This window comes from Saccoglossus kowalevskii, chromosome 9 (assembly GCF_978046115.1).
Source record: "Saccoglossus kowalevskii chromosome 9, keSacKowa6.1, whole genome shotgun sequence".
NCBI classification, from domain to species: Eukaryota; Metazoa; Hemichordata; class Enteropneusta; family Harrimaniidae; genus Saccoglossus; species Saccoglossus kowalevskii.
In genome coordinates this window covers 37,508,034-37,575,533 of record NC_140649.1, presented here as the reverse complement: position 1 = coordinate 37,575,533, position 67,500 = coordinate 37,508,034, and the positions used below count along the sequence as shown (strand labels likewise).

Here is a 67,500-nt window from a genome sequence, read left to right as displayed (position 1 = left end):
ACAAAAAATACTTGCGTTTATTCTTTAATGTGTGTCATTTATTATTTATGAAGAATAGCAATTGTTCTTATCCACTACACTTAATATTGAGCGATAGCATTGACACGTACAATGGTTCCTTTAAGTTGGCTAATTCATTCGAGCTTGTCAGTTCCATAACTACATGCAGAGAACAAATAAATCGGGTCGTTACTGATATCATTGATGAAGAGTTCGCAAACTTGTTTACCCAAGATGCATTTGCCATTACTTCAGTTGACAACATTGATGTTGGCCAACCACATGCAGCTGTAAGAGCTGATTTTAAAAACAGAGGCATTCATGGGACATCTTATCAGGCTGTGGAACCAAAACCAAATTCTTTGAAGTATTCAGGGGATGACTTCATGCCTGGCAGTACAAGAGAAAGAATATTTTTCTGAATTAAAATTGATTAAAGTTATGTATTGCTATTTATTCTTCTCATGCATTACGTTTGTGCAGCAGAAATGATGAACAGCCAGAACTTGAGGAACTGTGTAACTTTGAATTAGAATTAGTGTGTGCTGTCAGAAAGGCCATTGCTAATGTACTACTTTCTCCAGACAGCTATGACTTTTTTGAAGAAACCCTTTCAGATCATGATCAATCTGTTTTACTAACAAGCAGGTTTCCAACTTTTGCTGCAAGAGCTGATCAGTTGTGTAATTCTGATGTTCCTGGCAATGAATGTTTATCATTTTTGTTAAAATGTCCTGTAAAAGTATATTCTGATAAAGGTGAATTAACACGTGTATTTGAATTAAAATATGATACAGTAGAACCATTATTTCTACTCTGTGATCATCTTGAAAACTACAGTATTCTTATATCCAACGAGAAACGAAGTAATATTGATCTGTTTGATTTATCCGTGCCCAATATGATACTAAAACCATGGATGGTGGTCAATGTGCAGTTATTAGAACCTGAAATTGTTAACAAATCAATGATTAGTATCTTTTACCCCAATATGTACAATGCAGCAACACGTATATCTGGGGGCGATAATCCACCTAATGCTAAAAAAAGGAAAACAGTAACCAGTGTAAAGACTGTTAAATCACATGTTGATAGCCTTATACGAGTCTTCAAAGTGCACCTCCTACTCAGAATATATCTCCTGGTGACTTTAACCTCTCTGAAAATGAAAAGAGTGCTCTTAACAATACTAGAACAGAATTATTTAATTACATTCTACAAAAACATTCCATATTTGAACTGAAATCTTCAGTTGTTTTACCAAATGTGAAATCTATGTTGTCTCATCATCACCCCCCTATTACAGAGAAAGCTAAGGCAATCTACCTTGGGGTTTTGAATGAACCCTGCGACAATATTGATACAGTAAAGCATGTAGTTGAAAAACTACACCATATTTTAAAATGGGGAAAAGATTAAAATATTTAGTTGTTGTTGGAGATGGCAAAACATTTGACATTTTGGTAAAATTGAGGCATGAATATTCATCTTAACTTCATTGGTTAATGGCATTTGTTAAAAAATACTCAACCAGTCATATTCAAAATATACATGGAGGCAGGATTAAAGGATATTGCCAAGGAAACTTTCAACGAGGATGGCTTACTGACTTCTCTGTTGCAATGTCACAACTTCAAAAGATGTCACAAATATATAATACATGCATGGGAGGCAATGTACAGACAAATATCAGAGTTTTTCATATACCGCCAAGCAGTCAAGAAAGATCTCTGGAAATGCGACATGAATTGTGACGAGATCTTGTAAATTGTCTCTCAGAACATATGATTTTGATGACAATCAATTAAAAAATATTTTGGAAGAAATAGAAATCAAAATTTCTGGTTTAGAAGGGGAATTTTCAGAGTTTCTGGAAACATGTAATATGAAAGATGATACATGATATCAAATTTCATACATAGATATTGTTTTGGTTATATTTCATTATTTTTGGGATTTAGAAGTTCTAACTGGCTACTTCGAGTTGGAGCCATCAAAATGCTGGCTCCACTATTCCATGCTTATGATCGTCCTACTTACTTGCATTTAATACCTAAACATCTGATGGACATTATTACGATGCCAAAGAACATTCTAGAACATCTCAAGTCAGGTGGATTTTCTGCATCTTTAAGTGGGTGTACTTGGCGAGAATTGGCTTTGGATGAAGCCCATGAGTCTTTAATAAATTTACATGTCAAGACATCTATCAACAAGCCATCCCCAGAATTACTTGATAATATGGCAGTGTATTCACCAGACCGTGCTGCCTGTCAAAATAATCTTGAAGCACAGTTATTACCAGAATCAGAAATGAAACTGAAAAAATACAAAGATGAGCAGAAATCAGTGTGTGAGGCTGAGAATGAAATTTGTAAAAAATATTTCAGCAAAGCATGTCAGTCTTCAGCTTTCACTGTAGCTGAAAGTAACAGAGGTTTACAGAAACTTTTCACTACTGAAATAGCATCAGGTTCAGTACATGAAGACCTGAAAATTTTTTATGAAACGGGAAAAACAGCACTGTCACATTACATCAATAACAGGTTATTACACTTACCCAGTACAGATGCCCCTGTAAGAAAAAAAAGGTTAAGAACATTCGCATCAATAACAACCAAAAAGAAAAGGTTTGAAGTAGTGATCAGGATAAAAAGTTGCTTGATTTGTGCCTAAAAAAGCAAATCTCTTACTCAATTAAAACAGGTACCCCAATAGATTCTTTCAAGCAGTTTATTGCTCTTCCTTGGGCCTTATGCAATTCAGATGGTACAATGCATCATCAATCAACAAAATCAAACAGTACAAAAGTATTTAAGTCGCGCTATGAGAAAGAAAAACTATTCACTGATAATTTACCAAATGGATGGGTTCCACAGTTAGTAATATTAGAAGGAATGTTTGTAATACAAAGTGCACCTATCCGTACATATCATAAAACATTCCATGACTACCTTCTTTATCTCCTCCGCTGCTGGATCATACCACACTTCACATATTACACACAGGCAGTCCACATGTTATTTGATGATCTAGGTTCTTTATCTGCAGAAAAACCTAGTCCTAAAACATTAGAGAGAGATAGGAGGGACCTAAAGAAACCAAACTGTAAAGTTTATGATTATATACGTTTAGATACTCCTCTCTGTAAAGAACACTGGATGGTGTTCTTCGGAGAAAGAACGAACAAAAATTTTTTAATTAAACTTCTTTGTAATAAATTGCCTCATCTCATAACTGCCCATCTTGGTACCAGTAAGACATTTCTTGTAGCTGGTGGGTTTGAAGGAAACAATCGAGGTAAAGCTTTTTACATATGCGATGGCATTATTCATGAAAATTCTGCATTTCATAGTAATCATGAAGAGACTGACACTTTGGTGTGGTTACATGCGATTAAAACACAGTATTCAAAAATATTGATATACTCACCAGATACAGATGTTTACCATATATAGTCTGGAAGCTAAGGCCAAGAATTTGGAGTTTAGCTGCACCCCACGTCAAACATTGCGGAAACAGACTTTTCTTATGCAAATTTTTTTGACTTTTTCAAAAATGCTTGTTTCCAGGATGGAAAATGCCCTGAAAGAGGTGAAAAATGACATGTTGCTATGGCAACCTGAAATATCATGAAATCATTAAAGGATCCATATTTTCAATACATATGAAGATACGGATGTAAAGTTGGTACCAAAATGTAGATGGTGGATTGGCCCAATTATTTATGACATCATATATGCTAATTAGCTAATTTGCATATTCATAAATTACCAACAAAGCTGTTTTTCAAAGAGAATTGTATATATTGAGTGATTGTTTTTTTCAGGAAGATATAGTCTTCACAACACTGTTTTTGCCCAATATTATTCTGAAGGTTATCAATTTATTTTCTATAGTTATAACGTGTTATAAATAAGACAACTATGAAAATGGCAATCAGATTTTGAAAACAATAACATCTTTATTTATAAAAATTATTTGCATACAGAACTAAGCACAATTGTGCGAAATGAACAAGCTTTAAGGCAAACTATTTATCATGTGTCTTGGTTTTACATATGGAGACAAGTAATGACAACTCTACAGAAAGTGTGCATCTGCACTGCTGCAAGTTGTACAAATACTTACTTTACATTTATGCTCTGTTACTTTACAAAACTAGTTTTAGGAAATTATATAAAACCTTCTTAGATTAATACATGTCCAATGTTTTCTAGGTTCAATGGTATTCTTAAAGTGTTTTAAATCATCATTAGTCATAATCACTGTCAGCATCTGATTCAGGCTCAGACTCAATGTATCTGCCAATATCAGTTTGCGCAGTCTGTCGCTGAACATCCACGTGCATCTGTGCAAGGAAATCCTGTACTCTTGCAGGTTTTACAGCTAACCATCTGGAGCAATGCTTTTGGTGCTGGGTCCTGAGTCATCCACAAGATCTTTATTGTGTTTCCTTCTACCACCCAGCCATGTCCATTGGGGCTCGGAGCTTGAAATTAGACATTCAGTGAATTCTTCCAGGTCAGGGCACTTTGATTTGGTGGTATTTTATGAGTTTCTGTACCTCACCTTATTCACACTGGTGCATTTGGCTCATTATAAATGCAACACATTTCACATTTGGTCAGTAGGTTTGCTGTAAGGTCAAGTCTGTCACCCAGATCTGTCATGGCAGACATGAAATCTGCATCTTTGTTCATTAACTTGAAGAATATCTTCTTACTGTGTCACAGAAACTGCTTGTTGAGAATGCGTGCATACCAGGAAGTGCCTTGCAGACGTCTTCTCCACGTTTCCTGCATATAGCTTGAATGTCAATGTATTTCTATCGTTTCTGAGTAGCCTGTATGTTGATAATCAGTGGAATGTCAATTTCTTTTTGAAAAAATAAACAGCAAGGTCAATCACATCAGTGTCAGATGTTTTCAGGACAACTGCTCTTAAATCTCCAGTTTCTGCAATTTGCTTGCAGTGCAACAATAGTTGCAAAAATTGGGCCACTTCAGTGAAGGTTGATGGCTTCCTGTTGTTTGGTGTAGGTTTGAGCTTCTGGATAGTGGCAAAAGTGACAATCACCAGGGCCATGTTGTCTAGTATGGGATACCTTTCTCGAGATTCTCCATGAGTTTAGACTTTTGTGATCTGAGGTGTCTCTATTGCCCATGGAATTTGACCTAAAAAAAGTTTCAAATAGGTTAAACTCTCGTGACCTTGCAAGAAACACCAAATTGCAGAAAAAGAACGGTCTGCTTTGATGATTAAATCTCGTCCCGCAACTTTAAGTTAACGGTCAGCTGTTTGTGTTGAGAATGTTTGAAGCTTCCGTTTCGATAGCGTGTCAAAAACTGATGCTTCTGCAGACTTCATCAGTCGACATTTCACAAACTCTTCACGAAGTTGATCACCAATCTGTTGAGTAGTCAATATAAACTTCTCTGTTTTATCTTCTGCTGCTACCCCTGTTGAAATTGAAGTTAACTTCTTTGATTCAGAAAATGGATTCAACATGCTGGCAAGATCCTTGACTACCTGTCTCACTTCTTTCTCATCGTTTTTTATCCGAGAGGGTCCTGTCTCTTTGTGGGGCCACTTGCATTTATCTGATATGCCAGCATATTTTCCGATGTTTTCAGTTATCTGTGAGTGGTCAGCTGTTATTTCAATCCATCTCCCAACTGCATTTGATTTCTGCTTTTTCCAACAATTCCTTCTGGTATTTTGCTCCTCTTGTTTATTGTTTCCTCAATAGAGTGATCCTCTGGAATCTTTGCAAATGGATTTTTCTTTGATAGTTGAAGGCGAAACTGACCACGTGTTAGCTGGTGCAAAGTTAGTATGCCCATACCTCTCATAATGGTCTACAATCCATTTCAGCTTAGACTATAATCATATGAATGGCACTTGGATCCCTGGTAACAAACATGATTTTATTTTAAAATAGAGGATTTATTTACCAGGGATGCAAATGTCATAATCGTGATCACACTCTAAGCTGAAAGTGACAATAGAATGTTTCTGAACCATTTTTGGTAAGGAACAATTATTTATAAAATGTTTAGTATCACTGAGACCAAGGGTAAATTAAAGGTTATTATGTGGTAAATCATGAAGCCAAGATCCTGTGAAAATCTCATCTTGTATTTTGACATGTAACAGAACCGAATGATCTTGGCGATTATCAATCCTGTTGGACATTAAATAACAAAATCTATGGTTTAAATATTGCACTAAAGTATATACTTTGCAGTGGCGGATCTTGAAAAAAAATCCTGTATCCGCCCCTGCCTTGTTTGGTTAAAGAGACTACTTCTCCCAAAGCAAAAAATTGTATCAATTGCATTGTTGTTAAAACGTCCATACCCAGGTTCTTTCACGTACTCATTGAAATACGTTCCAAATATCGAGACGAGATTTCCGTGGGTTCTTGGCTTCATGACTACACACAAGCCTATGGATCTCGACAACCCCTAGTTATCTATTTCTGATAAGATATATGCTTGTACATGGTTAAGTTAATAGCAATGCTATTAAAGTAATATGCAAATTAGCTAATTAGCATATATGATGTCATAAATAATTGGGTAAATAGTGTTGTGAAGACTATATCTTCCTAGAAAAAACAATCACGCAATATATACAATTTTCTTTGAAAAAACAGCTTTCTTGGTAATTTATGAATATGCAAATTAGCTAATTAGCATATATGATGTCATAAATAATTGGGCCAATTCACCATCTACATTTTGGTACCAACTTCACTTCTATATCTTCATATGTATTGGAAATATAGATCTTTTAATGATTTCATAATATTTTCAGGTTGCCATAGTAACATGTCAATTTTCACCACTTTTAGGGCATTTTCCGCCCTGGAAACAGGCATTTTTGAAAATTTGAGATAATTTTGCGTAAGAAAAGTCTGTTTCCACAATGTTTGACGTGGGGTGCAGCTAAAACCGTTTTTAGAAGGCTTTTGAGAAGTAGCTTCCAGACTAATAGTTTTACCTTACATGTCATCTGGCGAGTTAGATTATTTAGATGGTGATATCTGTGGTACAAAGGAGGTGATAATACAACTAAGTGCCAGGTCTGGTGATTTATCTTATTTATTTTTAAATAAATTAAATGATGCCCTTCAAAGAGATCCAGATTTGGCGGATATACAACCACATGAAAGAGGCAAACTCCTCCAATCTATGTATATTGTTTCAGGTTGTGATTATATTTCTTTTTTTGTTGGATTTGGTAAAGCTGCTTTTCTCAATGTACTTTTTCAACATTCTAGTTTCATATCAGGAAAATCTGTTCAGGCGAAAGGAAGTCTAAGCGATTGTGACTGTGATGAAAGTCTCTTATCATTTTACAGATTGATTGGAACACTTTATTTCAAACGTTATTTAAGTGAATTTACAGGGGATTATTCTAATCCAGACGATATGTACAAATCAATGATACACCACATAATGATGAATTACATCTTCATCACCTTTAGTTGCACAAGATTCGAAATGTTATTCAAAGTAGAATTCGTGGCGAAGAAGAATGGATGCCAAATCCAACAGCGCTTTATTTTCATTGGTCACGTTCTTGCTTTGTTTCAAAAATTTGGAACCAGGCTCATGAAAGTGAAATTGTACTGCCTGAATATGGAGATCATGGTTTTAGCTTACAAAACAACAGTTTACAAATTATTTGGGATACAAAAGAAAATGTGGAAATGGTAGAAGCCACTGTATTTGAGTATACAAAGGGGTGTGGATGCAAGACTGGCTGCACTGGTTGCTGTTTTGAAATTAACAAAGTGTGGACCTAGATGCAGGTGCAAGAATTGTACAAACACAGGACAAAACCAAGAAGTTGACAGCAAAGATACATCTAATCTAATAGTGGAAGAAATGCAGTCAGCAGATACAGAAAATCTTGAAGTGGAAATTATAGAAGAATAGGAACTTGTAGAGGATGATGTGCGTGAACTTGATGAAGATGAGGAGGCAGCCCAAGCAGATTATGAACAGGAATACAAAGATGAACAATAAAAATAAATAATTACATAACTACAAATAATTTTACAGCCCACATATTGGACGTTGAAATACTGTCAGATGTTGATTACATTCTGCAATATTTTTTTTCCAGTTTTATTGATGTTACAATACACTAAGTCATGTTGAGCAGTGCTCCTCTCCAGTTTGCCAAATTGTAGTACCGTTAAATCAGTATTAAAAGTCGCATTTCTAATTTCATTCTTTTTGAACAACTGAGAACCAAAAATTCACCATTTCTCATGTGTAGATGCTCTAATAGAAGCTGCATCCCTTTGTTTCATTGTATCATTTTAATAGAAGTCACATGCAATGCCTTTCCCTATACGAGTTGTGCATACTAATGAGGTCACATAACTCAAATTTTGTTTACCCTTAAAGTAACAAGGTATGTGGATTATCCAAGAGTATATATGTACCAAGTTTCATTTCAATTTTATGAGATACATGTAGCTGCGAAAGACCTAACCCAGTACTCTTATACAAACTTTCATTAAAGCGGGTCCGTCGTCTCGCTGCGCATGTCCAGAGTTTTTATTTACAAACACCTTTTGTTGCCCACAATGCACCTCGCTATTTTTTTTCTAATTCAAAATGATGTTGAGATATCAGTGGAAAATCTGAAATTTCACCAATAATTTCAACTCAAATTTGGTCTTGGCATTGACCAAGAGCTTTAAAGTTATTGGAAAATCAGTAGAAAGGCTGAAAATTTATTAATTATGCAAAATCAAATCTGTGAATTGCCCATGGGAAATCTGTTGAGTAGTTCTGGAGATATCTATGGGGAAAAACTGAAATGTTGCGAAATGTGCAAACTGTGCGTTGTCAATGGTCATGTATAAAGTTTCATTGAAATCTGTTGTATGGTTATAGAGATATCCATGGGAAAGCTGATAATTCACTAATTATTGTAAAGTAAGTAATTAATATAGACTAACATCAACCAAAAACTAATCAAGTATGTGCTTTGAACCCAATGCATCCATGTACCAAGTTTCATGGAAATCTGATAAACCTTTCCTGAAATAATGGAACAGACAGATTCCATTTGTGTGCTCTTCCTCTTTGGTCGGAAAAGGGCAATGCAGGATCTGGAAATTAATTACCCTACAGGATTCTTCCATCGGCTGGTAAAACCCACTTATTAAATATTTTGATTGCTGATTTTCCCCATAGACAAGCTTGAAGAATAAACCTTTTCCCATATTGCAGAACAAGTGGACATCATGCATTCCACACTTGGCTAAGGAACTAATATAAACACTCTGCAGTAATATTAACATTTCACACCAGTATACAGCAACAGAACTGATTTAAAGGGTAATCTTTAATCACAGCAAAATGTGTAATAACTATAGCTAAATTTTTTTTAAATGCAACTATATATATATTAAATAAAATATAGCTGATTCTCGTACACTTTTGTATCATATTACGTATGCAGTGCTTAATAAGATAAAAAATCCAACTGACAGGCTTACAAAAAGGCGTCAAGTCAGTATTATATATAATATATACACAGTTCAAATAAAACTCAATTCAAATTACACAGACAGTAAAACAGTCAAAACAAAACTAAGTAATAGAAATAATAACTTTTTTTTTTTTTTTAATGTTAATCTCAAATCAACTGAAGTCAAAATGTGGAGATTTAGTTGCACAAATAATATAAGCTAAACAGATAAAAAAAAAAAAACATGAACGTTTCCCAAAGCTATAGATTTAAAATGTACATACTTGTGGTGAAATGAACTGACATTACATGTATGCACAATAATTGTACTAGAAATCTGTATTATAATGGCTACATTTGTGTGATATTTGCATTTTTTTTATAGAAAAAAAATGAGGTTAAACTGACTGTGAAATAAGTTTTCGGCGGACAAGACAAAGGCACTGCTTCAGAAGAATTGCATCATACATAAAACCCACTCAGACACAAGAATAAAATGAAAAGACAGACGAAAAACAACAATTCATTATACAATATGAAAGAGGAGAATTGGTTACTGGAAACAGGTTGAATCAGTTTGTATAAAATTTTAACAGCCATGATAGTAACTACATACATGTACACTATACCAGACACATCTTGGCCCATAAAACACCGAGACAACTAACATCAGTGATTTGTATACAGATAATACAAAGAGCAATATAAACAAGTGGAAAAAATGGTTTCACTTATTTACAATACTGTATCATAATCATTGATTCAATGAAGAAAGTAAGAACTACATGCATACTTTGTCATATCTTGGGCTATATAAACAACAGCCTGTTATTGCGAGTCACACCAATAACATGGAAAGATGCAATGCATATAGACAATGTAGACAACATATGCTACAAATTGCTCTAAATTTCACAATCAGTGATATGCATACATTTGGCTTCAATAAATCCCTGTCTACAACAGTCTTTAATAAGAAGAATCCAGCTGCAAGATGGCTTTGGCCAAAAGCTCCAACAGTTTGCAGAATGTATGGAATTGTTCCTGGGCATTCAACTGGGTTTTATTTAAAATTATAATATTTACACATCAATATACACATTTGTTGGAAGAACAAACATTTGTTTGCAATGTTGATGAAGTATGATTATCAGCTAAGATTCCAACTACGGTAAGTATCGGTGACGTTGAAAACGCAACATAACAGTATATATAACTGCTGGCCACAAATGGGATCAATTTTTTTTTTATTGATCAGCATAAAAAACACTGCACCTGCACATGGGCCAAGTGATGTGATAAAACTCATAGACACTAGTACACCAAACATCTTCTTACAAAGCAGAAAGTTATTGGGCTCTACAGGACAACAGGCATGAAGTAATCTTTGGGTTGGTCAGTCTATGTAACTGGTATGCCCTCTGGAGATAAGGAGTGCAGTTAGAAGATCTCAAGTTTGTTCACTGCAAGTTAATGGCGTGGAATTTGTCAGCAATAACAGAGTAAATAAATTTACTGTAAATTTCATTCATTAAATGTCACTTCTGGAGGAGTTATTTTGCAGGAGGTCTGTACATGTTGTTACTGGCCTTTTCCTCTTCTTGTAGTTGCTGTCTGTAATTCCCAAGCTTTGCTCTAAGATCACCAAATAATTCAATTTTCCTGGCAAGGATTTCATCTAATCTGGTAACATAATCTGTAATGCAAGGAGGGACAAAAAACGTCAGAACATGTGCACCTTTCTAACTGGGGATTTTTTGGTTGAAAAATAACAAATTATGTACAATTCTTCAAAACTTATATATTTATAATGAAGACCTCTTTCCCTAGCAATCAACAAACTGAACAATCTTGACTTTTTGAATTCCATTTTGACTGAAGATCCCTACAAAATCAGTCCTGTTAGAGGACACTTTGTAATCAATCATATCCTCCCTTGGTTTTAACCATGACAAGTGTTAACCATAACCCTGGCTGAATACGCCATACTAGATGGTTGCCTGACAAAAAGATGTAGTTTTTCACTTCCCCTAACGATTTATGGTAGGTACCAATCAAATTGCACGACTGTCAGATAGTGACAGCCATCAAAGAGTAACCATTTATGGCAGAGTTTATTTCCACCCAATGTTTATCATCTTGACTGACGGTGTTACCATGACCACCAAAATGAATATTCATTGAACTCATTGCAAAAAGGCATAAACTTTGCAAATTCGCAGTATCGATCTTGCTGAGACATGCACTTATTCTGTCAGGCGTTAGTGAGGTCTGACGTTCGACTGAGACATGCACTTATTCTGTCAGGCGTTAGTGAGGTCTGACGTTCGACTGAGACATGCACTTATTCTGTCAGGCGTTAGTGAGGTCTGACGTTCGACTGAGACATGCACTATTCTGTCAGGCGTTAGTGAGGTCTGACGTTCGACTGAGACATGCACTTATTCTGTCAGGCGTTAGTGAGGTCTGACGTTCGACTGAGACATGCACTTATTCTGTCAGGCGTTAGTGAGGTCTGACGTTCAACTGAGACATGCACTATTCTGTCAGGCGTTAGTGAGGTCTGACGTTCGACTGAGACATGCACTTATTCTGTCAGGCGTTAGTGAGGTCTGACGTTCGACTGAGACATGCACTTATTCTGTCAGGCGTTAGTGAGGTCTGACGTTCGACTGAGACATGCACTATTCTGTCAGGCGTTAGTGAGGTCTGACGTTCGACTGAGACATGCACTTATTCTGTCAGGCGTTAGTGAGGTGTGACGTTCGACTGAGACATGCACTTATTCTGTCAGGCGTTAGTGAGGTCTGACGTTCGACGAGGGCCTACTCACGCCTACATGTAAGGCTACTGACCAGAATTCATTCACTAATGGAGGGCGAGGGGAATCTTCATAAAGAGTCAAAACAAGTGCAAAATGTACTACCTTCTATATCATAATCTACTTCATCTGTCATTTCAAGTAGTTGAAACTCTTCCTCTATCATCTGTCTGTTTTCTTCCACACTGTTTTTATGGTCATCTATGACTTGTTCTTCCAACTCCTGCAGTTGATTCATCACCTCATGGAGTGTCATCATTTCAGCAGAAACTTCTTCTTCCTGTGTGTGCATCAAGACAACCATTGTTTAAGTTAGTGTCAGGTGACCAACCATGTTCCCTCACTCCCTACCTCCCTCATACATGTATGCCTATTAAAGAGGCAGAAGCTGCATGTGTTGTTAATTCTAATATTTTTTAGTCTATGTACAACTCATCTTTGTACGACCATCTTTGATCCAATTGCGAAATAAATCGTCACGGACATGTATCCTAACATGTATAATCTATGTACCAAGTTTGAATGACAACTGACAAAGCATGTCCAAAATACAACAATTTCAAAAAACGAGATGGCTGCCAGTCGGCCATTTTGAATCGAATCGCTAAACCACTGCATGTGCATATGTCCCACATAAAGAACTAGGCACATGCAAAGAATGAACGGAATCGGTCCAAGGGATTCTGAGATATGACTCCGGACGGATGCACGGACGCACAGACGGACGGACGGACGGACGGAGACCGAATTATAAGTCCCCGTTTTCAGACTTCGTCCGAACGGGAACTAATAAAGATAAAATATGGAGTACATTGTACTTACATTAGCCTCACAGAGAAGAGCTATATCACTGCTTATTGGAGAATTAATATTGTTAGAGACAGGACTAAGGATCTTTTCTGGTAATGGTGCCATTGGATCTCCAGGTCCTAATTCTTTCACTCTGACAACAGAAAGTAATGATATTAGGAGGTGGTTTACAGGATAACACATACTGTACTTCCCCGAGTATAAGCCCACCCTCTGTTTTCAGACATTTAACAGGTTGAGAGCATTCCCGAGTATAGGCCCAGGTTGTTTTTACCGGGCGTCAATGACATTTTTTACAAATATGCATGTAAAAAGTGTATTTCATTGCATAATAATCGTGATTGGTACGGTACCCGGTAGTTTGGTTCCTGCTTTTACGAGAAAACTTGCATTAATTTCAGAGTGCATGGTCGGCGAACGTACAGAACATGGTTCACGCCTTTTCTATTCTGTTATTTACTCAGGATGAACCCTGATGTTACAATACTGAAGTAATCCATATTTCTTTTGAGTAGTAGTTTTAGAAACGCCAAAAATGTGATTGTCAAGTCGTGAAACCTGGGCATTGAACATAGTTTTACTTTTCCGAATAATCCATTGAGACTTTCGTGAATGGGATGTGAACGAGCAAACTATTCTTCGACATGACTCGTTGGCAACCGTAGAAATTTAAATATTTCCTCCACCCTCAGGTTTACCTTTCAAAAAATGCAAATCAACAGGTTTAGGGAAAAAAAAAAATCACCGCTTTTTGACAAAATCAGATTGCATTTTAACATCGCGGTAATTCACTTCCGTATTGTGTTGAAATCAAAGAAAGCTTAGAAAGAACTCCCATGTGCTGAGAGTTTTGGAGACACATTAAAAATTAATTCAAAATTACTTATACTTGAGATATTGATGGAATAGCTGAAAACTAATTATGCAAATAAGGTAACTAATATGAACAGATTTAGGTGTAAAACTAATAAGGTCTGCACAATGTACCAAGTTTCATTGGAATGTGATTAGAACCAAAAAACTATTAATTATTATGCTAATTAGAGAATTAATATGAACAGATTTTAACCCAAAATTAATCAGGCTGTCTATTGTCCTAGAGCATTTATGTACCAAGTTTTATTCAAATGTGATGATCCATACTTGAGATATTAGTATTAATTAATTATGTTAATTAGGTGATTAAGAAGCATAAATATTTACCAAAAACTAATATGGTGCATAGTCTCATAGGTTCATTGAAATGTGATAGGTACTATTTAAAAGTTTCATTGAAATCCAATGAGTGGTTTTTAGACATCAGTGCAACAGCCATAGAACAGCAAAAAATTAACTAATTATGCAAATTAGGTAATTAATTTTTTATCTCAAAATTAATCAGGTCTCTGCATAGTCCTAGAATATCTATGTCGCAAGTCTCATTGAAATGTGATGATTTGTACTTTGGCTGAAAATTAACTAATTATGCTAATAAGGTGATTAATATGCACAAATATTTACCAAAAAACTAATTAGGTCTCTGCACAGTCCTCAAGTAACTATGTACCAAGTTTCATTGAAACGTGATCATTACTACTCGAAATATCAAAAGCTGAAAGTTAATTAATTATGCAAATTAGGTAATTAATATGTACTGATATTACCCTAAAAACCATCAGGTCTGTGCAGTGTCATAGGACACCTATGTACCAAGTTTTATTGAAATGTTATGATTAGTACTTGAGATATCAGTGGAAAAGCCGAAAATTGATTAATCATTATGTAAATTAGGTAATTAATAATATTAACAGATTTTTACCAAAAACTAATCAAATCTGTGCATTAGTTCAGAGCATCCATGTGCCAAGTTTCATTGAAATCCAATGAATGGTTCTTCAAAAATCAGTGGAAAAGTCATAGAACAGCTTAAAATCAGTTAATTATCATGCAAATTAGGTAATTAATATTCATAGATTTTTACCCAAAACTAATCAAATCTGCGCACTAGTTCAGAGCATCCATGTGCCAAATTTCATCAAAATCCAATGAGTGGTTCTTCAGATATCAGTGGAACAGTCTTGGAACAGCTAAAAATCAGCTAATTATCATGCAAATTAGGTAATTAATATTCATAAATTTTTACCAAAACCTAATCAACTCTGCGCATTATCCCAGAGCATCTATGTACCAAGTTTCATCAAAATTTGATTAGTGGTTCTTGAGATAACGGTGGAACAAAAAAAGTGACATACATACATACAGACATACAGACTGGGTAACTGCAAAGACTCCCTTTTGTGCTTCGCACACGGGAGTCAAAAATGACTTCGTCAATAATCGGAAAACTTCGTCCGTACGACACAGCATTTTGATTGGTTAACGACAGACGTGACCTGTTAGGTCAAAGGAAGTTGTTCAGGTCAAATCATGATGAAAAACACCATGGCGGCTTTGTATCGAGAACATTCCACAAGGAAGATAATGATAAAGATCTTGCCTTTGAATGTTTTCCCACAGACCCTACGCATTTTTGCACTGTAAATTCAGATGGTATGTAAACCGTATTGTAATAAAATGAACATGTTTGTTTCTTCATTGTAAAAAGTGTCGTGGAAATCAAAAAGACGTAATATTTATTTGATCCGGTGCTGTGAATGAAAAATGTAATTTGGATAATTTTTTGTGGTTGGGAAGATTATCTTTTCTAAGGTGATCCATGAGTATAAGCCCACCCCCTAATTTTCCCGATTTTACATGTTCAGGCCCCTGGGCTTATACTCGGGGAAGTACGGTATTTTAATTACTGTACAATTCTTACCATGCTATAGAACAATTCACAGAGTTAGCCCAAGGACCATCATAATTGTAAGGAGTTTTACTATCGGTACATTAATTTATGTTTTGTTCATACAGTTTTTGATTCAGGTAGTCTTCATTTTGTTGATATCATTTCTGCTTGTATTAAATTACAGTCAAATCAGTTTGGACGAACTGCTTATAAGCCAGGCATGTATGTAGTGCTCAAACTTTTTGACAAACTAGACATAGAAAAGAAACATAAAATACAATTCACAGCCATAGCAGAACTAGAGATGACAACATAGAAAAGAAACATAAAATACAATTCACAGCCATAGCAGAACTAGAGATGACAACATAGAAAAGAAACATAAAATACAATTCACAGCCATAACAGAACTAGAGATGACAACAAAGAAAAGAAACATAAAATACAATTCACAGCCATAGCAGAACTAGAGATGACAACATAGAAAAGAAACATAAAATTCACAGCCATAGCAGAACTAGAGATGACAACATAGAAAAGAAACATAAAATTCACAGCCATAGCAGAACTAGAGATGACAACATAGAAAAGAAACATAAAATTCACAGCCATAGCAGAACTAGAGATGACAACATAGAAAAGAAACATAAAATACAATTCACAGCCATAGCAGAACTAGAGATGACAACATAGAAAAGAAACATAAAATTAATAGCCATAGCAGAACTAGAGATGACAACATAGAAAAGAAACATAAAATTCACAGCCATAGCAGAACTGACTATAATATTGTAACTTGTAGACACTTACCTATCAGCATATCTGAGTGTATTAAGTGTGTGTTCACAAGACTGCATTCCTGGTGAAATGGTGGCAATCTAAAAGGAAAATCAAAACTCAATCACAAGTGCTCCAAATTTGGACAATAGTTTTAATCAAAGTTTATAGAGTACCTGTTTAAAAGGAATGCAAGCTACTACATAACGTACCATACAAGTCTTTGCTTTATCTCCTATAAATGAGTCCCTCAAAACTTGGGTTAGTTTGCTAGCTCTAAAAGGCACATGGGCTCCTTTGTTTCCTAGTGACCGTATACACTCTTTCAAAGCCAGCAGACTTTTATTGATTTCAGCTCCTTCCATTCTTGTCTGTCTGTTAGCACTGTGGGTGTCTTTACCTCGCTCATTACCTATATGTGGAATGACATAAATACTTGTAGAAGAAATCTTCAAGTGAACAGTCTCTTACATCATACAAGACCATTCAGCATAACATATTTGTTAATCAGTTTGGATACAAATATAGGGTGTTGAATTATTTTGTATGGGTGCTAAAGTCAGTTAAATATGGTACTCAACAATGAGTGCTAAAGGGAATACTTGCCTGCTAAATCAATCAGGGAAAATTTGCCATGAAGTTTCTTAGAGATTTTCTTCCTCAAAATAATCTGGAAGACTGCATGGGATCTTGAAGAATGTTGATTCGCTGATGTCTGGCCAGATGTCCTATAAATATTAAATGCATTGATTAAATATACCGGTACTATGATTTACAATAGTGCAGATAAGAGAATGAGCCACTGACAACCCATTTCTTAGACTATTTTTGTAATGTACATGTACAACTATTGCACACATATGCCCAGGACTAGTAATAAACACAAATCAGATGGAATTTTCCTGCAGCAACAGCCAAACTAATTTTATTTTCTGCGAGTTTTTATGCAAAAGTTTGAAATACACCCTGTTCAATCCTTATTTACTGTTAATAAAACAAAAAATACAACAAGAAATCAGATAAATTGATCAGATTCACAACGAGGAATTTTATAAAAGTGATAAATTTATCTAATTTCTGACAGCAATACCAATTACAAGATTAATATATTTATATATTTTATCCACAAGACAAGAAAGTTGTTGCAGTACCTGACCGCGTTACCATGTTGGATTAAACTTAAAACATCATCAACATTGTGAACTTGAGCTTCTTGTAAACCAACAACTTGGACTTGTTGCTTTCCATCCTCTAGTACACGTAATTTGATTTTTTTATTCAACAGATCAAAAACCTAGAAAAAATGAATAATGAAATAGGAAGCTAAAATGATTGTTGACATTTGGATGCACTGAAAACTTTCAATACAAACATGCATTCAGGTAATCAAATATTTCACAACATAGTCAGTAAAATCTTCAGAAATTATCTTTACCTTGCCACTGTAAATTTCAAAGAAGCTACAACACACTATGATGTCCTTGTTGAACTCTGGTCTTGACATAAATTTAAATACATCCCTGGCAGCCAGTGCATAGATACCCTTAGAGCAGTCCTGTTGTCCTCTTGCTGCAAAGTCACCACCCATTGTCTGTATGTAGTACAGAGTAAAATGTGAATTAAAAGGAAAGTCAAGGCTAACATAATACTCCCAGGAGAAAGAGCTTGGCAAATGTAAGGACATACAATTTAAAGTTTTTTTATATCACTTTTCATTCTCTAAATATTAAACCTTTCATCAATTTATGTAGTCCGCCATCTTGATTCTTCAGCAAAGGATTATGGGTAAAGTATGACATAGAATCTGTTGTCAGAAATTGAGAAAATGATCTATAACTTCAAATTTGCTGAAAGTTTAGAACATGGTAGCATACATGTACTGGTGCCAAACATGCTTTATAAAACAGCTGTCATAGAAACAGAACTGAAAATATTTATTTTTATGTTTGTCTACCAAATGCTCAAATTTTCTTATATTGTATACAATTTACCGATGTGGGTGGGTTCTATAGGTGAAATATTCCCTGTTGTCCAGAAAAAAGGGACAAAAAAGTGTCATTCTATATTTTACGACTAAAATAAAGATTTTTATTTTTTATTTATTTAACGTTTTTGGAAATATCTTCACTTTATGTATATTTGTAAAATTCTAATTTCCATAATTATATACATGAGTAATATGCATAACTACAATTTGAACTAATTCACATCAGTATTTCTCATGTTATAGATAAAATCATTTTCTCAATTTCTGACAACAGATTCTATGTCATACTTTACCCATATCCTTTGCTTGAGAATCAAGATGATTGAATAAATAATACTGATGAAAAGTGATATAAAAAAAACTGTAAATTGCATTCTCCTACATTTGTGGAGCTTTTCTTGAGGGGTCATTATGTTGTTTGCCTTGACTTTCCGTTTATATCATGCAAACCGAATAAGGCTGTTTCATTCAAAGCAAAAAACTTGTTTCATGTATTGAAATTTTACAGGTGTTATAAAGACAATCACAGCTTCTGTTTTAAGCTAATTTTTGACTCTCAAAGAAAACAAATCACTAAATACAACAAGAAGGAAAGTTCTAAATCAAATTTCAACCAGTGATAAACAGGCCAATCAGGCTTTTTGGTGATGATAAATTACAGAAAGTAGCATCACTCACATGAGTCTTTCCACTGCCAGTTTGTCCGTATGCAAAACAAGTAGCCATACCACGGTCAAAAATAGTCTCTACTAAAGGCTTGGCAGTATACCTGAAAGAAATAGAACATGTAGCAATTGAATAGCTACAAACACACAGAAAAGAATTTCCTGACCATCTTTAGATTGGTTGCACATGGAACAGGCATGATGTACAGCGCCCTCTGGTTGCAAATCATCACACTTTTTTTTTTATTCAAAATAAAAGATGGTGTAGAAACATTCATAATTGCACATACATGATATTATTGCAATACCCTTTCTGAATAAAAATAAACCTAAAATGAAATATTAAAGCGCGGTAGTCGTCACACTACGCATGTGCGAGACATATGGGTCTCATACAAACAAAGATGGCGACTTTGACTGTTGCGCAGATCAACGAGTACAAACTGAGACGTTTCCAAGCTTCAATTAAGTAATTTTCATGTTATTGGAAGGTATCGAAGGAGTCACTGGCGGTAATCAGTGCAAGTCGCGCCAAGGTCAAACCTCATTCTTGTGATTTCTTGAATTTGAAGAGCACATTGGATTGTGGGACGACTACCGCACTTTGATGATAACACAATCTTATTTGGTTATGTTCATCAATTATAATATTAAAATCTCTCAATATAATATATTTATTGACAAATAAACCAAATATTAAATATGTCAAATATCCAACACAAGTCAAAATGAAATGGATAAGACACTGAAAGCCTACTATAACTGTTAATTTTGTTTTCAATGATGAATTCATGAATGATGAATTTCCTCGGTGAGTAATATCCCCCCCCCCAAGAAATATGTGCGCAGAATTTGTTTTTTTATTTCAACTTTTGCTATCATCCCCACCCACCCCCAAGAGGTTATAATGGTCTATCCCTGATTAGTAGCACCATGTGCTTATGGAAATTTACAAAGGTTTTCAATTCTCAAAATATCAAAGGCATTAAATCAAAGTTTAGGTTTGTACGTGTTACATATTGAAGAAGTGCTTCTAATAGAAGAAATATGGTAATGATGAGTAACCAATAATGTGTTAGTTGTGCAAATGACTGATGAGTCAAGTCAGAAAACTAAAAATAGGTACATGTATGCAGCATTTTCTCTATGACGCCCAATTGTGCATCCTTAAAAAAATACTCTTGGGGTGAAAATCAGCCATTCCTCACTGCCCATTGAATTCTTTTAATGGTGGCCTGTGTGTGTATTGGGACAACTAACTTGCTGATACAAATAACAAATCATCCTCTCATGTATTTTGTTTAAAATGGTGTGGCCATATATTTTAAAACATAACCTTCTTCAGATATGCGTATATGAAAATTGGAATAGCCTGCATTGAATTTCTGGGGTGCGCGTGTTGAAGGCGATGAGCCAAGCAACTATTTGATCTGAAGTGGCGACAATCCCCCTCAAAAACACAAAGCTGGAGAAAACACTGCATGTACTCATGAAATGGGTATAAATTGTAACACTCACCTGTATACCATCTCATTGGTTGAGTTCTCATCAAATGAATAATCAAATCGAAAATTCTGATTATCTAAATATTTGGTTAGATCTACTTTTGTTTTAGGTTCATGGACGAGGACATTGTCTTTGTTAGGCACAGTGACTACATCCAGCTCTTTTCTATTAGACTCTGTAAACAACAATAAAAAACATACATTGTCAGTGTAAGCAGAGAATTTACTGTACAAAGAGGAAAGTCGCTTTTAAAACGTAAATATATAGCATAGCTGAACCCAAATACCTTTTTTGTTCAAAGGCCTTTTTCTAACACACACAGTTATCTGATGGTCTTCGATCTGAAATAAATGAAATTATATCATCAGCTTACAACAGTGTCATGTAATTCAAATCATCCTATGTCATGATGCATGGCTTACAACAAAGAATTTTGTCATGGCTATCACCAAGTTGTAAAGTGGTTTGCTGCTTACTCTGCTTCACCCATTCTTACTCAATATGCTGATCATTTGCTTGAGTTCACAATACATTGTAATTTTCTGGACTGCTTACTTATACTGGTGGATGAACTCTGAAAACCATGAATTAGGTACATCATTGTCATAGAAGATGCTCAATTGTGTGAGTTATGAAAACCATCAAGTTACAAAAATTACCATGCCTATATTTTAGAAACCACGCCCACTTTTAAGAGTCCACATTCAAATTGTAAGTCTATGTTCAATTAACAGTTAACAGAGTTACGGGCAATATACATTTCTGAATGTCCACATTTAAGTAAATCAAACTTTAATTTAACAGTTAAACTTCAAGTTACAAGCAACATAGATTTGCTGTTTTGTATATACAAATTGTAATTTGGGATGTGAAGATACAATTTTTGATGTGCAGACACAATCTATGAATTGCACTAATGTTATTAAAGGTTTATACAAAAACACATAAATTACAGTTTTGAATACTTACTACATCATCATTTGATATAGGTCTGTATTCTAAATCAGCCTGAAATTCTCTAATCATCATCAAAGTATCATAGTTTGGATTATCTGCATCCGGATCCTGTAATCAAACAACCAGACATGAAGTGTGTAAAACAAAATACAAAGACAGCAGAGATAGGATATGAAAACAATTTTAACAAACACATACAGTTTGTTTTTGCTGTAATAACTCCTGTGCTCTCATCCTCCTCTCCTTACGGTTCTTTTCAAGTTTTTCTATTTCTTTAACACAATTAGAACGTCTTCTAGCTGTAATGACAAATATTGGATATATAAGTTAGTACCTTTGTGCTACAGAAGAAATGCAATATAGTAAAAGCATTTAGATTTGGGAGTCTAGGAAAGAGACACTGAGTCAGTACCCCCATCTCACGACAATTTTTATTGGCATACTACTAAAGCAAATATCAACAACATTTGTATATGCGAATGTAAAACATAGTCCCAATGGGAAAAAATAAGTTTCATCAATCTCATCACATCCTTACACAGAGGAAATGGAGTAAACAACCTACATGCTGGATTTTCTTTCTTGATTGCTTGTACTGATGGAATTGAAGGAAGATCTGCTCCATTCTGCACTGGACGGGATACAAGTACACTTGGACGTGACCTTGCTGAAGGAACTGAAAGTACAAAAATATTTATATCAGGACTTAAACTACATTTCGGAATAACTTTATCATGCAGTTTCCTTTATGTATATTACACGACCCATGAAGAATAAATATTTTAAATTTACATTCAATCTTATTGCTAATTTTAATTTTGACACCAAAAATACCTTAAACTCATTGAAATTTTGAAAAAAAATGCATCCAGAAAATACCAGTCAGTGTTCATCTAACCCTCATTTTTTACAAAATTTCCTTAGATTCTCTGAGAAAATGGAGAATCAGAGAAACATTTTTTTTTCAGATGTATTTTTGATGTACATGTACCTAGTAACCCCATCTTCTCAAAATTCAATTTAGAATCATTCATCAATATACCCATGAAAATCACATGAACAGAGGCAATGTGCAGCACTCTGCTGGTGTACATTTCATATATTTAAAATTAAGGGTCAATTTAGCAGGATTCATGATCTAAAAATGGTGACAATCATCTACATGTATACAATTCTGCAATATAAGTATGTATATTCTAGACAATGCACACTATTGTCATTTAGGTACACACCATACTTGTTCGACTTAGTAGCCACCCCTACTTTTGGGACATTATTATTTTCAGGGTTTTTGCTGAATGCCAATCCATTCCAAAATGTTCCAAAATTGACTGTCTAGTCGTATAACCTTGTCTTTAGCATTTTTTAACTTTTCAAATTTATATAATACAGCATGGATATTGACTGTCATGAATATCGTGCCAATGCATAGACCACAGTAGCCATGCATAAACTACACTTCAACAAACACCTGTTAACAACCATAAAAGGCGGTAATTACTTCATTCCATATTCAGTCTACCTTTCAAAAATTTATAATTGCGAATAGTACTTCACTATCAAGTTACCAGATTGCCATTTGGTATTCCCAGAGAATTGCATCAGTACAACACTGCATTCTCATTGGTTAATAACAGACTTAACCTATCAGGTCAAACTGTGCCAGAAAATAACATGGGGGAAATTGCTTTGCCTTGAGAGTTTGTGTACCATCACATTTAACAACTTGGACTTTGTTTTCCCCCACGACCCTAATAATTTTTACATTGTAAATTCTGATGCTACAACTATTGTAGCATAAAATATGCATATTTTTTTGTAACCATTTCACAATTTTATTTATCATAAAGGGAGGTAAATATTCTCCATGGCGAACTAAATTTGTCATTTGCATAAGTTTCAAGGGGGCTGCTCGGCTAAGTGCCGAACCCCTTAAAATACATGATTTCTGGACGTTTAGTCGAACAAGTACGGTACATTACTATTACATGCACATCAATCATATGAACTGTTTGGATAGCAAGGGTATATAGGCAACATGAAAACCTGCAATTTCATTGTTCAGAACAATCAGTGTTTGCCAACTTTGAATACAACAATGGTATCCACAGAATGCTTGATATTTGGATTATTGTTGACCAGCAGGTTTACTCTTTACTATTGTAATGTCATCCCTATACCACTTGACATTTTACTGTGTACATGAGATGACTAGTTAGTTATGAGAGATCATGGACATGCACACAACTACATCAGAGATAGATTCACATAAAAAGAATATGAAAATTATGATAATATACCATCAACTTATACACATACAGATTATGATAACACCACCTACATGCACATATACATGTATTTGAACTGTCTAAATATGTCCTTAGTAACATTGGTAAATACAACAAAAAATTATTGATGACAATGTTACTCAATTTTCTATGAAAAGACAAAGCTTGCTGATTGCAGCCAGCTTGGATGTAAAGTTACACCTTTAATGTACATATTTACTGTAAGCAAACTAATTGTCAATGTACTGTAAACAGGATTAATTTTAACTGATCTTTAATTTCACTTCACATATTAAGTTTTAAATTCACATATTTTTCAATTAAACAACAAGTTTCATTGTAATTGTATAACTTCATGCGTATTAAAATTAGTGGATACATGTAGGTCATGTATTAGTGGATATAATAATGCATCTATAGTACATACGGCTATGTACAATGTAATTACCGTAGTCATCTGGGATAGTTTGAAAAAACAAGAACAGAGAAAATGAAGTTAGTACTAAAAGACAAACATTTAGCATGGAATAATTCAATGGACACAACAATCCATGTAAATTATGAACTATGTTATGCGATGAAAAAACATCTGCATGCGTACAATCCAAAACACACATAGCCCTGTGGTTGTACTGTTAAAGAGTCTGGAAAGTCACATCAATTGAAAAGTTTTAATGTCTTTTACATTACATTTCATTACAATAAGAGTTCATGTCATTGAAGTTATTTGGACTTCATGAAATCTTGTAAGAATTTACCATTTCATCTTCATTTATTACTATGCTTAAGTATTTTTAAAGTTGCCATCTGGTTTATTACAAATTACAATTAACAGGTGATGTCAGTTAATTATTAACTAAAGAAACTATTTATAATTTCTCAATTTCTGCCAAAGGACAAATATATAGCATGTGTAGAAATGCATATACACAACTTTTGCACAATATCGACATGGACTATACATGTAGCAATGTAATTAAAAAAATTGAAATATTTTTTTTTAAATATTTCTCAGCTATAAAGCACTTAAAACCTAGAATTATGATAAAATATTTTAAATTCAAAGCAGTTTTTTACTCCTGTGCATGCTACTGCACATATAAGTCATGCATTATGGAACTGTCATTAATGATAAGATATCACATATTGAAAACTTATTATATTAACATTATCATTCATATTCATATACAACTTTTTATGTCACCAAGCACAATTTTGAAATATGAAGAAATAACTGAAACTGAATACCAATTTTAAATGACATTTCTGTCTTTCGTTTCTCAAAAAATTGTCCAGTATCATTTTCATTTTTGGTACTCCAATAATGGCATTGAGAAATTTCCAAATTAATGTGGACTTGTTTTTTCTTGATGACTACAAACCTTCTAATGTTGTTACAAGCACATTTTAAACTGTACAATATCAGAAACATGAATATTATCTGGGCTTACTTTGGCTCAGTTTCCTATCCTTCGCCTCTAGGGTCTATGTTTTAGCAGAATATCATAAAAACTATTGCAATGATTATTAGTTTCCTTTTAGTATTATAAGATTACCAGGTCATCTAAAGGTCAATGCAATATATTATATATAAGTTATTAACAAGAATAAGACTGACTACATAATTAGCAGCTTCATTTCTATGCAATACAACATTTATACAAATACCAAGACATACAAGAAGTGATATACTTTCAATAGCTCATAGATGTATATGTATATTGGCTGTTCATCTAATTATTATCAAGTACTGTCAGTATATTTTAATAATATTAGTAGTAACTAACATCTGTCATCAGCTTAATATAAGGAACAATTTAAAATTAAAATATTTTCAAATGAGATTACATGGCCATGCAACCAATGAGAATTGCCGTAAACTGAATTAATTACAGGATAAACTAATTTCATCAAGTGGGGAACATTGTATTATCACATAATATCTATCACATAATTTAGTTAAAGATCAAAACTATGAACACAAAAACTAGGAAGGACTTTTCCATGAGGAATTTTCATTAAGTTTTTGTCAGCTTTTCAAGGCTGTCCAGTAGCCTAATTTCTTTTCAATATTTTGACACCATTTATTGAGAACATGTATGTGTACATTTACTATGGAATCTAAAAGTTAGCAATGTTGGGTAGTTTGTGCATGCGCCACAGTACAACCCATACACAATGACCTTATCACAGTGCATGAATCTTAGTACAACCCATACAGTGATCTATTAGTCCATAGCTACAATTAGTCTGGCTCACCAACATTTAAATAAATTATGTGGGCTGCCATGTTATATACTTATTAAAAATTTACATTTTAGTATTCAAAATTCCAAACTTCATCCATTAATAATGTAAACATTACGATTAAACAAAGTTATTTCTGTCACTAAAAAGTGCGCAATAAATAAAAATTACACATGCCCAAGTTTTAGCCAATGTTATTGTCTGTGCTTACCAACAAGTCACTGGCTATTGTCAAGGTATGCATGTACAAAAGAACAAAGTCCATTTTTTGTGTGTGCTGGTGTCTTGGAACTCTGCCCAAGACTATATCCTAGCTACATTGTATACAAACATTGGTACTTTACTGTACTTATGACAGTACATGTAATTGACCTTATCTTAGCTCATTGAAAGAGGTTATTCAAGGGTGTCGCCCAAATAAATCCTTGAAATTGTGAGATACAGGACAGAGTTGTATTTAATAGTGAAGCCATATTCAAAATCAAAGAAAGCTTAGAAAGAACTCCTGTGTGCTGAGAGTATTGGAGACACATTAAAAATTAATTCAAAATTACTTGAACTTGAGATGTTGATGGAAACGCAGAAAACTAATTATGCAAATTAGGTAAATAATATGAACAGATTTAAGTGTAAAACTAATAAAGTCTGCACAAAGTACCAAGTTTCATTGAAATGTGATTAGAACCAAAATAATATTAATTATTATGCTAATTAGAGAATTAATATGAACAGATTTTAACCCAAAATTAATCAGGCTGTCTATTGTCCTAGAGCACTTATGTACCAAGTTTTATTCAAATGTGATGATCAATACTTGAGATATCAGTATTAATTAATTATATTAATTAGGTGATTAAGAAGCATAAATATTTACCAAAAACTAATGTGGTGTATAGTCCTAGGTTCATTGAAATGTGATGGGTACTCATTAAAAGTTTCATTGAAATCCAATGAGTGGCTTTTAGACATCAGTGCAACAGCCATAGAACAGCAAAAAATTAACTACTTATGCAAATTAGGTAATTAATAGGCACAATTATTTATCCCAAAATTAATCAGGTCTCTGCACAGTCCTAGAATATCTATGTCGCAAGTCTCATTGAAATGTGATGATTAGTACTTGAGATATCAGGTGAAAAGCTGAAAAATAACTAATTATGCTAATAAGGTGATTAATATGCACAAATATTTACCCAAAAACTAATTAGATCTCTGCACAGTCCTCAAGTAGCTATGTACCAAGTTTCATTGAAACATGATCATTACTACTTGAAATATCAAAAGCTGAAAATTAATTATGAAAATTAGGTAATTAATATGTACTGATATTACCCTGTCTGTGCAGTGTCATATGACATATATGTACCAAGTTTTATTGACATGTTATGATTAGTACTTGAGATATCAGTGGAAAAGCCGAAAATTGATTAATCATTATGTAAATTAGGTAATTAATAATATTAACAGATTTTTACCCCAAAATAATAAAAATCCGCGCATTAGTTCAGATCATCCATGTGCCAAGTTTCATTGAAATCCAAAGAGTGGTTCTTCAAAAATCAGTGAAACAGTCATAGAACAGCTTAAATTCAGTTAATTATCATGCAAATTAGGTAATTAATATTCATAGATTTTTACCCAAAACTAATCAAATCTGCATATTGGTTCAGAGCATCCATGTGCCAAGTTTCATCAAAATCCAATGAGTTGTTCTTCAAAGATCAGTGGAACAGTCATGGAACAGCTTGAAATCAGTTAATTATCATTCAAATTAGGTAATTAATATTCATAGATTTTTACCCAAAACTTAATCAACTCTGCGCATCATCCCAGAGCATCTATGTACCAAGTTTCACGAAAATTTGATTAGTGGTTCTTGAGATAACGGTGGAACAAAAAAAGTGACATACATACATACATACAGACAGACATACAGACAGGGTAACTGCAAAGACTTCTTTTTGTGCTTTGCACATGGGAGTCAATTAGTACCGCATGATCAAATACAATTTCCCCCATACACAGAATTAAGGAAGGCAAGTTAGAGGAAATGACAAATATCCTACTAGATTGATATTTTCTAATTCATGAAACATACTTTTTGATGGTTCATGTCTTGGTGCCTTGATTGGTTTGTTTTCCTCAGTACGTGCAAGGTCAACATCCCCTCTACCAGTCTTCTTACTAGCCCTCACAGGGGGTGGTGGTGCAACCAACTCAGGGTTCAAGGCAAAGATTTGATCAACCTCAATCTGGAATAACAATGGTGGAACAAACAATGCTTGAATGGGAGAAAAACATTAAATGTTTTGGAAACGCTTTATACTACATGTAGTAGATAAATGCACATGTGAGAATATGATATAAATTTAGAATCTGTGTTCCAAACTTTACTTGAATATAAAAATCGAATGACGCTAACCTTGCATTTCCACTAGTGTCAAACAACAAATAAATGCAGTGAATAAAAGCAATCTTATTAAAGTTGTATTAATGTATCAGATATATTTTGTTGGTGTCATTTCCAGTATTACATTGTAGGTGTGTGCCTTGTACAAAATGCAAGAATTATGGTATTAGCAAGATATCTGGGTCAGAAATTGTTAGCAGCCGATCATTGGGAGCCTTTATGTAGGCATTAACAAGTGCATCAAATCTCACACGAAACTGACATCTCTCTAATGTGGCCTAATTATTCAAAAAGTCAGGTTTTTTTTTTGATGAACACCCACTTGCTCTGTCCTGTCCCATTCTTTCTAAATTTCATAGCATCCATTGTCACTACGTTCAAGCGAACATGTAACATTTTATAGTTCCAAGGCTAGTGTTGAGAGTGTTCCAAAGCAGGATTTGAAAAGAGTGTTGCATGGAGGGATTTTAGGTATTCCAGAAAAAATAAATCAGTCACGTTCTAACAAGCATAACTCAGAGCACCTCAACTGCCAACAATTCAAGCTTATGTTCATTACACATGTTCATGACTTCAAATAAGTTTAACAGATAATACAGTTTTAACACATTGGAAGCCACAATTTGACTCCATACGTCTATTATCTCATGATATTAAAACATTTGACAGCATTGTCATACCTCTTTGCCCTTTGTTTCTCCTTTTTCAAACCACTCCACAGTGACACTTTGTGCAGCTTCATTGGCACCACTGATCACTGCTGAGTGAACACGGCCTACAGAAAAAAACAAAAAACAGAACTGAACCAAGTTACATGACAGCTACAGTTGCACTGAAATCATTCTTTATATGGGTCTTGAGAATATATGTAACACATTTGATGAAGTTCACAAAAGCATTGAAAGCAAACGCCTTAATGTCCAATGTGTTTGCATTTTGATTTCTATATATATATTATTCCATAAATGCTGAGTCATTTTTGTCCTTGAAAATGGATGCCCTCTTAAATTTGAAGTTCAAGCTTTGACATTGTGCAAGATAATCATTTGCTTGCATTTGTCTATGCACTATTCAAAAGCATTAATAAAATGATATTAGCCAAAACAATCACCATCTTCTGGATGCATCCACATATTAATATTTATCACATTTCCCAGCAATGCATGCAATTTCACATAAAGCCATTGAATAATCTCAAAGTGCAAATTTTAATTGAGCTACTGCAGATGAACATTATACATTTGTGTACACGTACATCTAAGAAATTGCAACTATTCTAAAGACATTGAAATCAATATGTACATAGAGTGTAAACAAATCTGAGACAATTACATACATTGTATACAATGAACATATTATTTCACAGTGACCAGAAACGCAATTATTCTTCTGAAAATTTGGGTGCCTACATTGTGGCATTCACACAAAGATGTATTTTGTTTCATTTTACAAAAGATCTCAATGCACTAAATGCAAATCACACGATTTTTTTTTAGCACATCATCACCTGCTGACGCATTATACCATTCACATCTGATATCTATTGCTTTCAGCAGAGAATGAGTTAATGAAAATTATTACAAAAAATTTGTTAGATCACAAATATACATAAATGTACAATTCTTAACAAATGTGATTCTTAACATTGACGAATGCTCCAATATTTCCTACAACATTTTCATAATATTAAATACATTGCATAATAGCCCCAACAGGGTTCTCCCCAGGGCTTTTTTATGTGTTCCCACCTCGGCGCTTGATTTCATATTTGACATGCAATATAAGATGTGAAAAAGCTTTGTTCGCCACGCCGGTCGGCCCCGACCGTCACTCAAAATTAGTGACCACCACGGAAATGCTTCCGACGAGGACTATTGTCCGATTGTTGCTATAATTATGTACCGACCAACACGCATCCTGCCAGTCGTGGATTATAATTTATAAACAATAGACCTAGTCGCACGATACGTAGCGCATAGTCAAATTTGTGGAATTAGCACCTCTTTGTTTGTAAGTAAATAGTTTCTGCGATAGACACAGTCTTTAGATTGAAAGCTAAAATTATTTCAAAATCAATTCCACCTCAATATAACATGGTCAAATCAGTTCACGCTACTCAAGAAAAAAACGTGTTTATTGCGTGATTTGGTAAAATACATTTGAACTGTTATCATTGCGAATCATGTAAAAACTCTTCTTTCATGACCTAATTTATCTTTAAAAAATTGTAAATCACCTCTTTCGAAAGCTGTCATGCAGTTTTCAATTGAAATCGATGCCAACACATCGTGCTACGACATCGCTTTACTTCCGCAGTGTAATTTTTATGATCACTACCATTCGGAAAACTTCGGGTTCTACCGGCATTACCATGCGGCATTTTGATTGGTTAATGGAATTCTTGACCCATCGGGTCAAAGGACACATGCTAATGTTTCACAAACATCATGGCGGGTCTGTTTTTTTTACCGAAGCGATCAAGTGATCAAAAATAATCGCTCCCGATAAAAATAAGTCGGATTTTACTTACATTTCATATCAAAAAAAAAAGAAGTAAAATTTGTTGAGGAATTATTGCTATAACTGGTGTATAACATGGCCAAGTAAGTTATGTCACGTCGTAACTTTGATGATCGTTTTGAAGCTTTATTTGTTCGCTCATTACTGTAATTGTAAACGTTTTAGAAGTTGATGGTACGAATAATAAATTACAACAATACGTCAATTAATTACGTGATCGATTTTTTGAAGGAGAATGTTTTTGGAGTGAATAAAATTATGAGATTCGTGAACATAAGTCTGGCTTAACGTTTTGAATGAGTTTCCTTCAACATTTTACAAAACAATTAAATTGCAACAATAATGTATTTGTGTTTGTTTTTAGTCTGCAGCATTTGTATTTCGAGAATGTTTCAAACTCTTCTAAATTGTGAAACATAATGTGTTGATTCCATTAAAAAAAATATTTGCCCTGTGACTGAGCTCACTAATATTCATAATTGTAAATAAGTTCTGTTAATCAATGAAGGAAAGATATGTAATTGATATGCAAATTATTATGCAAATTAGCCCCGACGCTATGCATTTTTTCTGGGGAGAACCCTGAGCCCCAATTATGCTTTATAAAATAATCTCAGAATGCAACTTTAATCAGTTAATGTTAAAGCTTTTTTATTTAGGCAATTAAATGCATGATGAACCATTTTTATGATACACTATCAAGTCTGCTTGTATAATTATACAGGATCCCAGTCAGTTAACATATTTGTTTTAATTTCAGACACCTGCTGCTTACTATGCAAAACTTGACACCGATGACCCCAGGAGAGTTCACTGTGCAGGCCATGTGGTATACATGAAACAAAGAGGGGGCAGGGGAGTGTGCAACTTGCAAGTGAATACAATACATCTATGTTACACCTGAACACAATTGTTTGTATCCTCACGTATATAATGCATGTAATTCATTGGATTTTCCAGTTGCCTTAATGCAGAAAAATACAGACTTTCCCTATACTATTATTTATATGCAAAGGCCAACTTTGCATTGAAAATGGATGCCCTCTCAACTCCCAAATTCAAGCCCTCATTTCCTAACAAAATGAATGTCCAAGAGAACAATTAATAATTAACATGGCACCTCATGTAACCATCTTTCATCACTAAACATATATGGTAATACATTACAAAGACCAATAAAAAGACCACATACAGATACAGGTACAGGTACATGTATGATGCCAGGGTTCTAAATACTGAACTTTACATGATGTGCACGTAACACATGTAAGACAAGTAAAATATTTAAGTCAATACTACATACAGATTTCATGGAGAAAAACATAGTAAAAACTCAAGTCAGCATGTGTGTCCAAGTCAAATTCAGAAGTCACAGACACAGGACTGTTAAGATAACTTGATGTAATTTTACCATGGTTTGATTCCAGAAAAATAAAGCAACCACAAACTGATGATACTGCATAATCTGATGATTTGACCAACACATAAATCAATTAACTTGGTGCAAGTTACACTACATTGCATTTTACCCCCCCCCCTACATGACAATGGCCTCCAATAAAAAATATAAACAGACATGTAAACAGGCAAGCCCCAAATGTGTTGAAAGCTGTCTAGACAGCTTAGACATTTTCTATGAAATGTTGATAAGCATAAACTGAGCACACTATCATTTTATCTGATTTACGTATGTGGATTAACATAGAATGCAGCATTCTTATGAAACTGGACTAGAGATTTTAGCTGATCTTACCATATGTGTAGGGATAAAGGGGTGTAGTTTAGTTTAAAAATGTGTAGGTGAAATTTGAGTACCAGGTTTTGGAAATCTGATAGTTGTTGAAATGATTTTACAGTTTGTGATTAGGTGATGTAGACAATTATTCTGACTGACTGAAATAGAACTTATATTTCTTTTTTATTTACTGTGTCGAAAATTGAATTAACTTTGAAGAAATTCATGCAAATGTATGTAGCCATTCAAAGAGAATGTACAGTCAGTTGTGATCAGGTGCCTGCTTCAGTGTACATCAATGTAATCATGTGTGGCACTGTTTGTGTACTTGACATGGAGTTGCACATTACAACAAAAACAAGGGGCGTATTTCAAGCTACTAGTACCATGTACAGACCCCCCCCCCCACAAGAAATAAATCTAATTTCCAACATTACGTCACCGTGGCGTGGTGAAAATATGACAATATTAGTAGCAACTGAGTCAGTTACCCAAATGCAACGTTTCCCGTCAAAAAGATCAGCTAAATTTTTATCGTGACTATTAGAAAACAATACAGGTGTTCACACCTTTGACCGGTATTGGTGATTCACAGTGACTAATTGAATTCATTTCGTTGATTGTGCATCGAAACATTATATTGCAGTTAGATATTATAGTAATATTTACGCGTTACCATGGCGGCAAACAGGTAGTTGTTTTCTTTAGTCGACGACATTTTGGCTCCTAAAGCACCGAAAACAACGATCATGTTTCGGACTATGTCACCGTTTATATCCGGCGTGACTCAGTCACGTAAGGTCAACGAGTGTATTTTGATAGTCTAAAAAGAAAAACACAATAAAGCGCCAGATAAGTGTATTCAACATGATGTCCTGCTATTTTGTTTTCTTGGATGGAAACACTAGAGCGAAAAACAACAGTGTATTTTTAAAAGCCGGCGGTGAACATACACAAGAAAACAAGCAAGTTGCCATATTTTTTCGAACTTTACCGTCGGTCCGCTGAATGTCGACGCTCAGTCCGACTTTTAGGCTGGCGAAAGACATTTTCCAGGTCTTCTGACTGTCTTAGTGCATCAACAGGATAAAATATAAACAGTATCGCTCACACTGTGGAAAAAATTATGTCCAGGGTAGAGAGAATCCAATATGAATCGGTTCAATTTCAGTCAAAAGAAAATTTCGTTGGAAAATTTGAATAAAGTTATCACACATGCGCAATAGTGATGAGGTCAGATTTCCCAGAAAGCACGTCGTGTCCGGTTTGCGCGCCCTCTACGAATTAGCTTTATTTTAGGAGTTCGGGCAATTTTTCATTGCGAAATTCGAAAACAAATTCTGATTTGAATTACCAAGATGGTAGTACGAATAAGTTATAATATGTTAACCAACAGGAAATAGAATAGAATAACATTTTATTACAATTGAACTCGAAAATGGATTGGATAACGATGAAGAACTTCAGTTTAATTGAGTAATGAGCTTACTATTGCTTGTCGTGACATTATAGAAATACATTGTTTAATTTTATTAGGCTTCAAGAATGTAAAAAAAAAAAAAAAAATCAGCGGGCAGCGAGGCAGCGGCTCGAAACTTTGCATGGGGCGATATCTGCTCACTATCTTACGTAGGCGTAAGTGGTCGTGGATTTATTTAGTGGGACCCCCCTCCCGGTAACGCCGCCACTGAAACGGGTGACGAGCACCTATACCAGCCGGACATCCAAATAAATAAATTAAATTACAGCTATAAACACTATGCATGACGATAAATACATTGTATGTACAAGACATGTCCAAAATGTAGCCACTGCGGTAAGAAGTGCAACGACAAAACATAGAAATTATTACAAACAGATGTCCAAGTACAAATGTTATTCGCATTATAATTTGAAGAATATTATGTTTGAAATTATTTAAGGTTGAAGACTTATTCCGTAGTAATGACAGGAGATTATTCCATAATAATTCTTTAAAAAAAGTATGAAGATTTAGAAGATTCTATGTCGAATGAAATTGATTAACTGTACATGTGTGTACGGTCGTACAATTGGGTAAATACATAATTATGTTAATGAATTGTTTTTCTAATTGTTAAAAATATATGTGAGATCAAGGAACTCTTCTTTGAATGACAAGAGTAATAACAATTGTTTCTATTTGGTTGTATGTACGTACTAGGTGGGACCACATAGATGAGCAAAACCTTAGAAATACTCCTAAATAAGACACAATAAAGAGATTGTTTGGCGGTTTTATCGTTTAGATATTACACTGACGAATGAGCGTTGTCAGAAACGTCTGTCATAAGACCAATTGTTGTTTTTCATACCCAGATAACAACATTATTTTTATAGCATTTACTCGGACCAATTCATACAATCCATGTGCATAACCCGGATTAGTATGATTAGTAGTATTACGATGATCAAATACCATGTTATGATCCCCAACTCTTATAATTTTCGATTGGTCACGGATTCCATGCCATGGCATGTGACGAGTCTATGTACCCCCACCCCTAACATTTCTTGTTAGGTTGTAATTTCACTGACGTGTTTCACAATTAGATGAATTTCCAAGAAGAACACATAATGTGAATATAAACTATTTTGGATCTGCACTGCGGCATATCTGTACAATATGACAATATTACATGCAGATCTCTTTAAAGGGCGGTGGTCGTAGCGCCACGCATGCGCGAGATGTGAGTTTCTTATGAACAAAGATGGCATTTTTGACTATTGTTGCCAAGCTTTAACTAGATAATTTGGTGATTTGAAGATATTGAAGGAGACATCGACGGTAATTAGTGTTTACTAACACATGTGTCACACAAGCGCGGCGCGACGACCACCGCTCTTTAACCTAAATGACTTTTTGACACGTGTACCACGTTGGTTTTCATTAACTTTTTGTTTTCATATAAATAGTTTATATTTGCAGGTCTCTGCTACTATTAATCCAGTATTATTTATCCATAAACGGCTATCATTATTCTTCATTAGTTTTATTAAGAAACCCATGGTACACCCCGTGACATCATATCTAACGCCGCGTTAATGTAGCTACTTAGCCTCTTGCTCTCTACATGCAGTGGCCCTGAACATATAAGGGGAATGACAGAGACAAACTTGTTTTCGATATCAGACCCCCTTCATTTTTCAAGTTCAAACAATTTATTTAAAAATTATTTTCTGAAACAAACATCCCAATTAAATGTATCACAAAATGGAAAATGTAAAAACCCATCGCACAGATCTGCTCTAACTAAGCTAAGAATCAGTGCGCAGACATTGCAGATTGGGACAGGAAGATATATCAAACAAACAGTAGAAGAAAGAAAATGTCACTGCAGTCAGGGAAAAAATAGAAGATGGAAGCCATTTTCTATTAAAATGTCCTCTCTATGCTGATTTAAAAAACAAGTTCCTCCATGCCAAAAAGGTCATTACAACAATCACAGATAAACAAAAGATAAACAATCATTAATTCATTTTACAAAATATATCTTTCAGTGACACTCAAAAACAAAAAATACCAGCTGCTTTAAATAGAACTTGTTTTTTTCTATTTATTTTATCGTGCTTTCATTTTTTCTCTATTTGTATTATTTCTTGCCATTTTGAATGTATTTGAAACTTTACTGTATTTTAAAAATCTAGATCCTAAACAGGGTATGATTTCAATAAAGTCATTATTATTATTTTGTTACCACTTAATTTTTCCAGTTTTGTTGAATAAATAAATAAATTATCACCGTCAAAGTTTTGTTGAATAAATAAATAAATTATCACCGTCAAATATCACATGTTTTAAACTCACGACAATGAACATCGCCAGCTCCAAACGACGTTCCATTACATGTTTCATTTTTTGGATTTAGTCTTGTTTCTAACTGGATATACAGACTGGTATAACTTTCTCATTTTAGCATCTAACATTAAGTACACTAATTGGAAATACAATTCGAAAACACGCAAACTAAATTTTCTCAGTAAAGATTGTTATCAAGACAAACATACATGACAGATCAAAAACATGCCGTCAAACTTGGCACTAAAACATGTTTGACAAATCGTCGATGCTGGCTGAACCCATTTCCACAAATTTTGGCAGAATCCCTAGAGGGCACTGACGTCAAGATTCACATTTACATAGTCTCACATTCGCACATTCACGCACCGTAGGTACGCCCTCAATTGCGGTCTTTAAAACAACTAACAGGTAACATCGAGTGAGGGCGCAATTCTCAGGACAAGACTTCTCTTCCACAGCAGTTGTCATTACTTGCCCCAGTAGAAGCTTAGCAGTGGATATGCGAGATACCCAAGGAGTCTATAAAATATGTTTCAAATTCTCAATAGTCAAGAGGTCTCTTTTTGACATAGAAACCAAATGATGATAGTTATGTTGGGTATAAGGCAATTATCGTTGTATTTTTGATGTTGAATGTGTAACAAATGGTATCCAAAGATCAACGAGAAACAATGTGCATTTCATCTGGTGTGTGTGTACCAAGGGATGGGTTTCTTGAACATTTGTTTCTGAAGGGGTTGTTTTTTTTACGAATTTGGTCTTCCTCGCGGACCATGATTTTCACCAATTGTTATTCCTCGCATACCCGTATAATAAATAACACAAGTGATCTCCAGGGTCCTGGGGCGTAGAAACAAAAAAAAACCGGGACACACACGTCAGCTGTCAGCGGTTGCTTTTGCGGCGTTGTTACCCGGGGTAACCACCAACTCCTGCATATTGTATCTCATTGCATCATAGCCTCGCTCTCGTCATTAACTACCGAGATTGTTTTAATTTTAACTAAAATACCAAGAGGAATGTAGATTGCATTTGTTTGTCATTTGACTGTCAACAGAAAAAAGGAATGACTCGCACGGACTGCTGGCATTTACCATGATACTCAGTCTGAGGCTGTTGGTCACACCCGCAAAGTATGCTAGGTTGACAACCGCGACGTTTTTGATCTCATAATTGCGACTTCTCAAAGTGAATTTGAAGGAAACAGGAAACTAAAGAAAAGTATTCGTAAAGTTCCGCGCAAACTATTCAGTTCAGTTTTTTTCTTCAAAAGCCCGATTAGTATTGAATATGAGGGGGGCATTAAGGTAAGGGTGTGATGACATTTTTGAATAAAGAATTCTCCGTCTGTTATCTCAGTTCATTTGCTATATGTTATATTCAAGCCTGGCTATAGAGGGACACATTTGAATATTGGTTCCGGGAAAAAACCCTCACGGCCAATCATCCTAAGACAAGCCCTTCCCAGACACAATTATTTGCTTACATACGCATCACGTGACGTGAAATTTACGGGATAAAGTGTTACTATGTCCATATAATTGTGTCCCGACTGGTACGTAAACCTGGTATTCACAATTTTACATAGAAGTGTTTTCCAGTCCAGTAATTAACGACTAATTGACACATTTGTTGGGTCATAGACATTTCTCATTTCTGTCACGTGTTTAAGTACTAGTAGTTTCCATTACTACAGAGGCAAGATAATTGAACCGAGTCATTATTCGGCAAATAAACATTGTATTTTAAAACCCAGACACATTCACATCTTTTATTCAAGTTGTTTTGTGAATCATCGGTGTATATTGGAAACTTACGTTGTAAATATAACATAGTTGACATAGTTGTAACATGAATCTACTATGGTAGGTCCATGGTTGTATTCATTATTCGAAGTTCGGAATACATAGACCTTAAAACTACACAAAGAACAAGTGTAGCGACTACGAGACACTAATGATTAGTTCTATTATTAGATCAAAATACTTATAAATGCTAACATTTATTGACTAGAGTTACTGAAGAACATTTTTCTTTCAAAATGGTGCAAATTTGGTGAAAACATTGAGCAAGGGATAATCTATTCAACAACAGTCAACAACAATCACTGACAGTTTACAAATAAGCTGTATACGTAGTTCAAGTGATAAGACACAATAAAGAATCAAATATATACTTCATCTAAACTTCTTGAAAAACAAACTTTATGTTTAAACACACATTTGAGTGACGCTCCAACAAAATTCATATATTTCAATTGTCTGTTCCTAAGAGCTCGTTGTCAACTTCCTGGTGTAAATTCAGCAAATCTTTTGAATCACCGGAAACGGCAATTCTCTCTCTCGGGCTTTCAACATGGTCACATTCTATCACCAATTAGTATATAGAAGCAGACAATACACAACAAGTTTTAGAATGATTTTATTCAACATTTTACGTTGTATTCACGTGAAATATATTCAGAAGTTAACACCGATAGCTGTGTTTAGTTTAATAGTAGTCGTGTTGGACGCTGTGTGAATGTCACATACAGGCTTCGTCGCAGGAGGGCGCGATTCACAGTGGAATGAGATTCTTGACAGTTTACGAAATCAAGATTTATACATACACTCAGACTGTTTACAATGTGTCAGTTCATCCAGACACTAGTGAGCCATTCAATAAGATGTGTGTGACGAAGCAACATTGAAAGCAAGCATGATTTATTACTAGCGTTCAATAATCTGTTGTTGAAAGTGAGTGTAACTCGTGTATTACAATTATACTACACATGTAGTTCGCATTTTTTCTTAGTTTGGAACGACATCTGTGATGATGAACGATACGATAGTGCGCCCTCAATCGGTACACTATGGGAATTATTCGCCCAAGACATGAAGTGTAAATACACTTGAGAACACGTTGTATACCCACTCTTTAGTGTGTTTCAAATTCGGTCATTTTTGTTAACTTTGGGAGCCATTTCAAGTGAAAAAACAAACACAACTTTCGTAATAAAGAAATTATAGCAGCTTGTTGACACTGTGTTGAACTCGCCTGCCACCGTGACCGTCTATATGGAGTCGCGGCGTGTCTACTTGCACTGTACTCAGGTTGACTCAGTATATAGACGACAAAGTTTGGCATTACTCTGTCAACATTGGTATTTGTGCCATGCACGTCAACCATGCTTGTCAGCAAATAAACAGAGAGTCTAACATTTGAGTAAATATTAGAACGCCGGACCGCTTCTTTGACGGATTCAAGGTAGCTGTGCAACGTGACTCTTCTACTTGATGTGGTTTCAGGGCGACTTAAGGTTAAGCCTCTGAATCAATAAGATCACACGGTTTGAGGGGAATACTTCAAATAAAATAGCGAAGCGTGTATTACATTCACCTGTTTCATAACTTCCGTCGTGTTGCCATGGAATACATATCGTGATGGAAATAAGTACTACACTATATATTTGTATAGACAATTCGGCGGGATTCAATAGAATGGAAAACTCCCATGTACCCCTGTCATGTACCCCTGCCATGTACCCTGCCATGTACCCTGTCATGTACCCCTGTCATGTACCCCTGTCATGTACCCCTGCCATGTACCCCTGTCATGTACCCCTGCCATGTACCCCTGCCATGTACCCATGTCATGTACCCCTGCCATGTACCTTTGTCATGTACTCCTGTCATGTACCCCTGTCATGTACCCCTGCCATGTACCCCTGTCATGTACCCCTGCCATGTACCCCTGACCCCTGCCATGTACCCCTGTCATGCACCCCTGCCATGTACCTTTGCCATGTACCTTTGCCATGTACTCCTGTCATGTACCCCTGTCATGTACCCCTGTCATGTACCTCTGCCATGTACCCCTGCCATGTACCCCTGTCATGTACCCCTGCCATGTACCCCTGACCCCTGCCATGTACCCCTGTCATGTACCCCATGTACCCCTGTCATGTACCCCTGTCATGTACCATGTACTCCTGTCATGTACCCCTGTCATGTACCCCTGCCATGTACCTTTGCCATGTACTCCTGTCATGTACCCCTGTCATGTACCCCTGCCATGTACCCCTGCCATGTACCCCTGCCATGTACCCCTGTCATGTACCTCATGTACCCCTGTCATGTACCCCTGTCATGTACCCCTGCCATGTACCCCTGTCATGTACCCCTGTCATGTACCATGTACTCCTGTCATGTACCCCTGCCATGTACCCCTGCTATGTACCTTTGCCATGTACTCCTGTCATGTACCTCTGTCATGTACCCCTGTCATGTACCCCTGCCATGTACCCCTGCCATGTACCCCTGTCATGTACCCCTGTCATGTACCCCTGCCATGTACCCCTGTCATGTACCCCTGTCATGTACCATGTACTCCTGTCATGTACCCCTGTCATGTACCCCTGCCATGTACCTTTGCCATGTACTCCTGTCATGTACCCCTGTCATGTACCCATGTCATGTACCCCTGCCATGTACCCCTGCCATGTACCCCTGTCATGTACCCCTGTCATGTACCCCTGCCATGTACCTTTGCCATGTACTCCTGTCATGTACCCCTGTCATGTACCCCTGTCATGTACCCCTGCCATGTACCCCTGTCATGTACCCCTGCCATGTACCCCTGACCCCTGCCATGTACCCCTGCCATGTACCCCTGTCATGTACCCCTGCCATGTACCTTTGCCATGTACCTTTGCCATGTACTCATGTCATGTACCCCTATCATGTACCCCTGTCATGTACCCCTGCCATGTACCCCTGTCATGTACCCCTGCCATGTACCCCTGCCATGTACCCCTGTCATGTACCATGTACCCCTGTCATGTACCCCTGCCATGTACCCCTGCCATGTATCCCTGTCATGTACCCCTGCCATGTACCCCTGTCATGTACCCCTGCCATGTACCCCTGTCATGTACCCCTGCCATGTACCTTTGCCATGTACTCCTGTCATGTACCCCTGTCATGTACCCCTGTCATGTACCCCTGCCATGTACCCCTGTCATGTACCCCTGCCATGTACCCCTGCCATGTACCCATGTCATGTACCCCTGCCATGTACCTTTGTCATGTACTCCTGTCATGTACCCCTGTCATGTACCCCTGCCATGTACCCCTGTCATGTACCCCTGCCATGTACCCCTGACCCCTGCCATGTACCCCTGTCATGCACCCCTGCCATGTACCTTTGCCATGTACCTTTGCCATGTACTCCTGTCATGTACCCCTGTCATGTACCCCTGTCATGTACCCCTGCCATGTACCCCTGCCATGTACCCCTGTCATGTACCCCTGCCATGTACCCCTGTCATGTACCCCTGTCATGTACCATGTACTCCTGTCATGTACCCCTGTCATGTACCCCTGCCATGTACCTCTGCCATGTACCCCTGTCATGTACCCCTGCCATGTACCCCTGTCATGTACCCCTGTCATGTACCCCTGCCATGTACCCCTGCCATGTACCTTTGTCATGTACTCCTGTCATGTACCCCTGTCATGTACCCCTGTCATGTACCCCTGCCATGTACCCCTGCCATGTACCTTTGTCATGTACTCCTGCCATGTACCCCTGCCATGTACTCCTGTCATGTACCCCTGTCATGTACCCCTGCCATGTACCTTTGCCATGTACTCCTGTCATGTACCCCTGCCATGTACCCCTGCCATGTACCCCTGCCGACCAAACTTGACCACAATATCATGAGCTCTGCACTACGCTTTCCTATATTAGGAGAGTACGTCAACTTTCTGCGCGTCGGAAATTGAATTTTTTACTATAATACTGACTGATATAGTTATACCGGTAGTTTTTTGCACAAGTAAATGCTGGCTAAATCGAATACACAACATATATATTCTCAGTATAGAAGTAGTCTGTGTAAAATCTCAAAAACATCCACCTAAAGTTAAGAAATAAAGAGATGTTCCTTTTTCTATCCGTGTCAAACTATTTTAAACCATGCGCAATTGATTTAATATTTCATCGGGAAATTGTTTCTGTGTAATTTGAATATTACGGACTGACACTTGCTCAAACAAACGGCAACTATCATCGAGTTCAAACACCAGAAATACAAAAGGATTAGGAGTTTAATTTAGCAATAAACAATTGAAGTTAATAGCCTTATTTTCCGCCACTGCTCCTTTTTTTTACCTCCATGTTTACAGCATAACACGAACAGATTCTGCTTATAGCTATTTTATTAAAGACTAACTATTTACATCTTTACTGCGTGCCAAGCAGACTGAGTGGAAGAACTCTCGGTCCCTTTGATTTGTATATGACATACAGTTCCAGAGCACAATAGTGCCACTCAGTAATACAGCTAAATCACTGAGTCAAAAGCCGCAATTAATGCTTTTCTAATTCAATACTAATCGGGCTTTTGAAAATGCTAATCTCCTTTTAAAATTGGGAGGGACGAAATTCTTTTTTTTCAACTTGACATTTGCTTCATGAGCTAAGTGCAACATGAGTTTTGTCGATTTTTCTAATTGAATTGCTCCCATGGAACGTTACCAACACTTTCACTTTTCTTTAGTTCCCTGTTTGCTTCAAATTCACTTTGATACGTGGTAATCATGAGACCAAAGACGTGGTCAACCAAGCATAATTTGGGTGTGACCAACAACACCACGGTATATAGAGTCAATTTACTCAACTGAACGGAGACAACCTAATGTGCGGGTTTTGTGAACGAATAACTGACTAAGAGATACGATATTAAAACTGCTGGGTAGTGTGTATCACATAGAAGTTTATTTCAAAGCAATCACAACACAACACAACATGCCCATGCCATTTTAAGCGAATGAACTTGACAACAAACCAGCTTGGGTGAGATTTGTTTTATATACAACGTCAATTAACGAGAAATAACACAACTTCTGATGTAACTGTCACGAACTGTTTTCTAGAATACTTTAGAATCGCGTAATCAAGAAGAGGCGATGTACGTTATAAGCCGATAACGAGTTGGGGTTAGTCATTCTTAAAATTTAAATTTGATAAAAAACAATATGAAACAAACAAAACAAGAGTCATTGTTCCAGGCACTGCAAAAACATGTCATAATCCCTTCTCTAAGACATAGTATAGATACACGAGGACACCACCGTGACCCACGCCCATTTTACCCAAGTGATGTTTTAGAATTGGAGTACAAACGTTGTTTTCCAATCGTGTCGCGAGATAGATACTCACCAGGTATTGCAATTATCAACAATATATGTCCATGTTATTATTAAAACTATTTGATGCGAAAAGTGTTGAAAAATAAAATTATAACGTAAAATGTCAAAATTGGCGAGTGACATATGTAAGCGTTACTTCGTTTAGGTAGGTTGTTGATTTCACACATACCCGTAAAATGTTAACTAAACAACAACTTATTTTCTTTAACCGTTAGAAACACGCAGTTAGGTAAGAATTTAATCAAACACAATGGTTTAATTCTCCCGTGTACACCTGCTTATTTACATTGCCCCTAATACGGCATTTCTGGCATGCAATGGGCCGACACGAAGTGCTCTTACACACATACAACCACTACTTATGTAATGAGAGAAAATATCTCGCCACTTTCCCTACCCTCTTAGAACAATCGCATCGCTGTATAACTGGTACTTATTTCCCTCTGTACACATCCGGGTATTTGTCGAATGATTATTTTACCTGAATAATATTTACCGTAGCATGCCTCCGACTGCCGCACAAATAAAGCTCAAATATATTCTTTTGTATTTGGGAGCTGATATTTGGCAGCCATCAAGCAACCTACGTTGTCACACATAGCCATACATTAAGAATGGTATTTAAACTACTGATGATGGCTCTGTTGTTACAAGCACTACGCTGCCGATCAACTAGTAGATCTACTGTACCAAGGGCCAAATATGCCTACGCTATAATAAAGACAGGGATGGTTACATTTTGTATTATATACAAATCTGCGTATAGTGTTCAGTGTCACTGGGTTGTACGTAACATTGGTCTACTAGTGTGTTACTATAGTGCATAGTGTTACTATGGTGTATACTATATATATATATATATAGTATAATGATTTAGTATCTTGTTTGGTACAATACATGACGGAGTACAATGATTTAGTATTTTGTGTGATACAGTACATGACAGAGTATAATGATTTAGTATCTTATTTGGTACAATACATGACGGAGTATAATGATTTAGTATCTTGTTTGATACAGTACATGAAGGAGTATAATGATTTAGTATCTTGTTTGATACAATACATGACGGAGTATAATGATTTAGTATCTTGTTTGATTCAGTACATGACGGAGTATAATGATTTAGTATCTTGTTTGATACAATACATGACGGAGTATAATGATTTAGTCTCTTGTTTTATACAAGACATGACGGAGTATAATGATTTAGTATCTTGTTTGGTACAATACATGACGGAGTATAATGATTTAATATCTTGTTTGATACAATACATGACGGAGTATAATGATTCAGTATCTTGTTTGGTACAATACATGGCGGAGTATAATGATTTAGTATCTTGTTTGATACAGTACATTACGGAGTATAATGATTTAGTATCTTGTTTGGTACAATACATGGCGGAGTATAATGATTTAGTATCTTGTTTGATACAGTACATGACGGAGTATAATGATTTAGTATCTTGTTTGATACAATACATGACGGAGTATAATGATTTAGTATCTTGTTTGATACAGTACATGACGGAGTATAATGATTTAGTATCTTGTTTGATACAATACATGACGGATTATAATGATTTAGTCTCTTGTTTTATACAAGACATGACGGAGTATAATGATTTAGCATCTTGTTTGATACAGTACATGACGGAGTATAATGATTTAGTATCTTGTTCGATACAATATATGACGGAGTATAATGATTTAGTATCTTGTTTGGTACAATACATGGCGAAGTATAATGATTTAGTATCTTGTTTGGGACTCTACATGATGGCGTATAATGATTTAGTATCTTGTTTGATACAGTACATGATGGAGTATAATGATTTAGCATCTTGTTCGATACAATACATGACAGAGTATAATGATTTAGTATCTTGTTTGATACAGTACATGATGGAGTATAATGATTTAGTATCTTGTTCGATACAATACATGATGGAGTATAATGATTTAGTATATTGTTTGAGACAATACATTACAGAGTACACAGATTTAGTATCTTGTTTGATACAATACATGGCGGAGTATAATGATTTAGTATCTTGTTTGGTACAATACATGACAGAGTATAATGATTTAGTATCTTGTTCCATACAATACATGACATAGTATAATGATTTAGTATCTTGTATGGTACAATACATGGCGGAGTATAATGATTTAGTATCTTGTTTGATACAATACATAGTGGAGTATAATGATTTAGTATCTTGTTTGATACAGTACATGACGGAGTATAATGATTTAGTATCTTGTTTGATACAGTACATGACGGAGTATAATGATTTTGTATCTTGTTTGGTACAATATATGGCGGAGTATAATGATTTAGTATCTTGTTTGATACAGTACATGACGGAGTATAATGATTTAGTATCTTGTTTGATACAGTAAATGACGGAGTATAATGATTTAGTATCTTGTTTGGTACAATACATGGCGGAGTATAATGATTTAGTATCTTGTTTGATACAGTACATAGTGGAGTATAATGATTTAGTATCTTGTTTGATACAGTACATGACGGAGTATAATGATTTAGTATCTTGTTTGATACAGTACATGACGGAGTATAATGATTTAGTATCTTGTTTGATACAGTACATGACGGAGTATAATGATTTAGTATCTTGTTTGGTACAATACATGGCGGAGTATAATGATTTAGTATCTTGTTCGATACAATATATGACGGAGTATAATGATTTAGTATCTTGTTTGGTACAATACATGGCGAAGTATAATGATTTAGTATCTTGTTTGGTACACTACATGATGGGGTATAATGATTTAGTATCTTGTTTGATACAGTACATGATGGAGTATAATGATTTAGTATCTTGTTCGATACAATACATGACAGAGTATAATGATTTAGTATCTTGTTTGATACAATACATGACAGAGTATAATGATTTAGTATCTTGTTCGATACAATATATGACGGAGTATAATGATTTAGTATCTTGTTTGGTACAATACATGGCGGAGTATAATGATTTAGTATCTTGTTTGGTACAGTACATGATGGAGTATAATGATTTAGTATATTGTTTGAGACAATACATTACAGAGTACACAGATTTAGTATCTTGTTTGATACAATACATGGCGGAGTATAATGATTTAGTATCTTGTTTGATACAATACATGACAGAGTACACAGATTTAGTATCTTGTTTGATACAATACATGGCGGAGTATAATGATTTAGTATCTTGTTTGGTACAATACATGACAGAGTATAATGATTTAGTATCTTGTTCCATACAATACATGACATAGTATAATGATTTAGTATCTTGTATGGTACAATACATGGCGGAGTATAATGATTTAGTATCTTGTTTGATACAATACATAGTGGAGTATAATGATTTAGTATCTTGTTTGATACAGTACATGACGGAGTATAATGATTTAGTATCTTGTTTGATACAGTACATGACGGAGTATAATGATTTTGTATCTTGTTTGGTACAATATATGGCGGAGTATAATGATTTAGTATCTTGTTTGATACAGTACATGACGGAGTATAATGATTTAGTATCTTGTTTGATACAGTAAATGACGGAGTATAATGATTTAGTATCTTGTTTGGTACAATACATGGCGGAGTATAATGATTTAGTATCTTGTTTGATACAGTACATAGTGGAGTATAATGATTTAGTATCTTGTTTGATACAGTACATGACGGAGTATAATGATTTAGTATCTTGTTTGATACAGTACATGACGGAGTATAATGATTTAGTATCTTGTTTGATACAGTACATGACGGAGTATAATGATTTAGTATCTTGTTTGGTACAATACATGGCGGAGTATAATGATTTAGTATCTTGTTCGATACAATATATGACGGAGTATAATGATTTAGTATCTTGTTTGGTACAATACATGGCGAAGTATAATGATTTAGTATCTTGTTTGGTACACTACATGATGGGGTATAATGATTTAGTATCTTGTTTGATACAGTACATGATGGAGTATAATGATTTAGTATCTTGTTCGATACAATACATGACAGAGTATAATGATTTAGTATCTTGTTTGATACAATACATGACAGAGTATAATGATTTAGTATCTTGTTCGATACAATATATGACGGAGTATAATGATTTAGTATCTTGTTTGGTACAATACATGGCGGAGTATAATGATTTAGTATCTTGTTTGGTACAGTACATGATGGAGTATAATGATTTAGTATATTGTTTGAGACAATACATTACAGAGTACACAGATTTAGTATCTTGTTTGATACAATACATGGCGGAGTATAATGATTTAGTATCTTGTTTGATACAATACATGACAGAGTATAATGATTTAGTATCTTGTTTGATACAATACATGACAGAGTATAATGATTTAGTATCTTGTTCGATACAATATATGACGGAGTATAATGATTTAGTATCTTGTTTGGTACAATACATGGCGGAGTATAATGATTTAGTATCTTGTTTGGTACAGTACATGATGGAGTATAATGATTTAGTATATTGTTTGAGACAATACATTACAGAGTACACAGATTTAGTATCTTGTTTGATACAATACATGGCGGAGTATAATGATTTAGTATCTTGTTTGGTACAATACATGACAGAGTATAATGATTTAGTATCTTGTTCCATACAATACATGACATAGTATAATGATTTAGTATCTTGTATGGTACAATACATGGCGGAGTATAACGATTTAGTATCTTGTTTGATACAATACATAGTGGAGTATAATGATTTAGTATCTTGTTTGATACAGTACATGACGGAGTATAATGATTTAGTATCTTGTTTGATACAGTACATGACGGAGTATAATGATTTTGTATCTTGTTTGGTACAATACATGGCGGAGTATAATGATTTAGTATCTTGTTTGATACAGTACATGACGGAGTATAATGATTTAGTATCTTGTTTGATACAGTAAATGACGGAGTATAATGATTTAGTATCTTGTTTGGTACAATACATGGCGGAGTATAATGATTTAGTATCTTGTTTGATACAGTACATAGTGGAGTATAATGATTTAGTATCTTGTTTGATACAGTACATGACGGAGTATAATGATTTAGTATCTTGTTTGATACAGTACATGACGGAGTATAATGATTTAGTATCTTGTTTGATACAGTACATGACGGAGTATAATGATTTAGTATCTTGTTTGGTACAATACATGGCGGAGTATAATGATTTAGTATCTTGTTTGATACAGTACATGACGGAGTATAATGATTTAGTATCTTGTTTGATACAATACATGGCGGAGTATAATGATTTAGTATCTTGTTCGATACAATATATGACGGAGTATAATGATTTAGCATCTTGTTCGATACAATACCTGACAGAGTATAATGATTTAGTATCTTGTTTGATACAGTACATGATGGAGTATAATGATTTAGCATCTTGTTCGATACAATACATGACAGAGTATAATGATTTAATATCTTGTTTGATACAATACATGACAGAGTATAATGATTTAGTATCTTGTTCGATACAATATATGACGGAGTATAATGATTTAGTATCTTGTTTGGTACAATACATGGCGGAGTATAATGATTTAGTATCTTGTTTGGTACAGTACATGATGAAGTATAATGATTTAGTATCTTGTTTGATACAGCACATGATGGAGTATAACGATTTAGTATCTTGTTTGGTACAATACATGACAGAGTATAATGATTTAGTATCTTGTTTGGTACAATACATGACAGAGTATAATGATTTAGTATCTTGTTCGATACAATACATGACAGAGTATAATGATTTAGTATCTTGTTTGGTACAATACATGGCGGAGTATAATGATTTAGTATCTTGTTTGATACAGTACATAGTGGAGTATAATGATTTAGTATCTTGTTTGATACAGTACATGACGGAGTATAATGATTTAGTATCTTGTTTGATACAGTACATTACGGAGTATAATGATTTAGTATCTTGTTTGGTACAATACATGGCGGAGTATAATGATTTAGTATCTTGTTTGATACAGTACATAGTGGAGGATAATGATTTAGTATCTTGTTTGATACAGTACATGACGGAGTATAATGATTTAGTATCTTGTTTGGTACAATACATGGGGCAGTTTAATGATTTAGTATCTTGTTTGATACAATACACGACGGAGTATAATGATTTAGTATCTTGTTTGATACAATACATGACGGAGTATAATGATTTAGTATCTTGTTTTATACAAGACATGACGGAGTATAATGATTTAGTATCTTGTTTGATACAGTACATGACGGAGTATAATGATTTAGTATCTTGTTTGATACAATACATGACGGAGTATAATGATTTAGTATCTTGTTTGATACAGTAAATGACGGAGTATAATGATTTAGTATCTTGTTTGGTACAATACATGCCGGAGTATAATGATTTAGTATCTTGTTCGATACAATACATGACAGAGTATAATGATTTAGTATCTTTTCGATACAATATATGACGGAATATAATGATTTAGTATCTTGTTTGGTACAATACATGGCGAAGTATAATGATTTAGTATCTTGTTTGGTACACTACATGATGGAGTATAATGATTTAGTATCTTGTTTGATACAGTACATGATGGAGTATAATGATTTAGCATCTTGTTCGATACAATACATGACAGAGTATAATGATTTAGTATCTTGTTTGATACAATACATGACAGAGTATAATAATTTAGCATCTTGTTCGATACAATACATGACAGAGTATAATGATTTAGTATCTTGTTTGATACAATACATGACAGAGTATAATGATTTAGTATCTTGTTCGATACAATATATGACGGAGTATAATGATTTAGTATCTTTTTTGGTACAATACATGGCGGAGTATAATGATTTAGTATCTTGTTTGGTACAGCACATGATGGAGTATAAAGATTTAGCATCTTGTTTGATACAATACATGGCGGAGTATAATGATTTAGTACATGACGGAGTATAATGATTTAGTATCTTGTTTGATACAATACATGGCGGAGTATAATGATTTAGTATCTTGTTTGATACAGTAAATGTCGGAGTATAATGATTTAGTATCTTGTTTGGTACAATACATGCCGGAGTATAATGATTTAGTATCTTGTTCGATACAATACATGACAGAGTATAATGATTTAGTATCTTTTCGATACAATATATGACGGAGTATAATGATTTAGTATCTTGTTTGGTACAATACATGGCGAAGTATAATGATTTAGTATCTTGTTTGGTACACTACATGATGGAGTATAATGATTTAGTATCTTGTTTGATACAGTACATGATGGAGTATAATGATTTAGCATCTTGTTCGATACAATACATGACAGAGTATAATGATTTAGTATCTTGTTTGATACAATACATGACCGAGTATAATGATTTAGTATCTTGTTTGGTACAATACATGGCGGAGTATAATGATTTAGTATCTTGTTTGGTACAGTACATGATGGAGTATAATGATTTAGTATCTTGTTTGATACAGCACATGATGGAGTATAAAGATTTAGCATCTTGTTTGATACAATACATGACAGAGTACACAGATTTAGTATCTTGTTTGGTACAATACATGCCGGAGTATAATGATTTAGTATCTTGTTTGATACAATACATGGCGGAGTATAATGATTTAGTATCTTGTTTGATACAATACATGACAGAGTATAATGATTTAGTATCTTGTTTGGTACAATACATGTCAGAGTATAATGATTTAGTATCTTGTTCGATACAATACATGACAGAGTATAATGATTTAGTATCTTGTTTGGTACAATACATGGCGGAGTATAATGATTTAGTATCTTGTTTGATACAGTACATAGTGGAGTATAATGATTTAGTATCTTGTTTGATACAGTACATGACGGAGTATAATGATTTAGTATCTTGTTTGATACAGTACATTACGGAGTATAATGATTTAGTATCTTGTTTGGTACAATACATGGCGGAGTATAATGATTTAGTATCTTGTTTGATACAGTACATAGTGGAGTATAATGATTTAGTATCTTGTTTGATACAGTACATGACGGAGTATAATGATTTAGTATCTTGTTTGGTACAATACATGGCGCAGTTTAATGATTCAGTATCTTGTTTGATACAATACATGACGGAGTATAATGATTTAGTATCTTGTTTTATACAAGACATGACGGAGTATAATGATTTAGTATCTTGTTTGGTACACTACATGATGGGGTATAATGATTTAGTATCTTGTTTGATACAGTACATGATGGAGTATAATGATTTAGCATCTTGTTCGATACAATACATGACAGAGTATAATGATTTAGTATCTTGTTTGATACAGTACATGATGGAGTATAATGATTTAGCATCTTGTTCGATACAATACATGACAGAGTATAATGATTTAGTATCTTGTTTGATACAATATATGGCGGAGTATAATGATTTAGTATCTTGTTTGATACAGTAAATGACGGAGTATAATGATTTAGTATCTTGTTTGGTACAATAAATGCCGGAGTATAATGATTTAGTATCTTGTTTGATACAATACATGGCGGAGTATAATGATTTAGTATCTCGTTTGATACAATACATGACAGAGTATAATGATTTAGTATCTTTTCGATACAATATATGACGGAGTATAATGATTTAGTATCTTGTTTGGTACAATACATGGCGAAGTATAATGATTTAGTATCTTGTTTGGTACACTACATGATGGAGTATAATGATTTAGTATCTTGTTTGATACAGTACATGATGGAGTATAATGATTTAGCATCTTGTTCGATACAATACATGACAGAGTATAATGATTTAGTATCTTGTTTGATACAGTACAAGATGGAGTATAATGATTTAGCATCTTGTTCGATACAATACATGACAGAGTATAATGATTTAGTATCTTGTTTGATACAATACATGACAGAGTATAATGATTTAGTATCTTGTTCGATACAATATATGACGGAGTATAATGATTTAGTATCTTGTTTGGTACAATACATGGCGGAGTATAATGATTTAGTATCTTGTTTGGTACAGTACATGATGGAGTATAATGATTTAGTATCTTGTTTGATACAGCACATGATGGAGTATAAAGATTTAGCATCTTGTTTGATACAATACATGACAGAGTACACAGATTTAGTATCTTGTTTGATACAATACATGGCGGAGTATAATGATTTAGTATCGTGTTTGATACAATACATGGCGGAGTATAATGATTTAGTGTCTTGTTTGATACAATACATGACGGAGTTTAATGATTTAGTATCTTGTTTGATACAATACATGACGGAGTATAATGATTTAGTATCTTGTTTTATACAATACATGACGGAGTATAATGATTTAGTATCTTGTTTGATACAATACATGACGGAGTATAATGATTTAGTATCTTGTTTGGTACAATACATGCCGGAGTATAATGATTTAGTATCTTGTTTGGTACAATACATGACAGAGTATAATGATTTAGTATCTTGTTTGATACAATACATGAGAGAGTATAATGATTTAGTATCTTGTTCGATACAATATATGACGGAGTATAATGATTTAGTATCTTGTTTGGTACAATACATGGCGGAGTATAATGATTTAGTATCTTGTTTGGTACAATACATGGCGGAGTATAATGATTTAGTATCTTGTTTGGTACAGTACATGATGAAGTATAATGATTTAGTATCTTGTTTGATACAGCACATGATGGAGTATAAAGATTTAGCATCTTGTTTGATACAATACATGACAGAGTACACAGATTTAGTATCTTGTTTGATACAATACATGGCGGAGTATAATGATTTAGTATCTTGTTTAATACAATACATGACAGAGTATAATGATTTAGTATCTTGTTCGATACAATACATGACAGAGTATAATGATTTAGTATCTTGTTTGGTACAATACATGGCGGAGTATAATGATTTAGTATCTTGTTTGATACAGTACATAGTGGAGTATAATGATTTAGTATCTTGTTTGATACAATACATGGCGGAGTATAATGATTTAGTATCTTGTTTGATACAATACATGACAGAGTATAATGATTTAGTATCTTGTTTGGTACAATACATGTCAGAGTATAATGATTTAGTATCTTGTTCGATACAATACATGACATAGTATAATGATTTAGTATCTTGTTTGGTACAATACATGGCGGAGTATAATGATTTAGTATCTTGTTTGATACAGTACATAGTGGAGTATAATGATTTAGTATCTTGTTTGATACAGTACATGACGGAGTATAATGATTTAGTATCTTGTTTGATACAGTACATTACGGAGTATAATGATTTAGTATCTTGTTTGGTACAATACATGGCGGAGTATAATGATTTAGTATTTTGTTTGATACAGTACATAGTGGAGTATAATGATTTAGTATCTTGTTTGATACAGTACATGACGGAGTATAATGATTTAGTATCTTGTTTGGTACAATACATGGCGCAGTTTAATGATTCAGTATCTTGTTTGATACAATACATGACGGAGTATAATGATTTAGTATCTTGTTTTATACAAGACATGACGGAGTATAATGATTTAGTATCTTGTTTGGTACACTACATGATGGGGTATAATGATTTAGTATCTTGTTTGATACAGTACATGATGGAGTATAATGATTTAGCATCTTGTTCGATACAATACATGACAGAGTATAATGATTTAGTATCTTGTTTGATACAGTACATGATGGAGTATAATGATTTAGCATCTTGTTCGATACAATACATGACAGAGTATAATGATTTAGTATCTTGTTTGATACAATACATGGCGGAGTATAATGATTTAGTATCTTGTTTGATACAGTAAATGACGGAGTATAATGATTTAGTATCTTGTTTGGTACAATACATGCCGGAGTATAATGATTTAGTATCTTGTTTGATACAATACATGGCGGAGTATAATGATTTAGTATCTTGTTTGATACAATACATGACAGAGTATAATGATTTAGTATCTTTTCGATACAATATATGACGGAGTATAATGATTTAGTATCTTGTTTGGTACAATACATGGCGAAGTATAATGATTTAGTATCTTGTTTGGTACACTACATGATGGGGTATAATGATTTAGTATCTTGTTTGATACAGTACATGATGGAGTATAATGATTTAGCATCTTGTTCGATACAATACATGACAGAGTATAATGATTTAGTATCTTGTTTGATACAGTACATGATGGAGTATAATGATTTAGCATCTTGTTCGATACAATACATGACAGAGTGTAATGATTTAGAATCTTGTTTGATACAATACATGACAGAGTATAATGATTTAGTATCTTGTTCGATACAATATATGACGGAGTATAATGATTTAGTATCTTGTTTGGTACAATACATGGCGGAGTATAATGATTTAGTATCTTGTTTGGTATAGTACATGATGGAGTATAATGATTTAGTATCTTGTTTGATACAGCACATGATGGAGTATAAAGATTTAGCATCTTGTTTGATACAATACATGACAGAGTACACAGATTTAGTATCTTGTTTGATACAATACATGGCGGAGTATAATGATTTAGTATCGTGTTTGATACAATACATGGCGGAGTATAATGATTTAGTGTCTTGTTTGATACAATACATGACGGAGTTTAATGATTTAGTATCTTGTTTGATATAATACATGACGGAGTATAATGATTTAGTATCTTGTTTTATACAATACATGACGGAGTATAATGATTTAGTATCTTGTTTGATACAATACATGACGGAGTATAATGATTTAGTATCTTGTTTGGTACAATACATGCCGGAGTATAATGATTTAGTATCTTGTTTGGTACAATACATGACAGAGTATAATGATTTAGTATCTTGTTTGATACAATACATGAGAGAGTATAATGATTTAGTATCTTGTTCGATACAATATATGACGGAGTATAATGATTTAGTATCTTGTTTGGTACAATACATGGCGGAGTATAATGATTTAGTATCTTGTTTGGTACAATACATGGCGGAGTATAATGATTTAGTATCTTGTTTGGTACAGTACATGATGAAGTATAATGATTTAGTATCTTGTTTGATACAGCACATGATGGAGTATAAAGATTTAGCATCTTGTTTGATACAATACATGACAGAGTACACAGATTTAGTATCTTGTTTGATACAATACATGGCGGAGTATAATGATTTAGTATCTTGTTTAATACAATACATGACAGAGTATAATGATTTAGTATCTTGTTCGATACAATACATGACAGAGTATAATGATTTAGTATCTTGTTTGGTACAATACATGGCGGAGTATAATGATTTAGTATCTTGTTTGATACAGTACATAGTGGAGTATAATGATTTAGTATCTTGTTTGATACAATACATGGCGGAGTATAATGATTTAGTATCTTGTTTGATACAATACATGACAGAGTATAATGATTTAGTATCTTGTTTGGTACAATACATGTCAGAGTATAATGATTTAGTATCTTGTTCGATACAATACATGACATAGTATAATGATTTAGTATCTTGTTTGGTACAATACATGGCGGAGTATAATGATTTAGTATCTTGTTTGATACAGTACATAGTGGAGTATAATGATTTAGTATCTTGTTTGATACAGTACATGACGGAGTATAATGATTTAGTATCTTGTTTGATACAGTACATTACGGAGTATAATGATTTAGTATCTTGTTTGGTACAATACATGGCGGAGTATAATGATTTAGTATCTTGTTTGATACAGTACATAGTGGAGTATAATGATTTAGTATCTTGTTTGATACAATACATGGCGGAGTATAATGATTTAGTATCTTGTTTGGTACACTACATGATGGGGTATAATGATTTAGTATCTTGTTTGATACAGTACATGATGGAGTATAATGATTTAGCATCTTGTTCGATACAATACATGACAGAGTATAATGATTTAGTATCTTGTTTGATACAGTACATAGTGGAGTATAATGATTTAGTATCTTGTTTGATACAATACATGATGGAGTATAATGATTTAGCATCTTGTTCGATACAATACATGACAGAGTATAATGATTTAGTATCTTGTTTGATACAGTACATAGTGGAGTATAATGATTTAGTATCTTGTTTGATACAATACATGGCGGAGTATAATGATTTAGTATCTTGTTTGATACAATACATGACAGAGTATAATGATTTAGTATCTTGTTTGGTACAATACATGTCAGAGTATAATGATTTAGTATCTTGTTCGATACAATACATGACATAGTATAATGATTTAGTATCTTGTTTGGTACAATACATGGCGGAGTATAATGATTTAGTATCTTGTTTGATACAGTACATAGTGGAGTATAATGATTTAGTATCTTGTTTGATACAGTACATGACGGAGTATAATGATTTAGTATCTTGTTTGATACAGTACATTACGGAGTATAATGATTTAGTATCTTGTTTGGTACAATACATGGCGGAGTATAATGATTTAGTATTTTGTTTGATACAGTACATAGTGGAGTATAATGATTTAGTATCTTGTTTGATACAGTACATGACGGAGTATAATGATTTAGTATCTTGTTTGGTACAATACATGGCGCAGTTTAATGATTCAGTATCTTGTTTGATACAATACATGACGGAGTATAATGATTTAGTATCTTGTTTTATACAAGACATGACGGAGTATAATGATTTAGTATCTTGTTTGGTACACTACATGATGGGGTATAATGATTTAGTATCTTGTTTGATACAGTACATGATGGAGTATAATGATTTAGCATCTTGTTCGATACAATACATGACAGAGTATAATGATTTAGTATCTTGTTTGATACAGTACATGATGGAGTATAATGATTTAGCATCTTGTTCGATACAATACATGACAGAGTATAATGATTTAGTATCTTGTTTGATACAATACATGGCGGAGTATAATGATTTAGTATCTTGTTTGATACAGTAAATGACGGAGTATAATGATTTAGTATCTTGTTTGGTACAATACATGCCGGAGTATAATGATTTAGTATCTTGTTTGATACAATACATGGCGGAGTATAATGATTTAGTATCTTGTTTGATACAATACATGACAGAGTATAATGATTTAGTATCTTTTCGATACAATATATGACGGAGTATAATGATTTAGTATCTTGTTTGGTACAATACATGGCGAAGTATAATGATTTAGTATCTTGTTTGGTACACTACATGATGGGGTATAATGATTTAGTATCTTGTTTGATACAGTACATGATGGAGTATAATGATTTAGCATCTTGTTCGATACAATACATGACAGAGTATAATGATTTAGAATCTTGTTTGATACAATACATGACAGAGTATAATGATTTAGTATCTTGTTCGATACAATATATGACGGAGTATAATGATTTAGTATCTTGTTTGGTACAATACATGGCGGAGTATAATGATTTAGTATCTTGTTTGGTACAGTACATGATGGAGTATAATGATTTAGTATCTTGTTTGATACAGCACATGATGGAGTATAAAGATTTAGCATCTTGTTTGATACAATACATGACAGAGTACACAGATTTAGTATCTTGTTTGATACAATACATGGCGGAGTATAATGATTTAGTATCGTGTTTGATACAATACATGGCGGAGTATAATGATTTAGTGTCTTGTTTGATACAATACATGACGGAGTTTAATGATTTAGTATCTTGTTTGGTACAATACATGACAGAGTATAATGATTTAGTATCTTGTTCGATACAATACATGAGAGAGTATAATGATTTAGTATCTTGTTCGATACAATATATGACGGAGTATAATGATTTAGTATCTTGTTTGGTACAATACATGGCGGAGTATAATGATTTAGTATCTTGTTTGGTACAATACATGGCGGAGTATAATGATTTAGTATCTTGTTTGGTACAGTACATGATGAAGTATAATGATTTAGTATCTTGTTTGATACAGTACATGATGGAGTATAAAGATTTAGCATCTTGTTTGATACAATACATGACAGAGTACACAGATTTAGTATCTTGTTTGATACAATACATGGCGGAGTATAATGATTTAGTATCTTGTTTAATACAATACATGACAGAGTATAATGATTTAGTATCTTGTTCGATACAATACATGACAGAGTATAATGATTTAGTATCTTGTTTGGTACAATACATGGCGGAGTATAATGATTTAGTATCTTGTTTGATACAGTACATAGTGGAGTATAATGATTTAGTATCTTGTTTGATACAATACATGGCGGAGTATAATGATTTAGTATCTTGTTTGATACAATACATGACAGAGTATAATGATTTAGTATCTTGTTTGGTACAATACATGTCAGAGTATAATGATTTAGTATCTTGTTCGATACAATACATGACATAGTATAATGATTTAGTATCTTGTTTGGTACAATACATGGCGGAGTATAATGATTTAGTATCTTGTTTGATACAGTACATAGTGGAGTATAATGATTTAGTATCTTGTTTGATACAGTACATGACGGAGTATAATGATTTAGTATCTTGTTTGATACAGTACATTACGGAGTATAATGATTTAGTATCTTGTTTGGTACAATACATGGCGGAGTATAATGATTTAGTATTTTGTTTGATACAGTACATAGTGGAGTATAATGATTTAGTATCTTGTTTGATACAGTACATGACGGAGTATAATGATTTAGTATCTTGTTTGATACAGTACATAGTGGAGTATAATGATTTAGTATCTTGTTTGATACAGTACATGACGGAGTATAATGATTTAGTATCTTGTTTTATACAAGACATGACGGAGTATAATGATTTAGTATCTTGTTTGGTACACTACATGATGGGGTATAATGATTTAGTATCTTGTTTGATACAGTACATGATGGAGTATAATGATTTAGCATCTTGTTCGATACAATACATGACAGAGTATAATGATTTAGTATCTTGTTTGATACAGTACATGATGGAGTATAATGATTTAGCATCTTGTTCGATACAATACATGACAGAGTATAATGATTTAGTATCTTGTTTGATACAATACATGGCGGAGTATAATGATTTAGTATCTTGTTTGATACAGTAAATGACGGAGTATAATGATTTAGTATCTTGTTTGGTACAATACATGCCGGAGTATAATGATTTAGTATCTTGTTTGATACAATACATGGCGGAGTATAATGATTTAGTATCTTGTTTGATACAATACATGACAGAGTATAATGATTTAGTATCTTTTCGATACAATATATGACGGAGTATAATGATTTAGTATCTTGTTTGGTACAATACATGGCGAAGTATAATGATTTAGTATCTTGTTTGGTACACTACATGATGGGGTATAATGATTTAGTATCTTGTTTGATACAGTACATGATGGAGTATAATGATTTAGCATCTTGTTCGATACAATACATGACAGAGTATAATGATTTAGAATCTTGTTTGATACAATACATGACAGAGTATAATGATTTAGTATCTTGTTCGATACAATATATGACGGAGTATAATGATTTAGTATCTTGTTTGGTACAATACATGGCGGAGTATAATGATTTAGTATCTTGTTTGGTACAGTACATGATGGAGTATAATGATTTAGTATCTTGTTTGATACAGCACATGATGGAGTATAAAGATTTAGCATCTTGTTTGATACAATACATGACAGAGTATACAGATTTAGTATCTTGTTTGATACAATACATGGCGGAGTATAATGATTTAGTATCGTGTTTGATACAATACATGGCGGAGTATAATGATTTAGTGTCTTGTTTGATACAATACATGACGGAGTTTAATGATTTAGTATCTTGTTTGATATAATACATGACGGAGTATAATGATTTAGTATCTTGTTTTATACAATACATGACGGAGTATAATGATTTAGTATCTTGTTTGATACAATACATGACGGAGTATAATGATTTAGTATCTTGTTTGGTACAATACATGCCGGAGTATAATGATTTAGTATCTTGTTTGGTACAATACATGACAGAGTATAATGATTTAGTATCTTGTTTGATACAATACATGAGAGAGTATAATGATTTAGTATCTTGTTCGATACAATATATGACGGAGTATAATGATTTAGTATCTTGTTTGGTACAATACATGGCGGAGTATAATGATTTAGTATCTTGTTTGGTACAATACATGGCGGAGTATAATGATTTAGTATCTTGTTTGGTACAGTACATGATGAAGTATAATGATTTAGTATCTTGTTTGATACAGCACATGATGGAGTATAAAGATTTAGCATCTTGTTTGATACAATACATGACAGAGTACACAGATTTAGTATCTTGTTTGATACAATACATGGCGGAGTATAATGATTTAGTATCTTGTTTAATACAATACATGACAGAGTATAATGATTTAGTATCTTGTTCGATACAATACATGACAGAGTATAATGATTTAGTATCTTGTTTGGTACAATACATGGCGGAGTATAATGATTTAGTATCTTGTTTGATACAGTACATAGTGGAGTATAATGATTTAGTATCTTGTTTGATACAATACATGGCGGAGTATAATGATTTAGTATCTTGTTTGATACAATACATGACAGAGTATAATGATTTAGTATCTTGTTTGGTACAATACATGTCAGAGTATAATGATTTAGTATCTTGTTCGATACAATACATGACATAGTATAATGATTTAGTATCTTGTTTGGTACAATACATGGCGGAGTATAATGATTTAGTATCTTGTTTGATACAGTACATAGTGGAGTATAATGATTTAGTATCTTGTTTGATACAGTACATGACGGAGTATAATGATTTAGTATCTTGTTTGATACAGTACATTACGGAGTATAATGATTTAGTATCTTGTTTGGTACAATACATGGCGGAGTATAATGATTTAGTATCTTGTTTGATACAGTACATAGTGGAGTATAATGATTTAGTATCTTGTTTGATACAGTACATGACGGAGTATAATGATTTAGTATCTTGTTAGGTACAATACATGGCGCAGTTTAATGATTCAGTATCTTGTTTGATACAATACATGACGGAGTATAATGATTTAGTATCTTGTTTTATACAAGACATGACGGAGTATAATGATTTAGTATCTTGTTTGGTACACTACATGATGGGGTATAATGATTTAGTATCTTGTTTGATACAGTACATGATGGAGTATAATGATTTAGCATCTTGTTCGATACAATACATGACAGAGTATAATGATTTAGTATCTTGTTTGATACAGTACATGATGGAGTATAATGATTTAGCATCTTGTTCGATACAATACATGACAGAGTATAATGATTTAGTATCTTGTTTGATACAATACATGGCGGAGTATAATGATTTAGTATCTTGTTTGATACAGTAAATGACGGAGTATAATGATTTAGTATCTTGTTTGGTACAATACATGCCGGAGTATAATGATTTAGTATCTTGTTTGATACAATACATGGCGGAGTATAATGATTTAGTATCTTGTTTGATACAATACATGACAGAGTATAATGATTTAGTATCTTTTCGATACAATATATGACGGAGTATAATGATTTAGTATCTTGTTTGGTACAATACATGGCGAAGTATAATGATTTAGTATCTTGTTTGGTACACTACATGATGGGGTATAATGATTTAGTATCTTGTTTGATACAGTACATGATGGAGTATAATGATTTAGCATCTTGTTCGATACAATACATGACAGAGTATAATGATTTAGTATCTTGTTTGATACAGTACATGATGGAGTATAATGATTTAGCATCTTGATCGATACAATACATGACAGAGTATAATGATTTAGAATCTTGTTTGATACAATACATGACAGAGTATAATGATTTAGTATCTTGTTCGATACAATATATGACGGAGTATAATGATTTAGTATCTTGTTTGGTACAATACATGGCGGAGTATAATGATTTAGTATCTTGTTTGGTACAGTACATGATGGAGTATAATGATTTAGTATCTTGTTTGATACAGCACATGATGGAGTATAAAGATTTAGCATCTTGTTTGATACAATACATGACAGAGTACACAGATTTAGTATCTTGTTTGATACAATACATGGCGGAGTATAATGATTTAGTATCGTGTTTGATACAATACATGGCGGAGTATAATGATTTAGTGTCTTGTTTGATACAATACATGACGGAGTTTAATGATTTAGTATCTTGTTTGATATAATACATGACGGAGTATAATGATTTAGTATCTTGTTTTATACAATACATGACGGAGTATAATGATTTAGTATCTTGTTTGATACAATACATGACGGAGTATAATGATTTAGTATCTTGTTTGGTACAATACATGCCGGAGTATAATGATTTAGTATCTTGTTTGGTACAATACATGACAGAGTATAATGATTTAGTATCTTGTTCGATACAATACATGACAGAGTATAATGATTTAGTATCTTGTTTGATACAATACATGACAGAGTATAATGATTTAGTATCTTGTTCGATACAATATATGACGGAGTATAATGATTTAGTATCTTGTTTGGTACAATATATGGCGGAGTATAATGATTTAGTATCTTGTTTGGTACAGTACATGATGAAGTATAATGATTTAGTATCTTGTTTGATACAGTACATGACGGAGTATAATGATTTAGTATCTTGTTTGATACAATACATGGCGGAGTATAATGATTTAGTATCTTGTTTGATACAATACATGACAGAGTATAATGATTTAGTATCTTGTTCGGTACAATACATGACAGAGTATAATGATTTAGTATCTTGTTCGATACAATACATGACAGAGTATAATGATTTAGTATCTTGTTTGGTACAATACATGGCGGAGTATAATGATTTAGTATCTTGTTTGATACAGTACATAGTGGAGTATAATGATTTAGTATCTTGTTTGATACAGTAGATGACGGAGTATAATGATTTAGTATCTTGTTCGGTACAATACATGGCGGAGTATAATGATTTAGTATCTTGTTTGATACAGTACATAGTGGAGTATAATGATTTAGTATCTTGTTTGATACAGTACATGACGGAGTATAATGATTTAGTATCTTGTTTGGTACAATACATGGCGCAGTTTAATGATTTAGTATCTTGTTTGATACAATACACGACGGAGTATAATGATTTAGTATCTTGTTTGATACAATACATGACGGAGTATAATGATTTAGTATCTTGTTTTATACAAGACATGACGGAGTATAATGATTTAGTATCTTGTTTGATACAGTACATGACGGAGTATAATGATTTAGTATCTTGTTTGATACAATACATGGCGGAGTATAATGATTTAGTATCTTGTTTGATACAGTAAATGACGGAGTATAATGATTTAGTATCTTGTTTGGTACAATACATGCCGGAGTATAATGATTTAGTATCTTGTTCGATACAATACATGACAGAGTATAATGATTTAGTATCTTTTCGATACAATATATGACGGAATATAATGATTTAGTATCTTGTTTGGTACAATACATGGCGAAGTATAATGATTTAGTATCTTGTTTGGTACAATACATGGCGAAGTATAATGATTTAGTATCTTGTTTGGTACACTACATGATGGGGTATAATGATTTAGTATCTTGTTTGATACAGTACATGATGGAGTATAATGATTTAGCATCTTGTTCGATACAATACATGACAGAGTATAATGATTTAGTATCTTGTTTGATACAGTACATGATGGAGTATAATGATTTAGCATCTTGTTCGATACAATACATGAGAGAGTATAATGATTTAATATCTTGTTTGATACAGTACATGATGGAGTATAATGATTTAGCATCTTGTTCGATACAATACATGACAGAGTATAATGATTTAGTATCTTGTTTGATACAATACAAGACAGAGTATAATGATTTAGTATCTTGTTCGATACAATATATGACGGAGTATAATGATTTAGTATCTTGTTTGGTACAATACATGGCGGAGTATAATGATTTAGTATCTTGTTTGGTACAATACATGGCGGAGTATAATGATTTAGTATCTTGTTTGATACAGTACATAGTGGAGTATAATGATTTAGTATCTTGTTTGATACAGTACATGACGGAGTATAATGATTTAGTATCTTGTTTGATACAGTACATTACGGAGTATAATGATTTAGTATCTTGTTTGGTACAATACATGATGGGGTATAATGATTTAGTATCTTGTTTGATACAGTACATGATGGAGTATAATGATTTAGCATCTTGTTCGATACAATACATGACAGAGTATAATGATTTAGTATCTTGTTTGATACAGTACATGATGGAGTATAATGATTTAGCATCTTGTTCGATACAATACATGACAGAGTATAATGATTTAGTATCTTGTTTGATACAATACATGGCGGAGTATAATGATTTAGTATCTTGTTTGATACAGTAAATGACGGAGTATAATGATTTAGTATCTTGTTTGGTACAATACATGCCGGAGTATAATGATTTAGTATCTTGTTTGATACAATACATGACAGAGTATAATGATTTAGTATCTTGTTTTATACAATACATGACGGAGTATAATGATTTAGTATCTTGTTTGATACAATACATGACGGAGTATAATGATTTAGTATCTTGTTTGGTACAATACATGCCGGAGTATAATGATTTAGTATCTTGTTTGATACAATACATGACAGAGTATAATGATTTAGTATCTTGTTTGGTACAATACATGGCGGAGTATAATGATTTAGTATCTTGTTTGATACAGTACATAGTGGAGTATAATGATTTAGTATCTTGTTTGATACAATACATGGCGGAGTATAATGATTTAGTATCTTGTTTGATACAATACATGACAGAGTATAATGATTTAGTATCTTGTTTGGTACAATACATGTCAGAGTATAATGATTTAGTATCTTGTTTGGTACAATACATACCAGAGTATAATGATTTAGTATCTTGTTTTATACAATACATGGCGGAGTATAATGATTTAGTATCTTGTTTGATACAATACATGACGGCGTATAATGATTTAGTATGTTATTTGGTGCAGTACATGATGAAGTATAATGATTTAGTATCTTGTTTGGTACAATACATGACGGAGTATAATGATTTAGTATCTTGTTCGATACAATACATGACGAAGTATAATGATTTAGTATCTTGTTTGATACAATACATGACGGAGTATAATGATTTAGTATCTTGTTTGGTACAATACATGACGGCGTATAATGATTTAGTATGTTATTTGGTGCAGTACATGACGGAGTATAATGATTTAGTATCTTGTTTGATACAATACATGGCGGAGTATAGTGATTTAGTATCTTGTTTGGTACAATACATGATGGAGTATAATGATTTAGTATCTTGTTTGATACAGTACATGACAGAGTATAATGATTTAGTATCTTGTTTGGTACAATACATGACGGAGTATAATGATTTAGTATCTTGTTTGGTACAGTACATGACGGAGTATAATGATTTAGCATCTTGTTTGATACAGTACATGACAGAGTATAATGATTTAGTATCTTGTTTGGTACAATACATGATGAAGTATAATGATTTAGTATCTTGTTTGGTACAGTACATGACGGAGTATAATGATTTAGTATCTTGTTTGATACAGTACATGATGAAGTATAATGATTTAGTATCTTGTTTGGTACAGTACATGACGGAGTATAATGATTTAGTATCTTGTATGATACAGTACATGACGGAGTATAATGATTTAGTATCTTGTTTGATACAGTACATGGCGGAGTATAATGATTTAGTATCTTGTTTGATACAATACATGACAGAGTATAATGATTTAGTATCTTGTTTGGTACAATACATGATGAAGTATAATGATTTAGTATCTTGTTTGGTACAGTACATGACGGAGTATAATGATTTAGTATCTTGTTTGATACAGTACATGATGAAGTATAATGATTTAGTATCTTGTTTGATATAATACATGACGGAGTATAATGATTTAGTATCTTGTTTGTTACAATACATGACGGAGTATAATGATTTAGTATCTTGTTTGGTACAATACATGACGGAGTATAATGATTTAGTATCTTGTTTGGTACAGTACATGACGGAGTATAATGATTTAGCATCTTGTTTGATACAATACATGACAGAGTATAATGATTTAGTATCTTGTTTGGTACAATACATGATGAAGTATAATGATTTAGTATCTTGTTTGGTACAGTACATGACGGAGTATAATGATTTAGTATCTTGTTTGATACAGTACATGATGAAGTATAATGATTTAGTATCTTGTTTGGTACAGTACATGACGGAGTATAATGATTTAGTATCTT

At 33.8% G+C, this 67,500-nt stretch overlaps 1 protein-coding gene across 1 annotated transcript; it reads right to left on the bottom strand.

The window, feature by feature from the left end:
• Nucleotides 1–9,357: 9,357 nt before the first annotated feature.
• LOC100373619 (kinesin-like protein KIF2A) lies at nucleotides 9,358–34,277 on the bottom strand. Its single transcript, XM_085503476.1, has 17 exons — nucleotides 33,986–34,277; nucleotides 29,417–29,511; nucleotides 28,425–28,578; nucleotides 22,357–22,467; nucleotides 21,990–22,090; nucleotides 21,804–21,899; nucleotides 21,121–21,175; nucleotides 20,847–21,009; nucleotides 19,342–19,432; nucleotides 18,112–18,267; nucleotides 17,828–17,970; nucleotides 17,283–17,404; nucleotides 16,889–17,088; nucleotides 16,710–16,777; nucleotides 13,145–13,265; nucleotides 12,428–12,602; nucleotides 9,358–11,197 (listed from the first exon to the last, which is right to left on the bottom strand). Exons 1-17 carry the CDS (start codon nucleotides 34,038–34,040, stop codon nucleotides 11,055–11,057), a joined length of 2,049 nt encoding a protein of 682 aa, XP_085359602.1. The 5' UTR covers nucleotides 34,041–34,277; the 3' UTR covers nucleotides 9,358–11,054.
• Between the last annotated feature and the right edge of the window lie 33,223 nt (nucleotides 34,278–67,500).

Bases quoted from the DNA above. Each gene is read 5' to 3' on its own strand.
- LOC100373619 (XM_085503476.1), bottom strand. From the start codon at position 34,040: ATGTCTTTCGCCAGCCTAAAAGTCGGACTGAGCGTCGACATTCAGCGG. The intron at 21,176-21,803 runs GTAAGTATTCAA...CATTTATTTCAG, and splicing joins CTATATCAAATGATGATGTA to ATCGAAGACCATCAGATAAC. The intron at 17,971-18,111 runs GTAAAGATAATT...CATTTTTTCTAG, and splicing joins TTGAAATTTACAGTGGCAAG to GTTTTTGATCTGTTGAATAA.